This window comes from Cricetulus griseus, chromosome 5, assembly GCF_003668045.3.
Source record: "Cricetulus griseus strain 17A/GY chromosome 5, alternate assembly CriGri-PICRH-1.0, whole genome shotgun sequence".
NCBI classification, from domain to species: domain Eukaryota; kingdom Metazoa; phylum Chordata; class Mammalia; order Rodentia; family Cricetidae; genus Cricetulus; species Cricetulus griseus.
Window position 1 is genome coordinate 19263193 of NC_048598.1, and position 60948 is coordinate 19324140.

The 60948-nt window shown below is 37.3% G+C and overlaps 6 protein-coding genes across 6 annotated transcripts; 1 reads left to right on the forward strand and 5 right to left on the reverse strand.

Moving 5' to 3' along the window:
* Nucleotides 1-7497: 7497 nt before the first annotated feature.
* On the reverse strand, nucleotides 7498-8488 carry LOC100752412 (olfactory receptor 6K3). Its single transcript, XM_027419065.2, has one exon. The coding sequence runs from the start codon at nucleotides 8486-8488 to the stop codon at nucleotides 7541-7543; it is 948 nt and encodes a 315-aa protein (XP_027274866.1). The 3' UTR covers nucleotides 7498-7540.
* A 7566-nt stretch (nucleotides 8489-16054) lies between these two features.
* Nucleotides 16055-17103, reverse strand: LOC113836114 (olfactory receptor 6K3-like). Its single transcript, XM_027419066.2, has one exon. It carries the CDS (start codon nucleotides 17101-17103, stop codon nucleotides 16156-16158), a length of 948 nt encoding a protein of 315 aa, XP_027274867.2. The 3' UTR covers nucleotides 16055-16155.
* Nucleotides 17104-31345: 14242 nt separating this feature from the next.
* Nucleotides 31346-32311, forward strand: LOC100759128 (olfactory receptor 6K6). The gene has a single exon (XM_027419067.1). The coding sequence runs from the start codon at nucleotides 31355-31357 to the stop codon at nucleotides 32309-32311; it is 957 nt and encodes a 318-aa protein (XP_027274868.1). The 5' UTR covers nucleotides 31346-31354.
* Nucleotides 32312-36197: 3886 nt separating this feature from the next.
* Nucleotides 36198-37145, reverse strand: LOC100751839 (olfactory receptor 6K3). The gene has a single exon (XM_027419068.2). The coding sequence runs from the start codon at nucleotides 37143-37145 to the stop codon at nucleotides 36198-36200; it is 948 nt and encodes a 315-aa protein (XP_027274869.1).
* An 8958-nt stretch (nucleotides 37146-46103) lies between these two features.
* LOC100751548 (olfactory receptor 6N1) lies at nucleotides 46104-47042 on the reverse strand. The gene has a single exon (XM_027418911.2). It carries the CDS (start codon nucleotides 47040-47042, stop codon nucleotides 46104-46106), a length of 939 nt encoding a protein of 312 aa, XP_027274712.1.
* An 11445-nt stretch (nucleotides 47043-58487) lies between these two features.
* On the reverse strand, nucleotides 58488-59441 carry LOC100751255 (olfactory receptor 6N2). Its single transcript, XM_027419069.1, has one exon. The coding sequence runs from the start codon at nucleotides 59439-59441 to the stop codon at nucleotides 58488-58490; it is 954 nt and encodes a 317-aa protein (XP_027274870.1).
* Nucleotides 59442-60948: the final 1507 nt, after the last annotated feature.

Genomic DNA, 60948 nt, shown 5'->3' on the forward strand with positions numbered 1-60948 from the left:
GAGGTCTGAGATAAAGCCTGAAGATTTGCAGGCGATGTTTATCCACTGCTCAGTAAACCATATTTGAAAACCATCATTTTTAGATATCTGGAGGAGGACTTCAAGAAACAGGGATGAAAATGATTCTCATTCCTGAATTCCAACCGTACTGATTCCCCAACAATGCTTTTTTTTTCTTTTGATTGAGTTCATCTGATTCTTGGCACATGATGTGAAAATTTTCTTTTATTATTAAAAATAGTTTTTTCATACAGTATATTTTGATTATAGTTTTCCCTCCCAATACTCTCAGTTCCTCCCCACCTCCTCTGCCACCGGGATTCACACTCTTGTTAGAAAACAAGCAGGCATCTAAGGGATAATAATAAGCCATCACTGGGGATTTCTACCCCATCTTCTTCCCTTTCTTCTAATTAGCTCACCACCTCTTCATATGTGTATACTTAAAAATGATTCAGAAGATAAAGTATAAGGGTGCTTTTGTTTGTTCTTTAAAGGATGTACCACCCTTCTTCCTCCTATCACTTTGTCAGCTCTTATTTAAGAGAGACTAGAAAGTGTTTTGTATCAGAAGTCTTTGACAAAATGACACTATTTGTGAAAATTGAGTATGTTAAGCTGTAAGGATAGGCTTGTTCTTATAATTCTTGGGGGCACATTGGGAAGGGAGACATGTAAAGTGCAATGGACTCTAATCAGAAAACAACAAAGCACAGGGCATCCTCTTGGTTCATTTACTCTCCTCTCCTAATGATTTCTTTCACAGTTTCTACTGATTTATTTTTCTTTCAGTATCAAATATGTTTGCTTGGAGGACAATGCATCTAAATTTAGACTATTTTTTTCTTTATATAAAGTTTGTTTCCTAATGCCTTGGGTAATTCTCTCTAGTTCCCCAATCTCTTCTAATAAATTATTTACCTTCATCTTTCCATATTGGTTTCCACTCACCTCCAAAGGCCAGTTGTGCAATGCTCAGCAGTCACCTGCCTGTTGAGTCCACCCTACTCAGGTTTCATTCTTAGATATTCCATTTTCATTTCCCAAGTATGTGGATAACTCAATATTCTGTTCTTATTTCATTCTTCTGATCTGTATTCCATTCCACACAGAAGAGTCATTTAATTTCAACATTTCATTTATTCAAGATTCCCAATTTCCCTTTGTTCTTTTTCATTAACACTGCTTTATAAATCTCTGTTCTGAACTGTTCTCTTGACCCCACACTGACTTCCCCCTTGGAAGCTTTACCTTTACCCAGTTTTTAGTGCCACCTATTGTGTCATGAGACCAGCCCACTTGGGAACCACATGTTGAGTTTCTAACCCCCAGGACCACTCAGAATATGTATCCATTTTCACACACAGCATCCAAAGGTGTAATTGAGTCAAAATAAGGTGACTAGGGTTGAGCCTAGTGACTGGTGTTTCTGTAAGAAAAAAAATTGGTCATTTTCAATGGAAACACTGAGGTAGACTCTGGGAAAGATGGCCTCCTAAGAAAGCAACTGTGTCAACAAACCCTTGAGTTCATCCTTCTCGGTCCCTGACTAGTGGGAAGTTAAATTTCTTTTTAAAAAGATACTCCTTAACAAGTTTGTACATGACCTTAGTATCAGCTTTCAATATGGTTCCTTGCTAACTTTCTTATTTTTGTTCCTATATATGCCAAGCATACTAATTTTATTACTCTTTCCAATAGTTTACCAATCACATCAATTGTCAAATTATATTTAATTTAATTCTTTTATTTTCACTATCTATGAACTCCCAATTATGTGATTAAGTCCCATCAAACTTCTCTTGTTTGCATATAATAACTGAATCATTTTCCTTTAACTCTATAGTGAAATTAGTTCTTATTTTCTGTAGAAATTAAAGTTGCTTTATCTCCCATTGCTATAGGAACTTGCTACTTCCACATTCAGTTATAGAAGGGAATTTTATTTTACTCATGTAACTTATACATTTCAGTTTCTAAACATCTGTAAGAGGAGTCTCTCTTTTCAGAAATATCCTGTTCTTATTTCCTTTCGATCTCTACTTCTTTGTTTTCTAAGCAAGTTTGTGTATTTCTTGTAGCGTTTACATCGCTGCTTAGTCTATTACTTGTGATATATTTGTATGTATATGGTAGGAGAAAATGGCTTGTTATCTGTGTTTATTATATATATATATATAATATATATATATATATATATATATATATTATTTAAAATAGTTTTCAAGTTTTCTTGGTTTTTCAAAAATATAAATCTTGATGTTCTCAACTGTAGCTGGCACATCTTCTAACTATTGCCCCCAGAACATGATTCTAAAATGTGAATCACATACTTGTTCAAGAAAGTAACTTCTAAGTAGACTCAGACCTTTCTGTATTTTCTAAATTTGTGCTATGAAGCCACAGAAAGTATGAGGAAATCCTGAGCCAATAGCAGGAATACTTATGTTTATCCATTGAATTCTGTTACCCTTATCCAGATTTCATTAGTGATGGGTCTAGCACAGTTGCCACGACGTCAACTTCCAAAGCCTGACTGGAAAAGCACATATAATTATGGGACCATTCCTGAAACATTTTAGAAATCAATCTCAGGGCCCGTCTATGTTAAATTTAAAGCAGTCCTTTGTGTAGTGAAATCTACTAATTCAAACCTTTATATGTTGTACTGACTAAGTCTAGAATACTTTTTCATAAAAGCCAACCCAAAGGCTACTCACAGCATTTACGTTCCTGGTGGCATTGACCATTACTATTGTGGGTGTGCCATTTTTTTTCTCTATATTTCTCCCATCACCCATCCAAATAGTGAAACCACTGACCTTGCTGCTGTTGGGGTCCAAGTCAGAATAAACATGAACGAAGACTCCCTTGATGTGTGTTGAGGTATCTAACTGACACAGGAGAACTAACTTCATTGACTATGCTTCCACCCTGAGTCCTCTATCTAAACTCAGTTTCTTTCATCAGTCGGTGATACAATAGATCCGATTCTCTTTGTGGTTCTCCCCACATTTTCTTCCCTCTTTATTGTTTCTTAAATATGAGTAAAATGATTGGCTGTCTTGGGAATTGTACATAAATGACTCAAGCATAGTAGGAAAAAAAATCATCCCCATAATGGCTTCATCTGGGAAAAAGATCTCAGGCTAGTAATTAGGAGAATCTCAGGTCCAAGGATCTTCAGCTCATTTCAAATGGGCTTGGGGGTTCCTGACATGAGAATTGATTTACTCTTCTTCCTTTATTTCTTTTTGCCCTTCTTTCTGTGTGTCTCCTAATGGTGTTGATGCTTTAATGAGTCAAAATGAAGAAAATCTAAGAGTCAGATTTGAGTAATGTTGCAAGAGTAAAGGAGGGGAGATCCCTGGGAAGATGAAGTGGGAAGTTGGAGGGGCTGGCCTGATTTTTTTCCCAGGCCAGTCAGCTCAGTTTAGAAAAATCAATTGGCCATTTGAATATTTCACCTACTTATTGCTTATTGAAAATTAAGGTAATTTTATTGATTTTTCTTTGCCTTATATCCTTTGTGCATTGAAGTCAGGACTTCTCAATGGAGACAAATGTCAGACAAGGAAAGTTCCCAATGACTAAAGCAAATTAATCATGTCATATGATGACTGTATAAGACTATTTAAATTATAGTCCCAACTTTTACACAATCAGTTGAATTTGTTCTACTCTTGAATATCTCCTGCCTTGTGATATGGTGTAAGCCCTTCTTAAAAAAGAAAAAAACAAAACAAAACAAACAAACAAAAAAAACCCATCATTTCTGTATGGAAAACAAAAAGTGGAACCTATGTGTGAATTTTAGGAAAACAAAACAAATTACATTTCTTCTTTAAGTAGCACATCATATAGTAAGTGATGGCTAGAAATATTTTTTCTAAAATTCATATTTTCAGACTGATAACTTCAAATTAATGTTAATATTGTGTTAGAACTGCTTACTAATTATAAGTCCATAATTTAACCTATTTTATATTTGAGTTTACCTGACTCCTAACTGAACAAATGATCTCCTTAGACTTTTATTTTTCATAAAATATATCTCTAAATAATTTCTTGAATGATTGCACAATCAAATAAAATGTGAGTAAAAGAGAGAAACAGTTACTCCCAAAGCGCTAGGATATTCCTAATTAATCTCAGTGATAGACCTCTTAAGACAAAGGGGCAAAGAATGCTACAACTGAAAATGTCAAATTCCATTCCCACTGTTGGAATTTGCAGTTGAGTCAACAGTGTCTGCCAGAGCCCTTCTCATTTTAAAATGTTATTCTCAAAGAAAAATTTAAAGTTGAGATCAGGATATTTTTGGTGTTTCCTATGTTTTCTGAAACTCTATAAAACAAATAGTTTATTTACTTCAAGAAGATTTTGTTAAAAACACATTACATTGTATTGTATAATGCCTAATTATGTACTTAAATTTTGGTGATCTCCCATTCATACATAATGACACATCTGGGAATTGTATTAGTTGCATTTTAAATTTACTGAAAAAATTCATAAATTACAACATTTGACATTTACAAATTGTAATACACCATGCACACACCATTCTTTTAGATTTTCAAACCTTATAAGATTAATGAAATATATAGATACCTTTCTCCCTCCAGATTACTGCCTTAATAAAGGACTTTTTATTTTGAGAAAAAAAGCTCAAAGAATTAGGCTCCTCAGAAAGATATCAACAGTATCTTCTATAGTAAAAAAAATAAGAAGATTATTACACCATTTTTGAAAGGACAAGTTTCACAGACCAAGTCCCCTTCACATGATTACATTGTTACACTGTGTTGAAAAGTCCCACAGAGTACTCATAGGGGATAACACACTTTGCTCTAACTAAAAGTTGCTTTCAGCTGCTACAACTAAATGGGATTTCCTTAGCATGCAAAGAAGCAACTATGGTTGATTTTTCTTTTTTAAAGAAGTATGCTACATTATTGTCATAAAGATATCAAAGTAAAAACAAATGAGGTGTCAAAACTAAAACTAAAAACAGTAGAATAAAACATAGCAAAAGTAAACAGAATACATATTAATAATATATTAATAAATTTTAATTATAAATTACTAAATAATAACAATAGAATGAACATCAAGGAAATGAAAGTGGAGTCAGGTCTAGGGCCATATGAATGAATAGGCACAGGAAAGACACATAACAGTGAGAATGTGCTTACTACTCAGGGAAATTAACAGGAATGATCTAGTATAGATCTCATATTGGACAAGTGTCTAGGTAAAGAAATAATCAGTTGAGATTTCTAAAGTCTACTATGTATGTAAGTGTCTCCTTGTCATTGGCATTGTCTCTGTAGTTCTCTCCTTCCTCAGATATATTTTCATTATCCTTGATAAACTCTAAGTTGTCATCTCTCCAGTCTTCATTATCACCCTTTGCCAGACCTCCTCCTCTGATCTGCCTCAGATTCCATCTTCACAGTGGTCTCATCTGTACACACAGAGCTGCTACTCTGAACCACTTGTGATTTTCCATTCTTCATCTCTTGATTGTTTGTTCCATTGCTTTTCAATTCTTCCCCCCACCCCTGCCCCCGTTTTCCAGTAGGGAATCCACGTTGTTTTATCTGGGCCAGCTTCTTCTCAAAGTCCCAAAGGCCATATCAACTTTGAAGGTTTCAAAGAAGATCAAATTGTCTGTTTCTAGAACTGAAGCCACTTTTTTTCCTTGGTGAGATATTTCCTTATACATGATAATGCTTAGCAGGCACCACAATAGAAACAGTAGGAGGAGGAAGAAAATAAGAGAGGAAACAAAAGAGGAAGAATAACACAGGCTTGCTATAAGGCTGAGAGTAAAGCAATTACCCTGGGTAAGCCCTGCCAGGAAATAATATGTAGAATCCTAGGGTTGTCCAGAAATTACTCAATAGCCAAATAAGAGAAATACCAATCTAAAATTGTGAGACAGGAAGGTGCCTACAACCTACTGAGAGACCATTCATTGCAAGGTTATAAATTTATAATTCTTATAGTAATGTGTAGAACTGAGGCCTGTAACTTAATATATCAGAATTCTCTTTTAGTTACACTACAACTTCAATTTGCCCATGATCAAATCAATAGGCTCCACAAAAATACAGCAATCAGATTTAAGCTATAGATCATGCTATGACATGCTACAAGTCATGTTGACAGTCTTACATTCATGTGTCAGTTATACAACTGTGATGTAGCCAATGTTTTATCAGTAATAGTAAATATTTTCACATTTCTCTGTAATATATCAACTTCTTGAAATTTATCTTGAAGCAATATTTTAGGAAAGCAATTTTGTCCAAATATATAATTACTAGATTTATGAGATCATGATATGGAGAAACCCTGTAAAATTTCAAGTTAGAGTAAATTTATAGCACATCAGTGTATCTCATAATTAAGCTATAATAAACGCTACATGAATATATAAACCCTGGTGTAAATTTTTAAGTTTTACAAATATGAGCTATCAAGTCAATATGTATAATATTAAATATACTACAAAATCAGGTATTTTGCTACTTCAAAGGGAAAAATGAGGAACATTTTAGAGTGATGAATGAAATACATGTATTTGTTCAATTTCAGTTTACTCATATTGACATTCTATAAAAATTCAATTGTCTTTATAGTGACTGACACAATACCAAATATAACCTGATTTCCTATTGATGAAATGCTATATTCATATCACAGAGATTCATGTGTCTTAAATGATCAGAACACAGCCAGGCAGAACACACTCCAGCACTTGGAGGCAGAGGCAGGCAAATTTCTGTGAGTTTGAGGCTAGCCTGGTCTACTGTGTGAGTTCCAGGACAGCCAGGTTCCTGCACAGAGAAACTCTGTCTTGAAAAATCAAACAAAAAAGAAAGAAAGAAAGAAAGAAAGAAAGAAAGAAAGAAAGAAAGAAAGGAAGGAAGGAAGAAAGAAGGAAAGAAAGAAATTAAAACACCATGGGAAAGGAGATAAAGTTGAAAATAAAATGCCTATAGTGTGGATGCAAAGAAGATTTCTTTCTCTAAAACTTGTTAAAAGGCTTTGGACTAACAACTCAATGACAGAGAGAGAGTTACTATGCACTCTGATGTAGAATGAGTTTATAATGACTCTCAGGTTATTGTGAAGATAATAGTGTAGATAACAGTGGCCAAGAAGCTGAGTCAAAAAGGTAATGGCTATATATGTACCTCATAGCTGTAAACCTAACCATTCTGGATATATATATATATATATATATATATATATATATATATATATACGTGTATATATATATATATATACACATATATATATATATATATATATATATATATATATACACAATGGTTGGGGAAATTAAGACAAAATTTGTTAATTTTATAATTTTATAATCTCTGTGAATTCTCAGAAGATATAATTTATATATCCATCCACCAGTTCATTGAAAAAAGTGATCAATTGCATAATTTTTTTAATTTACATTCTTTGGATCTTTTTGAGGGGGGTGATCTTGTTTAGGTTAAAAAGGCATAAGCTTAAATTACCTACCTGATTCATTGAATACCTTTTGAGAGCAAAAGAGTTTTTTAATTGCATCTTTCATGTCCTTATTTCTCAGGCTATATATAATAGGATTGAAAAGGGGAGCAAATACAGAAAATGTAAGAGCAATGACGTTGTCCCAGAATGGTGTATAAGTGGCAGAGAATCGAAGATACATAAGGGCCACACTGCCAAAAAACAACAGGAAAACAGCAATGTGGGCAGCACAGGTGGAAAAAGCCTTTTTCCGACCCTCTGTTGAAGAGATGCCCAGGATAACAACAATAATTCTTATGTAAGAAAGAGAGATAATCAGACTTGTTATCAGAATAGCGAGAGCATGAATCACATCTTGAACCAGGATCACTGAGGCATCTGTACAGGCTAACTTCAACAAAGGAGTGAAATCACAGAATATCTGATGGATTTGATTGGGACCACAAAAGGGTAGAGCAGAAATCCACACAATCTCAGGTAGAAGGATGAGGAAGCCAAATATACAAGAGCCAGCAGTGAGCTGAGCACACAGCCGGGGTGTCATGATGTTAGGGTAGCGGAGTGGGTTGCAGATGGCAACATACCTGTCAATAGCCATGACAGTTAGTAGGGTCCCTTCAGTGTTTCCAAGTGAATGGAAAAAGTACATCTGTAAGAGGCAGCCAACGAAGGAAATGGTCTTTTCCTCACTGATCAGGTTGGAGAGCATCTTAGGGATGGTGGCTGTTGTATACCACATCTCAAGAAATGAGAAGATACCTATGAAATTGTACATGGGATTGTGAAGACGGGTGTCCAGCCTTACAGCAAAGAAGATCATTAGGTTTCCTGACACAATAAAGATATAGATAAAGAGTAAAGGGAAAAAGTACAGGAGGCCACCGTTCTGGAGCTGGGGGAACCCAGTGAAGACAAATACAGTCACTGTTGACAGATTTCCATTCTCCATATCCCCATCTGAGTGACCTGTGAATGAGAGAAAGGCCATATTCAACTAACATGGAAGGAAGTTAAAGCAGTACAAAGGTAAATATTGAGGCTGGGAGATCGATGGCTCAGTTGGTAAAATGTTTAATAAACAAGAATGGGGACCTGAATTCAGGTCCACAGCACCCATGTGAAAATGCTTATAATCCCAGTGCTGGGAGGTCAACTCAGGAGAATCCCACAATCTTGCTAGCTAGCCAGCTAGCCATATTACTAAACTTCAGGTTCAATGGGAGTACCTGTCTCACAAAAGGTGGAGAATGTTGGAAGCCAGCACAGAACATTGACCCCAGCCTCTACCTGCATATGCTTACATGCATGTGCCCAATTCATGCACACACATGCAAACATGTACATACCAAATACATACACATAAATGTAAATGTTGCTTTCTTTAGATGACACGTGTAATTTGATATTTATGAGATTCAAGAAAATAATAACCTGCCTATATCTCTATTTTTGCTTTTGGCTGAACATATTATGATAGTTAATCGAGTAGATCATGTTAAATATATGGAGCCTGAATTTTCATTCTGTTTACTATTATTTGGGACCAGGGCAGCTTACATAACTTTGCTGAGTCTTGTATTTTCCACTGTGCATAAAAGTACTTATGTTGAGATGTGTTAGTCAACTGAGTTGATTTATAAAAGAACCCATAATTGATATTTATGGTATTTATTTCCTTTACAGACCAGGTACCTGAGAAAATTATGTTAACTATGTCTGCTTTAGATTGTGTTCCCTCCTCCAGCATTTGTTAGGTAGTTTTGCTCCTTCCTGATCTTCAGAAACCATTCTGCCTTACGTATCCCTGTCATAATAATAGTAAAAGCAATATTAATTCCAGTCTTTATGATTATACTTTTGAATCAGGCATAGCAGCCTACTACTCTTTGAAAGGTTTTGTTATTGATTTGCACTAAACCATCATTCCTGCATTTTCTATCTTCCTGTAGGGAAGTTTTTCAGATGATTTGTTATTTAAATCACTATTTTGTACTTTTGTGTGTTGAAAGTCATGTTCATTACTCATTCTGTATTTCGGCAGGAACACCGGAGTCTTGATCCTTAAAATCTGGTCAATACACATTTTCTGTTAAAGAAAATACTCTCTCATAGTTTTCCATTATCCCAAATCTGAAGCTTTTGACACATTATATAATATTCTCCATCTTCACGCTCTCATATTTCACTGTGACAGTTTCACATTTCACCACGATACTCTAGAGCTTTGGTGACTTTTAGCTTTTTTCCTAGGATGTCCCTTTGCTCATGCTTATTTACCTGGCTAACTCTGATATATTCTCATTTCAATTCTGCTCTTGTCTTTCAGGAGAAGGCTACTGTCATCTCCTCTGCATATTTAAACACACACACACACACACACACACACACACACACACACACACACACACCACTTCTTTATTTTCACACATGCATCATCCAGATAGTCTCTATCATAATTCTTACACTGTCACTGTTACTAGTTTCTATTGGGGCACAGTTTACCCTTGATAGATCCTAGGTACTTGGAAATAGCTTCTTTTGTAATGAAAACATTTGAATTGGACTTAAAAGCACAATTAAAAGAGAAAAAATCTGTAAATGTGAAAGGTGGGAAGGGAAAGTGTCATCATTTACACTCATGAAACTGAGCACAGGACAAACAATTGACTGCTATTTCTCATGTAATTCTGCAGAGCCTACAGCTACACAGATGAAATTCTCGTAAGTTCCAACCAAGTTTCAAATTACACACCACCAAAAGTTCTCACTATTTGAACACTCAGCATTCAGTTACTGGCACCTCATTTCAAGTAAAAGAAATGAATATGCTCTCCTAATTTCAGCATCCCAAAACTCACCTCTGTCAAAGTCAGGCTGTTTCCGTCTATTCCTGGGTATATCTGTGTCTCTTCTTTCAACATCTCTAAAACTTTATTGTAATCATCTTTAGAAATATTCTGAAGGGAATTTGAGTTCCACAGGGGTTCTATTCCCTCAATAACAGAAAGAAAACAACCCCCCGGGGTCACTTGGCAGATCATACTCTGTTGTTTCTGTTCGTTAGACCCTCAGGTCAGGGAGAGTCAGTGCCCAGTGGGATTCTTACAGATTCTGCTGAAAACTCCTTCCCTTCCCCATCACTGTTATGACTGAAAAAGGCATTCTACATTATGTATGACACTAGGAGCTGCTGTGCCAAAAAAATGCCATGTAAGGATGCTATCATTGTTAAGTTTTTGTTTTTTGAAAAAAAAGAATAAGTGGGGCAGTATTGAGGGTGATTTTTCTGACAAGTGTCACCAATAAATTGAATAGAATACAGAATGATTTCTATTAAAAATTTACCAATTAGAAGCCATGAGAGTTCAAGGATGAAAATAAAAAATACCACATTTTATTTCTTCAAAGTCTCCACAAGTCTGTCTAAATTTGTCCAATTGATTTGCTGAACCCTTCATATTTCTTATTTTTCACCACAAAGTGCACCAATGATTTATCTCCATTTCCTCTCTTGTATAGTGTCTTCCTACTCATTTTCTTCTGTATTCCCCACCCCTGTTCCTCAAGAGAAAACAGCCCAACAAATTATGGTCTTACTGAATTACCATCAAAATTTAATTGCATTTTTCTGTGTTGAGGAATAATTATCACAAACAACTATTTGTTCTAATATAATGACTATTTTGCTATTCAGAAGCAAATTCAGTGATGCTTGTGTGTGGCTGGATGAATGACATTTAAAATAATTGGAAGGCTGAGCTGTGGTGGTACACGCCTTTAATCCCAGCACTCGGGAGGCAGAGGCAGGCGGATCGCTGTGAGTTCGAGGCCAGCCTGGTCTCCAGAGTAAGTGCCAGGATAGGCTCCAAAGCTACACAGAGAAACCCTGTATCGAAAAACCAAAACCAAAACAAAACAACAAAAAAAGGAAGGCAGAGAAGAATTTCAGGATCAAGTAAATGGTCCTGAGATAAAAATGAGAAAATGGGATGTTTTACTTTTTTTTTTTTTAAATAATGAAATAGTAGCGATTTATTGTAGAGGAGGAAGATTTATTTCATTATGTAATACTGGCATAAGTAGGTAGCAACAGAAACAAAACAATAGAGCATATTTATCTTTCAGTACTACTTTCAAAATTAAGGTGCAAAGAGAAGAAACAAAATTATGATCAATGAAAATGTAGAAGTAACACAAACATGATTCAGGAAACAATTTCTACTTGCCTATATGTCTGTTTGCCACCATGTGGGTGTGCCTTGTTCCCACAGTGGCCAGAGGAGGGTAGCGGCTTCACTGGGACAGGAATTATAGACAGCTGTGAGCTTCCACACAGGTGCTCAGGCTTGAATTCAAATTCTCTGGAAGAGCAGCCAGTGCTCTTAACTGCTGACCTATCTCTCTAGTCACAGGTTTTCTGTGTCACTCATGATTTCAGTGTGATTTTTTAAAATCTATTTTTAATTTTTTTCATTTATTTTACAGCCTGACCCCCTCTCTCCTCTCCTCCTATTCCTTCCCCCCATCTCCCTTCTACTACCCCTCCTCCTCTTCAGTCTACTTTCAGAAAGGGGCAGGCCTCCCATGGGAGTCAAACACAGCATGATACATCAAGTTGAGGCAGGATCAAGCTCCTCCCCCTGCATCAAGATTGGGCAAGGCAACCCAGAATGGGGGTTGGTTCCCAAAAGCTACCTAAGCACTCCAGGGACAAGTCCTGGTCCCACTACTAGAAGTCCCACAAACACACCAAACTATACAGCTGTCACATAGATGCTAAGAGCCTAAGTTAGTCCCATGCAGGCTTCCTAGATTTCATTCCAAAGTCCATGAGCTCCCACAAGCTCAGGTCAGCTGTCTATTTGGGCTCCCCTGTCATGACCTTGATGCACACACATTAGTACAATGGAGTTCGGCCCAGCGCTTGGCTGTGGATCTCTGCATCTGGTTCCCAAAGAATTGAATGTTCTGAATGATAAGAACTTTAAATTTTTGATGAAATTGAAGAAGATATCAGAAAATGAGAGCTCTCCCATGCTCATGGATCAGTAGGATTAACATAGCAAAAATGTCAGTTTTACCAAAAGAAGTATATACAGATTCAATGCAATCCCTTTGGAAATTCCAACTAATTATTTACAGACCTTAAAAGAAAGACACTCAACTTCATATGGAAAAAGAAAAAGCCCAGGATAGCTAAAACAATCCTGTATAATAAAGGAGCTTCCAGAGATATAACCATCCCTGATTTCAAGCTCTACTATAGAGTTATAGTAATAAAAACAGCATGGTATTGGCATAAAAAAATGGACAGGTGGATCAACAGAATCAAACAGAAGACAGTGACGTAAATCCACACACCTATGAACACCTGTTTTTTGACAAAGAAGTCAAAATTCAATAATGGAAAAAATAGCATCTCCAACAAGTGGTGCTGGTGTAACTGGATGTTGTCATATAGAAAAATGAAAATAGATCCATATTTATCATCCTGTACAAAATTCAAGTCCAAGTGGATCAAAGGCCTCAACATAAATCCAGTTACACGGAAGCTGACAGAAGAGATATCAACTGAAAATGCATAACAAGTAAAAAGAAGACTAGGCACGTACCCTTATATCAAGGCTGGATGAGGCAATCCAGTAGGAGAAAAGTGTTCCCAAGAGCAGGCAAAAGAGTCAGAGTCCATACCCACTTCCACTGTCAGGAGTCCCACAAGAATATCAAACTACACACAACATATATGCAGAGGACCCAGAGCAGACCAATATAGGCTCCATGGTTTTCACTCCAGTCTCTGTGAGGCCCCATGATTCCTGCTTAATTGGTTCTGTGGTTTGTGTTCTTGACTCCTCTGGCTCCTACAGACCTTTAGGTAATTTTATGAATCATTTTCTTTGGAATCTACTGCTGTAGAGTTAATATGTCCTTTTGGAGGCAGCTTGATACCTTGCTGTGTAAGTTACTCATCTATTGCTATGAAGAGACACCATAATCAATGCAACTCTTATAAAAGAAAGCATCTAACTGGTGGCTTTTTATAGTTTTCAGGGGTTAGTTCATGATCATCACAGCAGGAAGCAGATAGGTATGGCAATACAGCAGTAGCTGAGAGCTTTACGTCTTGTTCCACTGGCAGCAGAGAAAGAGAGAAAGACTTGGCTTGGAATGGATTTTTGAAATCCCAATGACACACCCCCTTCCAACAAGGCCACACCTCCTCCAACAAGGCCATACCTCCTCCAAAAAGGCCATACCTCCTCCAAAAAGGCCATACCTCCAAGTCCTTTCCCAACTGTTCTACTAACTGGGGACCAAGCACACAAACATATGAGCATATGGGGGCCATTCTTCTTCAAACCATCATAATTATGTTTCATGTTTCCAGTGTTCATATATTGTTCATTAAGGATATGGCTTCTAAGTTATCTCTATCAGTTTATGAGGTGGATTCTGAGTAAACACATTTGTCCTGAAAATGTATATTAGGATGCTAGCTTAGTATGTGTAGTATTGGGTTTGTTTCCAACTGAATTCTGTAGTATAGCTTTCCTATAGCTACTTGGTGATAATTAAAGACCTTAGGTACATTGTGTAACATGGAAGAATTGGAGCTATCAGTAACCTCTGGCAAAGATACTCATGTGACTCAGACAGGTACATTGCAGATAGAAGTAAGAAGCCCCTAAAGTGTCTTTGCATTTTAGTTGAGAAACAATTTGTGTTTAGAAAAGAAATAGTCTGTTTCATGAGAAACCATTTAATTTCAGTTCCTAGATTTCCTTCTTTCTAGCAATCTAGTTATGATACCCTATTCTTGGACTGACAAAATTAATAATATTAAAACATGAGGTGTTATGATGGAATATTAAGCTCTCTGTGTGTATGCATTGAATAATAAAAAGGAGAAATGGTGAAACAGAGATGGACAATGCTGGGAGAGTAAGAGAGAGAACATACATTTCTGATTGCAAACTATAATGAATAAATTTTAATAATCCAAATGCTCATATTAAAATGAAAGCCTAGCCCAGAGTCTAAGAAGAAAATGGCTGTTGTGATAGCTTACACTTTCCAAATGTCTTAGCAACCTGGGAGCTACTGGTACATCACTTCTCTACTGTGTGTTTCAGTTTCTCCTCAGACTTCTTCTCTCAATAAATCCAAGTGGACAGGTCCATTGTGAAATGGGAAATATCCTATGAACTTTGATTTCATTTTCACCATCCAGAGTTCTTCAGCAGACCATTAATTCTCCAAACTCTGATTATCCCTCTCATGATACAAGTTTAGTCTCCCACCTAGGATTTTCTTTTGTTTTCTCTCGTAAAATCTAGTAGATGCTCCTTCCTCACTTGCATTCAAACCCCAATGATGAGAGCACTTGAGGGAACTCACTTCTTCCAAGGGATGATGCTATTCTGTTTTTGTTTTACTTTATTTGTTGTAATGTTGATGTTTTTAAAGTGAATGTCTTTGATTATTAGTGTATCAAATAACAAACAGAATCAAATAATGGTTTGGTTGTTTTGTCCAAATGAATTATTATTATTTTTCCATTTCTTAAAAGATAGGGTATTTGACATTTCAGGTTATTAAAATTCTATCTCAAATATCCTAATTTTATACTTGTTTCACTCTTTGTTACCCTTAAATTTTTTCAATACTCATAGTAATCTTAACTTCATATTCATTGAATTTGAAGAGAAATAAAATTGTAATATATGGGTATTAATTGTTTTATTAATACAGGAATCTACATTTGAATTGTAGAAAGCAATCAAATCCATATACCACAAAATAATTCCTCTCACAGGAGGTTCCTATTATCATCTATGTATCTATCTCTAATTTTTTGTGAACATGTGAGGGTCATTTTAAACCAAAAAGTCTAAGTTGGATGAATTCAACCAAAATGTTCAAAGAGAATGAAAGTACGAGTCTTCCTGACCTCTGAGAAATAATAGGAACAAAAATGCTATAAGTAATAGCCACATATAAGATTCCTAAATACATGCTTTTAGTATATTTATATTATAGCATTACTTAAAACATCAAAACCATTGTCAATACCAAATAACAACAGTTAACACTTGTCTTTTACTTGCTTTTTAAAATAATATTCCAAAATAGCTTTGAATAGCTCACTTAATTTTAAATTTACATATGAGGTCACAAGTTAAAATTGCATTACTTTAAAATTACAGACATTGAAACTAAGAATCAAAAAATTAACTAAAGATTTCTTTGAAGTCACAAAGTTAGTTTGCAATATCATTTAAGTATAAATTTTGACATCTATATATATTATTCTAAGTACTATTTTTCACAATTTCTGTTTGTTATTAATGCATATATAATATATATAATTTTGTATAAAATTAATGTTTACAAAATATGTTACTGGCTAGAAATTCATATTTGTTTTGTGTATGTCACCCTTCATTGTAGTCTAGACAAGTATTTGCTATCTGAATTAAATTAAAACAGAATAAATACAGGAAGATCTGCAAAAAGACATGAAGAGTATCAGTGTAATAATGAATGAGTTATGTGCTAATTTTATGGTTTAGTATATTGGAGTTAAATCTAAAGAAAAAGGCATCTATGAGCAGATTAACTTGCAGTTGTAGACAGTATCCTCTGAGAACAGAGAAGCTTCTTAATTGCCATTTTCATGTCCTTATTTCTCAAACTATAGATGATAGGGTTGAAAAACGGAGCAAGAACTGCAAACATTAGTGCAATGGCTGTGTCCAAAATTGGTGGGAAAGTAGCTGAGAAACGCAGGTACATGAGTGAGACACTGCCATAGAACATCAGAAAGACACCAAGATGGGCAGCACAAGTAGAGAAAGCCTTCTGGCGGCCTTCACCAGAGGGAATCCTTAGAATCACTGTGATGATTCTGATGTAAGAAATGGCAATAACCAAGACAGAAAAGATGATGGCCACAGCATGGACCACATCCTCAACCAGAATCATGGAGGTGTCCGTACAGGCCAAACGCAACACAGGTTCAAAGTCACAGAAGATCTGATGAATTTGGTTGGGGCCACAGAAGGGCAGAGTGGAAATCCATGCAATCTCTGGGAGCAACACAAGAAAGCCAAAGACACAGGAACCAGCAGAGAGCTGAGCACAGAGCCTGGGGGTCATGATAGTTGGGTACCGGAGAGGATTACAAATAGCAACATATCTGTCAATAGCCATTGTGGTCAACAAAATACCTTCTGAATTTCCAAGTGAATGGAAGAAGTACATCTGCAGCAGGCAGCCAATCATGGAGATGGTCCTCTGCTTGCTGATGAGGTTGGAGAGCATCTTGGGAATGGTTGCCGTGGTATACCAGATCTCCAGAAATGAGAAAATGCTGATGAAATTATACATGGGGTTGTGAAGACGAGTATCCATCCTGACTGCAAAAAACACAATGAGATTCCCAATAACAATGAATATGTAAATGAAGAACAAAGGAATGAAGAAGAGGAAACTGCCACTTTCAAACTGGGGAAATCCAGAGAAGAGAAATTCTGTCACTGAAGTGGTTCTGTTACTCATCATTATAGTCTCAGCAAAGTTTATCCTCATGGGTAGAAATACACAGCTCAACTCCTAGATGAAAGGTAAAAAGTCAGACATATTGGTTAATACAAGAAATAAATGGAAGGCAATATTTAGGAAAACAATGCATTTCTCTCTATTCTGGGATTAAGAAATAGATACCAACTTGGTACCAATGCTGTCCCTCAGATATCTATGCATTTGTTGCTTCTAGTAGTGAAGAAAGGAGACTATTTTCATAAAACTTATGTCCCAGTAAAGAATACAAATAGAAAATGGAGCATGGACAAAGCTCATTGGTAGAATACTTTCCTACCATGCCCAAGGCCCTGCATTCGATCTTCAGCACCACAAAACAAAAATAAATATCAAAATAACACATCAAAAGTCTAAAGTTTGCTGAGCAGTAGTGGCACACACTTTTAATCCCAGCAGTTGGAAGACAGAAGCAGGTGGATTTCTGAGTTCAAGGACAGCCTGGTCTACAGAGTGAGTCTAGGAGAGTCAGGGCTACACAGAGAAACTCTTCCTCAAAAAATTAAAGTATCTAAGGTACATTAGCTGAAACCGAGTATAATATGGGTGTGATGAAAATTGCCTTTTATATTAATTTCAAAGTTATGTTGAGCTACATATCAAAGAGCACTCTCTGAAGTGTCTTCAAAGCAGATTAGATAAAGTATTTGGTTCTCTTACCATATATATATATATATATATATATATATATATATATATATATATATCCAGTGTGAAGATGCATCCTGCTCTATGCTTAGTTCAAGTTTACAGAGTTTTGCTTTCATCATTCCATAAAATAACGTTGTATGTGGCCCAGATATGGGGTGCGTTCCCAGGCAGAACTTGAGGGTGAAGTGCATGTAGGGAACTTTTGAAAGGCAGACAAATCTAGGCAGTAGCCTAGAAGGAAATGTTCAGTGAGAAATGTGGCAGATTACAATCTGGGCCCTAAAGTGTCAGTCTATGAGAGACTACTCAAGTATCCCTCCCTATTCAGACCCAGTATCGTGAAAAAGACCATGTGTGGGTACTATGATCAAAGCCAAATGTGGGACTCTAGAGAAGTTTTTGCTGCCAGATGTCTTGAATGTGCCACTAGGATGACCCTGTGCTCTCTAGAAACAATGCCAAGGAATTCATGAGTTGTGCTGGGAGCAGTGCCCACCCAGTTCAGATGCTGCTGAGGCTGACAAGTTAGCCATCAAAGAGACATATTTATTACTCAGAAGAATCTGAAAATGAACCATGTGAGTGACTTACACATTTGATTTGTGGGTATCTTGACTATCAGATCAGTTCTTCCATAGCTCAGGAAGCCACCCCATTCTCTCCCATCTGTGCACAGCAAACTAAACTCTCTGGGAACCTGTAGAAGTTCTCTGGGGTCCATGTAGTGATCATTAATTTTCACTGCTGACTTGATTGGATTTAGAATCACCATGGAAACAAACCTATTTGTGTCTATAAGGGCAATTCCAAAAAGATTTAATTGAAGAGGGAAAACTTACCCTGAATGTGGGTGACACTATCTCATGGTCAGAATCCCAAACTGAATACAAAGAGAAGGTGAATGGAGTTTTTATCTCTCTTTGCTTCCTGACTGTGGCTATAAGGCAGCTGGTTACCCACCCCACCCTTCTGCAGTCATGACTTCCTCCTATGTTGGACTGTGCTCTCAAACTGGGATCTAAAATAAACCCTCTTGCTCTAAAATATGAACTCATATGTCTAACTAGGAACATTTTTTATGTTGTATACATATTTCTCTAACCAAGAAAGAAAATACATTATTCTTAATCAACAGTCCTAAAAATTGTTCCAAAAATATTTTGAAGCTTCATATAGCAGTGGATAACAAATTTTGAACATCCAAATGAAAAAGGAACATGTGAAGCATAGATGGAGTTAATGAAAAGCATTTGGAAAAATTCTGTATTTTCTAGGGTTCTCACTACTGAAAATGTATTTATGTGAAACAATGTTATTAAGAACTGGTTTTATTGACTAGGGTTGACAAATATCACTATAACAGCTTTTGGAAAATGGAGCACATATAGAAAATTAGGATATGTTGATTAGTATTATAGACACCAATCCTCCAGATTTTTTCTTGTTAATGTTTTCTTTGTTTTTTGTTATTAAAACAGTTTTAATTGTTTTGTAATTTTTTATTAGTTCAAATTAGGAACAAGCTTGTTTCACATGTCAATCCCTTCCCCCTCTCCCTCTCCCTCCCCTCCCCTACCCCCACTCCATCCCTTCTCCTTCCTCCTGACTACCCCCCAGCCCCATCCACCCTCCACTCCCCAGGCAGGGTAGGGCCCTCGATGGGGGCTCCCCAAAGTCCAACACATCATCCTGGGCTGGGCCTAGGCCCTCCCCCATGTGTCCAGGGTGAGAGTGCATCTCTTCACGTGGGATGGGCTCTCAAAGTCCCTTCTTACACCAGGGAAAAAATACTAATCCACTACCAGGGCCCTCCTAGAGTGCAGAGGCCTCCTCATTGACATTCATGTTCAGGGGTCTGGATCAGTCTTGTGATGGCCTCCCAGACAGCAGTCTGGGGTCCATGTGCTCCCCCTTGTACAGGCCAGCTGTTTCTGTGGGTTTCACCAGCCTGGTACCGACCCCTTTGATCCTCATTCCTCCCTCTCTGCAACTAAGTTCCAGAGTTCATTTCAGTGTATATCTGTGGGTGTCTGCCTCTGCTTCCATCAGCCACTGGATAAGGACTCTATAATGGCATAAAAAGTAGTCATCAGTCTCATTATAGGGGAAGGGCATTTAGGTTATCCTCTTCACCATTGCCTATCTTGTCAGTTCGTGTCATCCTTGTAGGTCTCTGGAAATCTCCCTAGTGCCAGATCTCTCCTCGGACCTATAATGGCTCCCTCTAATATGGTATCTCTCATCCTGATCTCCTCTATTCTTCACCCAACTCAATATTTCTGCTCCTCCATTTCCTCTTCAGTCTACCTCAAGATCCAGTAATTCCTCTCTTGGGCATATACCCGAATAATGCATGTCCATACAACAAGGACATTTGTTCAGCCATGTTCATAACAGCATTGTTGTAATAGCCAGAACCTGGCTGCAACCTAGATGCCCCTCAAATGAAAAATGGATAGAGAAAATGTGGTACATTTACACAATGGAATACTACTCAGCAGATAAAAGCAATGGAATCTTGAAATGCGCAGGCAATGGATGGAACTAGAAGAAACCATCCTGAGTGAGGTAACCCAGTCAAAAAAGATAAACATGGTATGTACTCACTCATATATGAATTTTAGACATAGTGCAAAGGATTACCAGCCTACAATCCTCTTCACCAAAGAAACTAGGAAACAAGAAGAACTCTAAGGGAAAAATGCATGGACCCCAGGAATGGGAAGGGGCAGGAATTCCTGAGCTAATTGGGAGCATGAGGGTAGGGGGGAGGGAGCTGCCAGAATGAGAGGAGAAAAGGAGAGGAGAGGCGGAAATCCTCCAGATTTTTAGAAACAGGATTATTGAAAACTAAAAGTCTTTCAACTCTGAAGTTTTCAAATTTTCATTGATACAACACACATACATGATAGTACAAATGTACCTATTATAAAATTATTAATCCACCTCATCCTTATTATCTTATTTTTATAGAAAATCCCTTCAGGGTAGGCTTCAATTCTTCCCTTTTATTGCCAGACTACTAAAACCTTTGTTTGCTAAGTCTCTGTGATTATTTAACATGTAAAACTGAAGAGTATATAAGAAAGTCCATCAATATAGCAGTCAACTCACTAGTATTTAACATCACTATTTTAAATATACATTTTGAGTTGAAACTTGATTCCATAAATTGAATTAGGGAAGTTTACTCAACTCAAGCTAACATCCATGAAAGAAAAGATACACAAATTATTCTTAGGACGCAATTAAAGGAAGACTTTGCTGTATTAGAAGGTGATTTTGCAAGAACTAGTAGTTTGCCAATATCCACAGAGGAAGAACATAAATCTAATAATTCCAAATGGATATAGTCAAAAACTTTATTTGATCAATTTTTTTAAAGAGAGTGATAGCTAGAGATTGTGCAAAAAAACATATCAACAACAGTTTCAGGAGCCATTAGTAAAATGCCAACATTATATGATTACAAAATGACTACTGAATAAATTTTATTAAAACACCTAATAATACTAAGTCTGGGGGGAGCATGGAATGACCAAATCTCTTGCTCTGCTGGAGGGACTGTAAAATATTTTAGTCACTATAGAAACTACCTGTTATAACATTAAACATATGCTTAATTGTTGCTTCAGAAACCCAATCCAAGGTATTTTTCCAAGAGAAGTGAAAATTTATGTTTATCCCCAAGCTTGTAACAAAATAGTTACAATAACCCAGTTTATAAAACTGGAAAAAAGTCTGAATGTTTGGCAACCATATAAACTGATGTAACACTCATGTTACATTCAGCAATGAAAATGAATGAATTGCCAGTACACAGAACAACATGTGTAAAGCTAAGATGCAGAGAAAGAAGTCAAAGGATACATGACTCTTACTTCTGTTTTATGTTGACATTTTGAAGAAGGGAAAAGCACAATAATAGAAATATAAGCTTTCAAAGGTAAAACATGTTAGTGTTTTGGTTTTAAAGGACACATTTAGAGAATTTGTGGAAGGGTGGCCAACAGTGAACACGTCCACATTGCTTTTACCTCATCAGTACCATTGGGTGACCTCCACACGGGCCGTGATCCCTCTGACCCTCAACTTCCTTCAATACAAATTAAAGGGGAGTATTGGCTTTCTCCAGTTTCAGCCTCCTGCTCATATAATTTCACTGAATGACGAAGGGCTTTGCTGTCAATATTTTCAGCTACAGTTGACAGCTTCCACCCACCCAACTGAGGTCCTGGCAGTTTGGGGCAGTTATCAGGGTAATAATGAGGTATGATGTCAGGTGACAATGGTGGAAACAAGGCAGCTCTTCTAGCATGCTGTTTGTAGCCACTTTACTGTTTTCGAGACTCTTAGAGTCGGTATTGGACTTTGCCCATGGGTCTTGATATGAACAGATTCTGCAGAACACTGCTGTAACCATGCTAGTGTATGTGGGGAAGTTGTAGCAGAAGTAAACAGCATTCTTACAGGGTGGGAGCAAATTGTTCATATAAATATCTTGTTCTGAGTGATTTCTCTGCTGTGTTTACCTGATCGATTAAGCCAGAGAGAAGGTGCTAAAAGCCTGGACATTTTGTCTGGAAGTTGACGATTTTAGATGTCCTGAATGAAACAATCTGATCTGTGTACTCCATCTGTGTGCTTCACCTGGCTCACCAGTCCCTGTGTTTACCCAAGGAAAACATATGACCAAATTCTGCTCTCTTGCTCCTAAAACCCATAAGGGTTCTCTTCCTCCTGCCACTCATTATGGATTCGAAGATGGTTAGATCTCACCAGTATCTATACAGATATCTCTATGTTCAAAGCAAAATAAAATTGGGTGTGAAGTTAGCATTGCTCTGCCCTTAATGTTGACTGGAGATCCAAAGTAAAATTAAAATAGCTAACAGGGAAATAAAATTTAAAAAATGAACTGTTTTTGGAAACAAGGCTGGCCCTACAACTCATGGTAATCCTCCTGCCTCAGCCACCTGGGGCCTGTATCAAAAGGGCTCAAATTTTACATTTTACTTTCTAAGGTTTTTTTTTTTTTTTTCTGTAAGACTTTGACTGGCATCAGAAGGAAGAGAAACAATGTTCTCAGTTTTTTAGTCCAACTCAGACCCTTCCCCTGGCCTGAGTATAGTTGGTCCCATTTTGCTTTATAGTCCTCTACTGTGAAGATTCCTGCTACTAAGTTCATTATTGGTATCAATGTACTCTCTACCTATACCATTCTGCCCCAGGCTTGGTAATTGCTGCAGTCTCAACCATCTCAGTGAAGCACATGGAAAAGGTGCTGGTGACAGTTCTCATTGTGACTACTCATGAGACTGTTGACAAGCCTGGGGCTGGCATATTTCAATTCTATTTTGTTGATACAACAATTCAATGGAAATCAGCTCTGTCCCTATGATGTTTTCTGTTACCATACAGATGCTCAGAAGAGAGTGAGGCCTCTTTGCTGACCAGGGAAACCCAACCAATGGGAAGGATGCATGCAATGTCTTAGAGACTTAACTAGCCTGATCTGTAGAGCAAGCTGATGTGTGACTGACCACATGCTGATCTACACATATGGGTTACCATCATCAGAAGTTTTCAAAGCAGCAGGGAATGCCATGGCATTCTTGGATCTTGATTTTAATTAGAAAACTCTAACGATGTCATAATAGAGGGAAACTTCATAACAGTAAAGACTATCAATTATTATGATAATAAGCAAATGAAATTATCAGTGTTTTACATATTTTTCCCCAGGACAAATCTCAGTCCTCAATATTATTCAGTTAATGGAAGGAACACTAGCTAAGTGACTTTCTCCCTTTACCTGTTTACAAGTTTTATTTTCATGGCAGATGTCCTACCTATATCTCAGAAACACATGAATTCGTCTCTTACCTCCACCTGGCACAATGAGGTCCCTTCTCTTTCTTGGACTTATTCTGTTGAAATCTGTCTACTTTATCAAGAAAGACTGTTAGACCTATTACGAAAGCCTTCTCAGTGAGATTTATCTACTGCAGTATTTCCCTCTAGTAATTAGGGAAATAAACATGATTTCCCCATGGCTTTAATTAATGGAACGCTCCTTTGATATTTTCTCATGAGTTTTTCTTAGTGTCAGACATTTCAAAGAGTTTCAATGTAGTATACAGCTTTCCACTGATACATACATATACAATATATAAATAAATTTCTATATTATTATAGTAGATATTACTTAAAATTATTATTAGCAAGAATAGTTATCAATAGAATTGGGAACTAAAATTTTTAGTAGTCAAATGTTTCAAAAGTACTTAAATGTTTCAAATCTTATGGAGTTTTCCTGAATATGTCATAATTTTTACTTGAATAAAGTTGCTGACTCTAAACAATATTTTGAAAATGTTTACTTTGTTAAAATTTTTCCTTAATCGCCGATTCTAAATAGAGACAATTGTCTCCCATTTTAGCTCACACCTACTTAAGTAAGCACCTTTGAAAGTTCTGGATTTCAGCATACTGTGAGGATGCCAGACTCATTATGCATTTCAAAAACAGCAAAATATAACCCCTTCCTATATCTAATATTCGTGAAAGGTGAATTGACACCTTTTCCCATCAAAGGATGAAAGCTCCCTCCTTCCATAAGTCCCCTTGACTTAGGCTGGCCAGTGTGGTATAAAAGGGAGGCTGTGTGCCACCTCTCAGACAAGCTCTCCAGAGACCTTGCACACTTATATACTGCTACCCTACCTAGTCCCAATTTCAGGCAGTTGTTGCTTTCTTCTTCCTCTTCTTTTTCTTCTTCTTCCTCTTCTGCGTCCTCTTCTAATTATTCTTTTCTCCTCCTTCCTTGTTAGTCCACTAGGTCAAATTACTGCTGACCCTAATATAAGACTATGTGGCTGTGGATTGGAGCAAGTAAAGCCTACCAGTGGTCACATTGTCAAAGAAACTATTCTTCCCTCCCCCAGGAGCTACCAATGTCCCATAATTCCTCAGCAAAGTATGGGGCCTAGAAGGACCCCCTACCTACTCAGGAATTTAGGCTAGCTTGTTCGTGTTCTGGTCTTATGTAGGCAAGCACGGCTGCTGTGAGTTCATTAGTTTAGAAGTCAAAAGAGAACTCTCCTTTCTCTGGCCTTTTCATTCTTTCCTCCTCCTCTCACAGAATGTCAGGGATGCTAGCCTAAGAATATAATTTCTTGCTAAATTTATTCTTTGCTGCCATAGATATATTAGATTAAATCTAATATCTGAAATTAGGCACTCATTATATCCACCCACTTTCATTTCATGACTCTTCCTGTGCCTTGTCCACACACATTAGCCCTTGGTTCATATGGTTTATGCAGTTGTTTCCAAATTAAGAGCATTGGCAAAAATGGTTCATCTTACCAAATTTTCCTGGCTTATTCCTCATCAAGTCTTTAATTTTGAAATCATTTATTCAAACAACACTTCTTTGTCTACTAATTCTATTAATTCTTTTGAATTAATTACTAATTATTCTATTACTAATTATTCTAGAAATGATTATACCATTTGGATATCATACTGGCATGGCCAAAGAGTTTGTATCTCCTTCACTACATTTAAGTTACTATATTAAATATAAAAGGATATCCTTTATGGTCAATAATTTTAGTTCTTTCAAAAGTTTAAAATAAAAACTGTTATATTTCAGTCCATGGATTATCATCATTAGAGACCCAATTTAATTTTATTTTCAAATTTAGGAGAAAACTCTATTACTTTATGGTGACATCAGCTTAAAAATGATTTTAGGGGTCATGGATACCACTCAACAACAGAGCATTTGTCTTGTGTGTGTGTAAGGCTTAGGGTTTGAATCCCAGGATTGCAAAAATAAGAAAAGGTATTTCTAACAAAATAGAATAGGAAAAGGACAAAAGATGAAATGCCACATGGGAAACATAAAATTTTTTTATAATTTTTCATTTGATAGAAACAATAGATAGGCATATGCCTTTATGTTTAAATTATGATTAGAATTTCTCTTTATTGGAAGAAATAATCAATCATTTAATAATCATTTTTCCTCTTATTGACAGTAGATTCTTCTCACATTGTTAATTGTTCTTTATTTTTGAGAATTAATGCATGTACACAATGAAATATGATAACATCCATCTTCTCTGTCTTCCCTCAACTCCTTGTATTCCTAAATTGTTTATTCATCAGACTTACACTCCATGTACAAACAGCAGCCATCAACTGTCAAGTGTGCTCAAATCTTCTCCTTTTCCTTTTCTCAATGGAGTAGTTTGCTTCATCTCTATGACATCTGTATCTCTGTCTCTACTTTCTTCCTCTTGTTCACATAAACATACACACACTTCAACTAGAGGTGAGGCCCTGAGAGATTTTCCTATCTATTTTGGAATGCCAACTGTTGTTGGACTTGTCCCAGTTTTGTTTAGTTAGCCTTTTTGTTGAGGTTTTATGGGTATAGCCTTCCTGTCATAGGTAGAAGACACAATTTCATATCTTCATGGTCTTCTGGCTGCACTTATCATATTTCTGCTAGTCAAACTGTATACAGTTTTTTTTTTTTCTTTTAAGTCATACAGGTTTAATGTCATGGAGTGTTTCCTCTGCACTCACTGACATAGCTATAGGTTTGTACCTTTAATCAGTTAATATTCACTAAGTTGATATGAATTGAACTTTAAGAATAACCAAATTTAACTGTCATTTGTACCTGCAGGAAGAGGGGGAAAATCAGTTTTCTCCAGTGGAGCAATATTGGTTATAGCTCCCATAGAACAGATCTCTATAGTGGGAAATTACCAATACGGAGTCAGGTAGAAATATAAGGGTATTTAATAGGGAAAAGCCTTACTTACAGAGCGACCTAGCCAGCTGGTGTGGTAGCAGTCTGTACAGCAAGAAGCAAAGTGAAAGCGAAAGTGCAAATGCAGTCACACTATGTCACTTTGACCATGCCCTCACAAGCTTGGTCAGGCACACCTGTAGCCAGCCCCTAAGTAGGCGTGGCTACAGCTTCCCTACAATTCCCCTTTTAGTCTAAAAGAGGATTAAAACTTAACAGTTTAAAGTATCCAAAATGAACAATCATAAAGGTAAAATATAAGAAGATACAACAATCTGCTTATGTCACATCCTAACTATCTATTTTAACTAAACCCTAAAGTCATCTGAAAGAGGTAGCCAAGCCTGAACATCTGTAGATGAGCAACATGGACCACACAGTTTTTGGTGTGTGCTTTTATTTGGTTACAGTTTGGTGGTTTTGTTTTTATGTGATGTGTTTTGTTTTCTAGGTTTGTGGTGTTTGTGGTAATTTGACTATAATTAGCTCCCATATGCTCAGACAGGTGTGGCCTTGTTGGAGGAAGCATGTCACCTTGGGGATAGGTCATCTTTGCTCAAGCACTCAATGTAGAGTCAGTCTACTTCTGTTAACTGCAGATCAAGATGGAGGACTCTCAGATCTTTCTCCAGCACCATGTCTGCCTGCATGCTGCCATGTTCCACCATGATGATAATGGACTGAATTTCTGAACTGTAACCCATTCCAGTTAAGTGTTTTCCTTTGTAAGTGTTGCTATGGTCATGGTGTCTCTTCACAGCAATAGAAACCATAACTAAGACATTGTTGTACAGGATTTTTGTTTTGTTTTTAAGAATTAACTTGAAGTTGAATAAGTAGGGAGGAAGATAGGTTCTGAAACACTTGAAGGAGGGGGAATATCATGATCAAAATACACTTAAATTTAAAAATTCTCTAAAACTCAAAAACTACATAGCTGCCACATATATGTAGAGGGCCTAGATCTGTCCCATGCAGGCTCCCTGGTTGTTAGTTCAGACTCTGTGAGTTCCAATGAGTGAGATTAGTTGTTTCTGTGGGTTTTCTTGTAATATCCTTGAGTCCTCTGGTTCCTACAACCCTTCCTCCCTCTCTTCAGCAGGATTCCTCAAGCTCAGTCTAATATTTGACCTTGGTTCTCTGCATCTGTTTCCATCCACTACTGGTTGAAGGCTGTCTGATGACAACTGAGGTAGTCACTAATCTGATCACAGGAGATACTAAGTTCAGGCTATGTATCTACTATTGCTAGGAATCTTAGCTGTGCTCATTTTTGTAGATTTCTGGGAGCTTCCCTTGCATCAGGTTTCTTCCTGACCCAGAAATGCACCCCATTTCCATTGGTCTACTTGTAAGACCTCCATCAATGGGAGCAGGTACTGTTCCTAACACATTGGCTGGCTCTTGGGGACCTGTTTCTTAAGCTGGGTTACCTTGCCCAGCCTTAATATGAGGAGAGAAACTTAGTTTTACAACAATTTGATATGCCATGCTTTGTTGATACTCATTGGAAGCCTGCCCCTTTCTGAAAAGAAACAGAAAAGGAATTGATGGGGGGATCAGATGGGATGTGGGGGGAGGGAATGAGAGGAGATGAAGGAGGAAAAAAGACAGTTGGAGTGGAAAATGAATAAAAAACCAACCAAGCAAAAAATAATAACCAAACTTACAAATTAGTATCAATTTATCAGGAATGCACATTTTGAAATTTTTAAATACATATATGTATATAGGTGATGAAGGAAATAGAAATGCATGTGAAACCAAGAGGAAAGCTGTTTTCTGAATGGGTCTACTTTAATGTATGTCTTCTCCATTTACTGGTGATCCTGAATGATAGACTTTGTGGTCACAGGAGAATCCATGGGAATGGCCCTGGGGGATCATTCATTACCATGTGACATTTTCCCCTTAATTTGTTCCTTAGAGGGGAAGCTCAGGATGCTTCCTTTAGATACTGCATCATCTAAAGTGTAACTCCCAAGAAAGACTATCTTTCCATTCTATGTAGTCCCCCAAGAAATGTTCAGATACATCTATATACTCACCAGGATATATAGAAGTGACCCTGGCTGCAGCGAGTCTAAGGAGTGCTCTGTGGCCTCAGACAGGGTAAGTTGTGCAGACCACTACTAAAATTCAACATTCAGTGAGACTTCTGCTCTTTACCTGCTCTTTTCTGCATACCCTCTACTCTTCAGAAACCATCTGTTTCTTCAGAGAGTAAAAGCCTGTGTCTTTGGAGATTCATTACATTAGTAAAAAATTTCAGTTATGATATATGAAATGCAAAAAATTTCTAGAAGGAACAGAGGTCAGGGAACTTAGGAAGATGTTGATATCTGAAGTCTATTGGCTCAAATAATTATAGCCTTTTAGGGAGTCAAAGATCAAAGTAATGTTTTTGTTTAATCACTAAACACTAAATCAGGCCTCTTTACTGTAAAAATAATATTTGGAGGGCATCCTCTTTATATTCTGCTAGCTATCTATAATTCCACAAATCATTTTGTATCTTTTAGTGTTTTAGAAGGAAGTATACTTTTGTTGACTTTTCTATAGTTCTTAAACCTTTAGGAGGATTTGGCACGTATCAGAGAATCTTGATTGTCAGATGAAAAAAATGTGTCAATGACAAATAATGAGACAGCTTACTGAAGAGAGAAACCCCAGGCCTAGAGCAACAAAGCGATCATGTTGTTGGATTTCTCTGAAATGCTTGTCACTAGACGTTCTTATCCTTTCTCACAGCTCTGCCATCCACTGCTCTGCATATTCTGCTCATCATTCTTCAGATGAGAAATTATACACAAAGGCAGGACAGAGAATTGAATACTTTAGTCAGAGGGTACTTCCAGGAGCTCACATCTTTCCACAACCTCTGCTTGTTCACATCTTTTGCCCTTGTAGGTTCTGCTCTTCAACTGAGCACCATTGTTTGTTTATTTCAAAGCTTGTTTCTCTTTTCTTCCTCCCTCAAATCTTGGCACACAGAACCAGAGCATCTACTGTGAACAAATTTTCCTAATCTGCAAAAATTTAGTTTAATTTACTTTTGTTCTCCTGAAGAAACCACATAAACTGTGTCACCCCCAAACCAGGATAGCTGTAATGATAAATATAGAGATTATTAAGTAGAAGGTTATGGACTTCTAGGACAAACAATCTTGAATTTCAAACTACTGCTTTGAATCATTGCTATATTAATTTGAAACAGTTATTTCCCTTTATTTGTTCCAGTTTCTCTATTGTGCAACATTAACCATTAATCTATCATAAGTAGGAACACATTATGTAACATATATAAAGCAAATGCTTGTAGCCAGAATTATTATCATTGCGCAAGAATTAATTAATGGCATCATTTCATTTCTTGTGTGATTCCTGTTAAGGAGGTTTTAGTTTATTTGAGGGAAATAATGCTGAAATGTGAATATTCAAAATGCAACAAAAGATGGACTAGCTGTAAAAAGGAGAACAATTGAAGTGAGGTTAGAAAAGAGAATTTTGTTCTGGCAGTGGTAATCATGAAGATTTGCATGAACACGGGGACATTGACACTCAAACTTTTGATAATAGTAGATCCAAAAAATAAAAAAATGAAGTTGCCAGAAATAAAACTACAAGAGAGTGGTCTCAATTTTTACAGAACTACTGATTTTCAGGATAGTTGGTTCCAAATTTGTTTGGAACTACATTAGAGATGACGATTGTGAAGCTCAGATAATTCTGAGATTTACCTTGAATGCTTTGAAAAGGAAAGGAGAGGCAAAGGTCACATTTAGGGAAACTCATCTGCAGAATGACTTCTTAGATGCTGAGGTAGTCAAGGTGACAGGGAGTGGGTAAAACCTTCAATAATTCTAATTGGCTGTGCAAGAAATTTGATGGTCTATTATCCCAACAAGTAAATGCTAATGTAGTTTTGTTGCAGCTAAGATAGCCACTATTATGATAGGTATGACTGTTAAAACTGAGAATGATTTCTTTCCTTCTGCTCTTAGATGATAGTATTAGTAGGGGAGGGATGTGTATGGGGAGTGGCTATAGGTTTGTCCAGAACTGACTAATTAGGTAAAAGGTAATTCCAGAGAACCTTTTAGTTTGAGCAATTGTCATATCAACCATGAAGATGGGAGAAAGAAAAGCTACAGAGAAAGTGGAGATTGTGAGGAAAAGGCTGCACAATTACTACCTGATGAACAACAGACATTCCAGTCTAAAGCAAAGAAACCAAAAACCCAGAAACTGATACTCCAGTCAGGCTAAGATAAAGTATTGGTGGAGAGAAAATTAAAAAAGTAATTAAACTATTGTCAGAAGTGTTCCTGATACCTTCTTTGTGCTTTACTTACCCCCCCCAAAGAATAGGAAAATGAAATATTTGAAAATCAAAGTGCAACTTTTGAGTTTAGCCACATAGGAGTTGAGGATAAGTGGGGGTAACTCTGAAAATAGATGAATCCCCAGAAAATATTTTCTGAGATTAAACTTCCATGTTATTTATTTTTCTTCACATAAATCTGTGACAGTGAAAGAAAAGTCACTTAGAGATTAGACTGTCTTATAAATGTTTCAACTGCTTCAGCTATGGAATGATATAGCTTAGAAATTGTTCTGACTGACTTTTTAGGGTCTCATTTTCAACATGAGTAACTGAATACAGAAAGGAATCTATGTGCAAGCAACATTACAATTCCTGGAAGTTCCTTATGTCTTTTCTTACCTTCACAGATGACCCATTTGGTGGCCAACCAGAATCAAACTATGGTGATTGAGTTTGTCTTCTCTGTATTCCCACCTCTGTACGAAGGTGGCCTCCTGTTTTTCATTCTCTTGCTTCTTGTCTATACATTCATCATATCAGGGAACCTAGTTATTTTTGTTGTTGTCCAGCTGGACATGGCCCTGCACACACCCATGTACTTCTTCATCAGTGTGTTGTCCTTCCTGGAGATCTGGTATACCACAACTACCATCCCCAAGATGCTCTCCAGCCTAGCCAGCGAGAAGAAGACCATCTCCCTAGCGGGCTGCCTCATGCAGATGTACTTTTTCCACTCATTGGGTATCACAGAAGGCTGTGTCCTGACAGCCATGTCTATTGACAGGTATATAGCTATCTGCTATCCTCTCCGTTACCCAACCATCATGACTTCTAGACTTTGTATCCAACTAACAGCCGGGTCCTGCTTCTGTGGCTTCCTTCTCGTACTTCCTGAGATTGCATGGATTGCCACTTTGCCTTTCTGTGGCTCCAACAAGATCCATCAGATCTTCTGTGATTTCACACCTGTGCTCAGTTTGGCCTGTACAGATACATCTCTGGTGGTCATTGTGGATGTCATCCATGCAGTAGAGATTCTGGCCTCTTTCCTTGTAATTGCCCTGTCCTATATCCGGATTATTGTGGTGATTTTGGGGATGCCCTCAGCAGAAGGGAGACACAAGGCTTTCTCTACTTGTGCTGCCCACCTTGCTGTTTTCTTGCTGTTTTTTGGCAGTGTGGCTGTCATGTATTTGAGATTCTCTGCCACCTATTCAGTCTTCTGGGACACTGTAATTGCTGTCACTTTTGTTATCCTTGCCCCATTTCTCAACCCCATCATTTATAGTCTAAGAAACAAGGAAATGAAAGATGCTATTGGGAGGCTCTTTCAGCAGAAGAGAAATGGTGGGGTTCAGAAATAGATCTCCATTCCCAATATTAAAACCCTTCTGGGAGTCTGAAATCTCTCTGTTGCCTTTTTGGGCCTCAGATGATGCTCCTTTTCTATTGCTGCAGATACCTGTTCTACTGTTAACAGGCATGATGAACTGTGCCTCTAGGTCACTGTGGCCACTTGTTTGCAGAGCATCTACCAGAATCATGACAGCTGAAAAATATGTGTGGATACTCCTGCTTAAAGCACAAGTTGACATACCACCACACACTGTAGTAGTGTGGTTCCTTCCCTTCTCTTCTGTGATTTCATGTGTTGATAAGGACAAAGATTAGGGAATGAGACACACACCACATAAAATAGGTCTGGAAATTGCAGAGGTTGACATTCTCTCTTGCTTTTCCAGAAGTAGATTCCCCTGTCATCCATCATTGCTCAAGTACTGTTTCCTGACACAAAAGACAATTTGTTTTCCACTTTCATTCAGCTTATGTAATTCAATTAGCTACACACTCAGTTCAGCAAATTTGGACTGGCTACTGCAGGATTTGTTTGTTACAGGATGTCAAGCTCAAAGGGTTTTGCAAGAGTAACTGTTGGGTAGCCCATTGTATTTCCTGTTACCATTTAAAAAATTTTCTCACATATAAACTGCCTTACAATTTAAACATCCTTAAATAAACTTGTCAAAATCTCCATTATCTAAATATTGATAAATAAAATTTGGAAGTAAAGTTCAAACTTGTTCCATGAGTTTCTGAGTATTAGCTAAGTAGTTTATAACAACTGTTTTAAATCATTTATTTTATGCCTCTCTCTCTCTCTCTCTCTCTCTCTCTCTCTCTCTCTCTCTCTCTCTCTGTGTGTGTGTGTGTGTGTGTGCACAATTGTACAGGTATGGGTTAACCCTAAAATGAGAGTTAGATCTTCCTGCTTCAGTGTCCCCCAGAATGTAAGAGCTTTTTGTTTGTAATACTACAGATATTCCATTCTTTTTAGTTCAAATTTTTTATATTTGAGAATTTTATACATGAATATGGTTTATATAATATTTCTGACCTTCCCTCCCCTCTTTCAACACCTCCTGTGTCACCCCCACTCACTCTGAAATTCTTGACCTCTTCCTTCTTTTACACACACACACACACACACACACACACACACACACACACACACACACAAAGTGTGTGCACACACACACAATCCACTGAGTCAATTTAGTGTTGCTTTTATGTATATGACTTTAGGATTGATGTCTTGGAATTGAATAACCCATCATGATACTCAGTCCTGGAGAAAAAACTTATTACTATCCCCCTCCCAGCAGCCATTAACTGCATGAAGCTCTTCACCAAGGGGCCGGGACTTAGAAGATTTCCTGCATCCACATTGGTGTGTCTGATTTACAAAACCTTCTTGATGAGATTTGATGGAAGCAGCTTCACTGTCATGTGTAGGAAACACCATTTCTTGTTAGGTGTGCAATTACTATGGTTCTTACAATAATTCTGCCTTCTCTATAATGGACTTGATCTGCTGCAAAATGAAGCTTCTGTCATGAAATATGTGAGCTAAACATATCCGAGGCTCTAAGCACAAGCATTTAAAATGCACTTAGACTTTATCATGCCAAACATGCCATTTTTAACACCCTGTTTATGAAAAAATGAGGAAAAATAAGAAAAGATGAAAAGAAAATTCTGATATTATTGGTGACAGCATTTCCACACCACTAGATGGCCTCTCGCTCTTTTAAGATAGTTGGTAACTGTTTCCAGCTTTGTTTTTCTCCTCATAGGAGCTAGGCAAAATCATTTTTCTGGAGATTTTACATTACTTCTGAAACTCCTGGAGTAGTTTTGTAAGAAGAAAGCAGAGAAGTCTGAATAAGACACCAAAATGTAGAAAATTTATGAAGACAGAGAATGGAGGAGCAAACCAAAGCTACAAAATAGTGTTAATTATGGTTTTTCAAGACAGGGTTTTTCTGTACTTGTTTGTTTGGAGGCTGTCCTGGAACTTGCTCAGTAGACCAGACTGGCCTCGAATTCACAGAGGTCCACCTGCCTCTACTTCCTGACTGTTGGGATTAAGACAGTGAGTTATTATGATGGCATGGCATTTTAATGGAACATGGCAGAAGGTTGTAATACTACCACTATTAAATTATTTTTATTTTTATTTGTGTGAGAACAGGTGGTGTGTGTGTGTGTGTGTGTGTGTGTGTGTGTGTGTGTGTGTGTGTGCGCGCGCGCGTCCCGCATGTATCTGTGTGCTCTCTGAGGCCAGAGGAGAGTGTCAGATCCCTTGGTGTTATCTTCTAGGGGTTTTTAATGGGTTCATTTTCTCTGCCAGTCATGGAATTAAAGGGAAGGAGAAAGTATCCAATACTTCAGCTGACAGCAGGTAAATAACAGACACAAAGTAGAAACAATGATGAAAAATACTTTTATTAAAGGTGAAGAAATGCACATGCACACATACATGAATACACAAAAGGTATACACATTTACACATGCACACATGCGCACACTCACATATAGAAGGTGCACGAACATATACTCATAAGGTACACACATACTCATACAGACTAGGTGCACACATGCACACACGTGCGCACGCGCGCGCGCGCGCGCGCGCGCACACACACACACACACACACACACCATGTGCACACATACACTCCCACACACAAGATGTGTACACAAACACACACACATACACACACATGGCACACACAGCAAAGTACATAGAAAGAAAGATCCCCTACAAAGCAGAGTGGGGACTCTGCAAGCAAAGTCCTTTCTCTCCTCCACAACTGGAAGTTTTATGTGTCTTTATGAGGTGTGAGGTGTCTTCTTCCTCCAGTTAATGTTTGGTCAGTTTGAACAAAGACTAAGTACTGAAAGGGCCCCAGTTTTGAACAAACATTTCCCAGTCCGTGTTCTCTGGCAGGGGGTGCTGTATCAGCAGCCCCAGGCCTCAGGTCTCAAAGAACCAGGCCTTTTTCTCAAGTCAGGAAGAAGCCAGAATTTCACCATCTTTGTTATCTATCTGTTGTCCCTTCCCCTTTCTGTCTGCCTATCTAGAATCTGTCTAACTCCTAGTCCTTCATAGGAACAAGCCAGAGCTACATGTCATTGTGAGTTGTCTGACATGGATGCGGAGACACAAACTCCGGTCCTCTGCAAAATGAATATGAACTCTTAACCACAGAGACATCTACAGTCCCATTTAAAAAAAAAATACCAACTATAGCTGTTTAAATATTTTATGTTTGTATTTTTTTAGCCTCAAGGCAGTATACTAAATCTATTTGATCTTTAATAGCACTAGAATGTTTGCTATGGAATCTTGAAATCAACACGAAGTCCCACAGAAGAGATGATAACAGCAAACACCAGAATCAGTGAGTGTGTGTCACATAATCATAACATTTTATCACTGACTAACTAGCGAGAATATAGTGACTTTTTTTGGATAAACATCAGGGAATCATACTCCTTTCTCAAGCCCAAATCATCCTAGTTATATGGAGTTTGTTAATGTTTTATAAATGTCTATATAAATAAACAACCAATTCTAAGAACAGAGTGAGGGTACACAATGGAAGCATTTAAATGTGCCCACTACAAATGCTATTATTCCTTAGATCATGATCCTTAGTTGGCTAGGAAAAGATGGTATTGCAATATTTGTGATTTCAAAATAAGAAGAACCTGTTGATAATATGAATAGTGCAAGTGACTTCCTTTCTCAGGACAAACAATGGTCAACTTATTAGAAAACGGGAAAGAAACACAACCAAGACCATGAAAAACATTTTGCATTGCAATCTTATGTTTTTTTTTTTTTTGCTTTAAAAGCATATATAGAACATGATATATCTTTGAAGAGGCATGGGTAAACTCACATTAGCTCCCAGAGATAGTGAATATCTTTTGAGAACAGAATATTTTCTTAATGGCATCTTTCATATCTTTGTTCCTCAGGCTATAGATTATAGGATTGAAAAACGGGGCAAGGACAGCAAACATTAGTGCGATGATCTTCTCCAGTAGTGGCTGGAAAGTGACAGAGAAGCGCAGGTACATGAGAGCCACACTGCCAAAAAACAGCAAGAAAATAGTGATGTGGGCTGTGCACGTGGAGAATGCCTTCTGACGGCTCTCACCAGATGGGAACCTCAGGACCACAGTGATGATTCTTAAATAGGAAAGGGTGATGATAGAGACACAGGTCAGGATGGAGATAGCATGGATGACATCTTCAACCAGAATCATAGAGGTGTCGGTACATGCTAAGAGAAGTACAGGTTCCAAGTCACAGAAGAGCTGGTGGATGTGATTGGGGCCACAGAAGGGCAGGGTAGATATCCACACAATCTCTGGGAGGAGCATGAGGAAGCCAAGGATGAAGGAGCCTGTGGAAAGCTGCGTGCACAGCTGCGGACTGATAATGATTGCATAGCGGAGTGGGTTACAGATGGCAACATACCTGTCGATGGCCATGATTGTGAGGACCAAGCTTTCTGTGACTCCAAAGGAATGGAAAAAATAAATCTGTAGCAGGCAACCAATGAAGGAGATGGTTTTCTCTGTGCTGACTAGGTTGTAGAGCATTCTGGGAATGGTCACTGTGGTGTAGCAAATCTCCAGGAAGGAAAAGATGCTGATGAAACTGTACATGGGATTGTGCAGGTGGACATCCAGCTGCACAGCCAAAAAGATCATGGAGTTTCCAACAACAATGAACATGTAAATACAGAGCAGAAGGATGAAGAATAAGAGGCCACCACTTTCAAGCTGAGGGAAATCAGAAAAATAAAATTCTGTCACCTTTGTCTGATTCTCCTTATCCATATTTTTAGCAGTTCATTAGCTGGCTGAAAGAATAAGTACCATCAGAACTCAAGTAAAAGGACAAATAGACAAAATGTGAACCATCTGAACAGTTTCAATATTATGCCAATTATATAAAATATATGGTAAAGTGATATTGTCAGATTTGTAAATTTTTTAGTAAGTGTGTCTAGTTGCCAATTATTCTGGTTTATTTTGTTTAAAGGAACAGCTGCATATTTAGAAATACAAGATTGTATACACTATAGACTGACAATTTATAAACTGCCTTTAACTACATAATTTAAGGGAAATTATTTTCTATAAATATGATTTACAGAGACAATCAGTATGATATTAATTTAGTTCAACCCATCACCAGTATGACAAGCAAAACTGCTGTGCCTGCAGAAAAGCAAACATAAATGTGTGCTGTCAAGAACCAGCCATCCATGGAAAATAATTTTTGGTGTAAAATTAGTCTACCAAGATCTGATAAAAACAGTTCAAGTGTACATACATCAGGCCCATGATCCTTCAGTCCTGTGCTTCTTTCTGATAAGAGGATCCATCACCGAATTTCAACAGATAGCTACCCCCTTTTCCTGTGAGACTTTTGTGACTCATTGTCTTTGACAAAAAATTTCATTCATTCTATTAATCTAAAGCTGGAAAAAGTAAGTGCTAACAACAGTTTTAGTAGCATCTTTTATGATTACTTACTAAAATACTTTGCATGATGGAAGTCTAAGCTGTGTCTTTTGTCAAATTCAACTGCTTGACAGTGAGAGGTCTGAAGACTGGCCTGGCAAAAGAGAAAGTGACTGATAGCTACCCCAAAGAGTCAATCATCTGGGAGCTGACTTTAGACACAGTACATATACTCCCTTGAAACTATTAAATAAGCATCCATACACAAAGGAGAATGAACCAAAGATTTGGCTTGCTTTCTAGGAATTTTGTAAAACATTAAATCTGCAGTTAACATAAGAAATGTGAAGAATAAAATTTCTGTTGGTATTTCTTCACGAAAACCTTTACTTTAAAAATTGAGGCTCACAGTAAAAATAATCTACCTTCTAATTTTTTCTGTTTTTTATACTCTTACCCAGATTCGTTGCCTTTAAATATGTCTTGGCCAAGTTGGATTCCTCATGTAACTGAGGCAAGATTTCTTAAATGAAAAAGTGTGGGTATGCTCCCTGGGGAGCAGAAAGAGGATGGGATAGGGGGTTGGTGGGGGACAGGGGAGTAGGAGAGTAGGGGAGGGAGAGGGAACTGGGATTGATATGTAAACCAAGCTTGTTTCTAATTTAATTTTAAAAAAGGAAAAAAAAAGTGTGGATATGCTAAAATCTTACACAGGAAAGGGCTGTAGAAGACTTCAAAGCTTACTTCTACCCCTGAAAAATAATGTGAATAGCTGTAGTGTTCTTAAAACAATTTCAACAGCTACATCCTTTGCATTTATGGTCTGCTATTCTTCACTGGTCTGCAATGACATGATACATATATAATTGTGCAGTGAGTCAAAATACTCTATCAATAGTACACTTCACGGACACAAAATTGAAACCAGGAAGAAGGAGAAAGGAAAAATTACATAAAAAAGTACTCCTGCATTTCCTGGGGGAAGTAACAACCTGAAACTCAACTAGTATGCTACTGTCATTGACGGGGATTTCTTTATTCCTAGGTGTCTTTCCTGGCTCTGCTATATGACACATAGGCATCTTAGATTATAATTGAACCCAGGATGCTGTAGCAATGAGAAATGCCATAGATATAGTGTCACAGATGAAATTTAATAGATCATTTCTCAACATATTTGTTGTGCTTTTCTGTAGTCAAAGAATACAATGAACCTCCCAAAGCCCCTATACCTGAGCTACAGCTCCCTACCTCCTGTTTGCATGACCTCAGCAATGACTCTGTGGGCCTTTTCATCTTACACTCACCTTTTCCAGAGTCCCCCTTTCCTCAAATCTCTTGGTTTCTTTGCAGCTCCACAAATAGGAAGGTTATAACCCCAGCACTAGGTTTCTTGGGGGATAAGCAGTTGAGAAAGGCTTCATTTTGGCACACTTTATTCAGTGCCTAGGGAAAAGCTACTCATACCCCAAGTGCCTAATTAGGGAATTCTGCTGCACACTTCCGTTTCACAAAGACTCCATACCTATGGGAAGCTAAGAGTTTAAGTCATGCTAGATAGTAGAAGAAAGGCAATACTTGGTTTGCTTTTCTGTATAAGCTATGAAAGAAATTGTTTCTGTTACACAATATCAGACAGACTTAATCAGGGGATTGGGGTGATGTCTTGCTTGTACAAATAAAGCCTGTCTGGATAACAGAGAATGGAGCCTGCCACTAGCTAACCATAGTGGTCTGGAGGTGTGTAAAGACAGACAGGAAGTGAGATGACTAGGTGGAAACAGGAAGGGAGATGTCTCTGTCAAAGAATTGACAGAGTTTATATTATATCCTTCTGAGGTCTTTGATGGAGTTGAAGACAGATAATTAAGGTTAGTGTTTTCTTAGTTATGATAAAAGGTAAGTTACATATAAAACTTAAAGAAAGGATAGATGATGGAATATTTTCTTAAATTTTGCCAAGTGTTAGTGGATTAAATATTGGTAACTATAGTTCTTGCTTGATAACTCTTTTGTTTTACTATGTTAAAGTTAAAACCTTGCTTTTTATTTAGACAGAAAAGACGAGATGATGGGGGATATCCTTCTGTATGCTGTGAATATATGTTTCTCTTATAGGTTGATGAATTAAGCTGATTTGGTCAATGGACAGGCAGGATTTAGCCAGATAGGATATTCAAACAAGGATAGACAAAGGTAGTAAGTGGAGTCAAGGAGATACCATGTTGCTGCTGCGGCCCGAACATCACTGGCAAGTTAAGTCTACAAGGAGATAAACAGATTAACAGAAAGGGTTAATAATTAAGAGAAATGAATTAGGAACAAAAGAAACAAAGCTCACAGTCTGTGGCTCAAAGTCCAAATTCTCGAATGCATTTGCATAAGCCATTAAAACAGCTTGCAAGAAGAGCACAGTTTTGAAGCATATGAAAGAGTTGTAACTTCAGTAGAACTTCTTCAAAAAGATTCTGAGAACCATGGGGACATTAGCAGAGAAGTAAGGTTGTCACATTTTAGTGACCCCCCAAATTTCTCTGTAGGCTTGACTGAGGAAAAGAGTCAAGGACAATGTTTCCTTCTACACCAAAGGAACATTGATAAGTACATCGAGGAAGTCCATAGAGACATTGGAAAAGTCCCTCATATAATGGGTAGAAAACATAATTAGAGGAATATATTTGCTCTTTTTATTCTTTTTGTCTTTTTAAAAACTAAATTTGGAACTAATATGTACAGAAGGATATTGCTGGAGGGATATCAAATGAATAACTCAGTAATATTTTCTTCTCTTATGAAAATGTATATGCAACAGTAATAAAAGGTTAAACATTAATGTACTGGTAGCAGAGGGAATAGGTAGGGAACTGCATTTGAAAACATATTTTTTAAATGTCTTGCATATGATGTTTATTTAGACTTGAACAGATCTTTATCTTTTACATGGTCTGATAGCGCTTAAGTTTCAACACATTGATTCCTGCCCATTAATTGGTTAGATAACAGGTCTCATTCCATTTTGTACAAGGTAATTCTAGTTATGCTTTAAGACACATATATGACCATGTGTATGAAATCACAACCAAGAGAAAGCCTTGTGCCTTTTATGCAGGAAAACATATTTTTAATTAAAAAACAGGTTACGAGGATTTATGAAACAAAAAGAAACTCTGAGAACAGAGATAGCTATTAAAACCAAGTACTTAGATTTTTAAAAGTTTGTGTCTTATCAAGAACCCCTGTATGCATTTGATGGGTAAGTGAACTAAGTTTAGAACTTGTGTAGTGACCAAAGGCAACCACACTCTGCCTTTATCACAGCTTTTCCCCAGGGAGTCTCACCATCTGCTTGTGTTCTGAGGCTTGTGTCTCTTCCCATGCAGAGATGGTGCTTCTGCAGGTGTCTTGCTTATATGTGGACCCCTAAGCATCTGCTCTCTACTAGTGAGTCTGCCCAGTTATAAGAACATGAGGTATGCTCACCTTGAGGATAGGCTGTCCACTACTCACTGTTGTTTTGGGGCGTTAAATGCTGTGTTTCTACTCCCTTTCTTTGTTTTCTCAGCTAGGTAGTTTGCTTCATCTCTACATTCTGTCCCTTGCTCAATGGACCTACACCTCACTTAAAAAGTGGAACATTCCCATTAACTTTGAATCCATTTTTCTCTCATTTTGTATTTTTCACTAATGTAAGCTTTTCATTTTTCGACTAAGCATGTTTGCACAATTAGAAAAAGTATGCTTTGCCTTATCTTTATATAGGATCATACATTAGTCATAATTTTACAATTGATTATTTATTCAACATTATCTTTGTGAATTATTTATGCTATTACATTTAGCTCCAGCTTTGAAATAAAAGTACTACTGAGTCCTGCCAGGGAAGCAGGTTGGCTGACTGAAGATCTTCACCTTTCCTTCTGCTCCTCCAGATCCAATCCCCCAGTCTCATCCCAGGCTCTACAGCAAAGCTTCTGGAGTGACCTCTCTTCACTTTCTGACCCCATTCCAAGCAGATCCTGACCCCAAATAAGCAGATCCTGGTGGAAAGTTTCCTTTCCTCCTTCCTGTGAATTCCCTCAGATCCCTGACCTATCCCCACTCCTAAGTGCCAGCTCTTGATACTGAGAACCCCAAGTAGCCATAGGTTTAAGGTCCACAGAAAATTTCCTACCAGGCAACACACAACCACAATGCTCCCTAAAAACCAGTGAGAAAACAGAAACCACAGAACAAAACACATACTCAACAAAGATAAAACAAGATATCAGCCCTGAGAACTATAATCTTCATAATGCTAGATGATTAGACTCCAGGGTAAAAACACAAACAATAGCAAGGACAATATGTCTCCACTAAAGCCCAGCAGTCCTATCACATGATCTAAATATTCCAACATTGCTGAAGCACAAGAAGAAAATCTTAAACAGCCTGTATAGCTATGACAGAGGTCCTTCAAGAGGAAGTTAATAAATTCCTTAAAGATACTCAGGAAAAAAACAAAGGGACATTAGAAGAAAATGAATAAAGCCATTCAGTTCCTGATAAATGGAAATCGAATTAATAAAGAAAACCCAAAGTGAGGGAATAGTAGAAAAGACAAACATGGGAATTAAAACAGGAACTAGAGATGCAAGATTGACCAACAGAATACAAAAGATGGAAGATAGAATCTCGGGTGTTGACAATACAAATAGAAGAAACAATGAAAAGACCAAATCTAAGAAAAATAGGAATAGAGGGAAAAAAAGAAATCCACATCAAAGTTCCAGAAAATATTTTCATTAAAATCATAAAAGAAAAATTTGCTAACCTAAAGAAGATGCATACGTAAGTACAAGAAGCATACAGGGCACCACATAGATTGGACCAGAAGAGAAAGTTCCCTCAGTATATAATAATCAAAACACTGAACATACACAACAAAGAAAGATTATTAAAAGGTGCAAGGAGAAAAAACCCACAAGTAACATATAAAATCCAGTTGCAGAGAAGGAGGACTGATGAGCAAAGAGGTCCATACCAGGCTGGTAAACCCAAAGAAACAGCTGACCTGAACAAGGGAGAACTCTTGGTCCCCAGACTGAAACCAGCATGGGACTGATCCAGACCTCCTGAATGTGGGTGTCAGTGAGGAGACCTTAGAAATCTATGGGGCCTCCTGTAGTGGATCAGTACTTATCGCTAGCATAGGAATGGACTTTGGGAGCCCATCCCACATGGGGGGATACTCCCTGAGCCAAGACACAAGGGGGTTGGCCTAGGCTCTATCCCAAAGCATATGACAGATTTTGAAGACCCCCTATGGAAGGCCTCACCCTCCTTGGGGAGCAGAAAGGGTATGGGATAGGTAGGGTATTAGTTGGGGGCCAGGGGAGGAGGGGAGGGAGAGGGACCTGGGATTGGCACGTAAAATAATTTTCTTTCTGTTTAAAATTAAAAAAAATTAAAAAGAAGATACATATAGAATTACAAGATGCACCACATAGATTGGACCAGAAGAGAAAGTTCCTTCAGTAAATAATAATGAAAACACTGAACATACAGAACAAAGAAAGAATATTAAAAGCTTCAAGGGAAAAAACCCACAAGTAACATATAAAGGCAGACCTACGAGAATTTCACCTGACTTCTCAATGGAGACCCCAAAAGACACAAGGACCTGTATAGATGTGCTTCACACTCAAAGAGACTACAAATGCCAGCTCAGACTATTGTACCAAGCAGAAGTTTTGATCACCATAGATGGATAACATAAGACATTCCATGACAAGAACTAAATTTAAGCAATATCTGTCTACAAATTAATTGCGTCCTACAGAAGGTACTAGAAGGAAAATGCCAATGTAAGGAGGTTAACTACACCAATGAAAACAAAGGGAATAAATAATCAGACCAGCCAAATAAAAAGATGGAAAGCACACACACCATGACCACCAGCAGCAGCAGCAATTAGTAACAGAAATCCACAACTATTGGTCTTTGATAGCTTTCATCACCATCAGTCTCAATTACCCAATAAAAAGACACAGACAAATATAATGGATGTGAAAACAGCACCTACCATTCTGCTGCATGCAGGAAACACACCCCAACATCAAGAATAGACATTACATTAAGGTAAAGGGTTGGAAAAAGATATTCCAGGCAAATGAACCTAAGAAGCAAGTTGCTGTAGCCATTCTAATATTTAAGAAAATACCAAAACTAAGTAGAAGAAGATAAAAAAGGACACAAGCCTACTACTCGGTTAACCCGACTTCACCCCAACCAAGCCACTTCCACTCACAAGGCCCAACCCATCTCCACATCCTCTCTTCTGCTCAAACCTGTTCTGACCATATAAGACTTAAAACTAACAGAAGTCATCTACATGCCCAGATCCAACCAGGTAAATATCATTATGAAATATCAAGCCGGTACTATCTCTCCAAATCTTATCAACTCCATAGAAGTGTTTAACAATGAGGATTACCTAGATGAACCCAGGACACAAAATTGAAAAGAAGAATGATAAACTTCATCAAATAATTCAAGGTATTTAAAGAAGACACAAAGAAACAGTCCAATGAAATCAAGAGGCTTCTCATGACTGGAGTTGGATTTTATGCCTGTTCTTTCATTCTTAGAGCAAGCATTGTCAGCACAGAGAGAAAACATTTATCCTATAAATGTATTTATTCATAGACTTACTTGTGTTAAATTTTTTAGACAAATGCTGCATATATACAAGCAACATTATATAGATTGAGCTGGTTATATTTAAAAATATACCTGAATATGCATATATGTATATAACAACACTCAATAAAACATAGGCCATGCATTTGAAAAATGAGCATGGGTATATGGGAGTGTTTAGAGTGAGAAAGAGGAAAGGAGAAATTACATAATTATGTTGTAATCCTCCAAACAAAAGAAAACAATCTGTTACTGTTAATGCTTCCCTATTGCTATTCCACCATGGATTCCCATCATATATCCTTCCTCAAATACTGTTTCTTGACACAAGAAAAAAGGTTTCTCCTTATTAAGCTTATTTGATGTGCAACCATAGACTGGCCACAGCATGATTTATATATCTGTGCACCTGTTTATGGAGATATAAGAAATAACTGAGTCCCCTGGAACTGGAGTGTCAGGCAGTTGTGAGTCATTTGATGTGGTACTGGGACCTAAACTCCAGTCCTCTTCGAGAGCAGAAAGAACATTCAAATGGTGAACCACCTCTTCAGTCCCCTAGAAGCTTGCTTATTGTCAAGGTTTGATCCTCCAATCACAAAACAATATTCAGATGCATAAACATTTCTTAATACTGGCCAGTAAGTTAATTCCCACTTTCTAATAGTTATGTTACAGGAAATGGCTAGTTAAAATAATTAGTAAAATATAGACCTGTTTCTTGACTATACCCCAGCTCTTGCACTTTTACACTTTATAAGGGATGCTGGTGTTTAGGACCACTAACAATGACACAGATGACTCACAGGACAGACAACAACATACTCCATCCTTCTCACGAGGGTGCTTTTCTGACTGGTTTATTCCTTTCTTTTGAGACACATTTTTGTTACATACATATGAACTAAATGTTATTATATTATACATGTTCAAAATAATGTAATTCTAAATCCTAGAATAAAGATGAACCAGTTGGATTAAAGTTATTAAAACTAAGAAAATATTTTTTTTCTAGAATCCATATGCTAGAAACTATGTATCAGGATTTGAGGATTTTTGTTTTAATTATCAAAAGAGTCTCACAAGAAAGCATTATATAATAAAATTGAGATTCAAAGAGATTGGCTTACCTTACCAATACCAAGTAATTGATAAGTCATTCAATAAGCTACAACTCAGACTCAGATTTGTGGAATTTCAAACACATGCCCAGGAGACTGATGTTTTCTATAGGAGAAAATTGTTAAGTAATCTAAGAAACATTTATTTTTGATCCAAATTTCATTTGACAAATATCAGTGTTTAGGATACAATTAAATAATTTATGTTAAATCAAGTAACCTCAAACCTACATGTATTAGGTAAGAAATATATTTGGCAAAATTTCTAAGTATGATTCACAAATATCTGAGGTTAGGAAATCACCCTATGATGCTGACAGAATGTGTACACTTTGCAGTCTCTGGGGTCAAGATGTGTGTGGCTCCAGCAGGTATTGTAATGGCTCTGATAACACCAACGACCAGCAGCCCTTGCCTCTCCTTCAATACTTGACATAGTGAAGAATGAGAGGCTTTATTTCTCCTCTCTGACTCTTGATCATCCCTCAGCCATCATCAAATCTGTCCTTGACCTTCATTCTGCCACCCATCACGCCAGCATCCCTGCTCTCATCAGCTGCCTCTTTAGGGCTTCCTTGATTTCCTTGTTGCGCAAACTGTAGATGAAGGGGTTAAGGAAAGGGGTAACCACAGAGTAGACTACTGCCAAGGCTCGGTCATAGTCAAGGGAGTAACTTTTCTTCAGCCGCACATACATGAAGAGGATGCTGCCATAGAAGATGAGAACCACAGTGAGGTGGGAGGCACATGTAGAGAAGGCCTTCTTCTTGCCAGCAGCAGAAGGAATCCTGAGCACTGTGCGGATTATCTGCAGGTAGGAGCTGAGAATCAGCAGGAATGTGGCCAGGATCTTGCAGGAGTTTACAATAAAATCTACCAGGACATTGACTGATGTGTCAGTACAAGCCAAGCTCAGCACAGGCGGGAAGTCACAAAAGATGTGTTGAATATGATTGGGGCCACAGAAAGGAAGACGGGACACCAAGGAAATTTCCACCACTGGCCCAGCCAAGCCTCCCAACCAGCAGCCTATAGCAATCTTGGTACAGAGTGTCTGGGTCATGAGGGTGGGATAGTGGAGGGGCTTGCAGATGGCTAGGTACCTGTCATATGCCATTGCTGTCAGGAGGTAGCACTCAGTAGCTCCAAGAGAGTGAAAGAAATAGATCTGCAGGAGGCATCCAGAAAAGGAAATTGTCTTCTTCTCACTGAGCAAGTTCGCCAGCATCTTAGGGATGGTGGCAGCTGTGTAGCCAAGCTCCAAGATAGAAAGAATGCTGACAAACTTATACATGGGTGTGTGGAGTCGAGAGTCCATGTGGACCACCAAGAATATCAGTAGGTTTCCTAGTATTGTAGTGAGGTAAATGGCAAGCAATAAGAAAAAGAGGTAAGTCTGGACACCTTGGAGGTGAGGGAAGCCCAAAATGATGAATTCTGTTACCTTGCTCCAGTTTCCAGTTTCCATTGCTCATCATTCGTGTACCTAGAGGTGAGATCTAGAAGAGATAAGGGGGAAAGCAGTCATTGGCATCCCATCAAGGAAACTTTCAATAGCTCCCTCTGACTGCTAAACTTCCCCAATTACAAAAGCAGCCGTTGGCATCCTGTCAAGAAAACCTCCAATACCTCCTCCTGACCCTAGAATAAACTTCCCCTAGCAGAGGCAAGAGTTTCATTTCCTCCCCTGCCAACTCCTCCAATCTTCAGAACCTCTTCCCAAAAATTAGAACTAAACTTCCCTTTTCTGAGCAGCACAAGCGATCTTTGGTCCCACATCCCACCTATAACCCATTTGTCTTTCTTACTGTAGGCTCCAGAAATTTGAGTGTTCCTTATTCATGGTATATGTCACCATTGTATAATGCTCATCAGATGTGTTAAGAGCATCACTTACACTGGGAAGTACCGATAGGGAGCCACACCAAGGATATGTAATTCACATCACATTCCCTGCTTTCTACCTTATACTTGTTTGCTTCATCAAGATTTTGGCTCTTGAAACACTGATTTTTTTCACTACACCTTCCTACATTCTCTCAGGAAAACAGATTTAACATCATCTATCCTCAAGCATATCAGTTAGAATTTTAGGCCTCTTTTGCACACTGGTAAAAATCACAGTAGAGACTAAGACAGTTTAAGCAAATGAAGGCGACTCATACAGACTGGAAGCAAACCCTACATCTCTTTCTCTCCTCCACAATGGCCACTTCCTCAGTCCTCCCTATCCCCAGTCTTAAAAGTACCTCTCTTATTCATTGGGATGCAGATAATGAATATTTATGGTTAATATAACTAGATACCATTGAATATTTTCTAAACATTATAACTAGGGACAGACTCAGGGAATAAATAAAATATAATGGCCAACGCTAAGAAACTACCGTTCCTTTCTTTTTGTGTTTTATTTCTTACTTTAGTTGTTGCCTACAATTATATGTATTTGTCATGTGTGTGCTATAAAGTGAAGAAGGATTGGTCACAGCTAGTTAACATAAGTATTGTGTCAAGTAGCTGTCACTGTGTGGTGAAAACACTTGGTATCCGTTCTCTTTGAATTTTTTAAAAATGCAGTGAAATGGGATGTTGAGATGGCTCAGTGGGTAAATAGACTTGGTGCCAAGCCTAAAGATTTGAGTTTGATTCAGGGTCCTACACGATAGAAGAAGAGAAGTGACTCCTAAAAGTTGTCCTTTGACCTCTACACCCTTACGATGGTGCACATGTGAACACACACAAACACAAATATGATTTTAAAAAATACACTGTTGTTAACTAAACTCACCCTGTTGCCCAAAGAGTTTAATATTCCAATTGAGGAAATAAAAATAAGTACAACACTTGCTCAGATTAGTCTATAATTATATAAATATGGCATTAATCTTACTTACTAAACTTGCTAAACAAGCATGTACACATGCTACCTGCATATGACTGCATCCACACACACACACACACACACACACACACACACACACACACACCCTCAACCCTCCCAGTTCATAATACTTATATAATAATCATAAATTTGACCCTTATCTTCACTCACTTTTTCACATCCCACTCAACATAGTAAAAAAAAAAGAAAGGATTTAGGGTTTTCTTCTTATACTGTTTATTTAAATATATTTGATCATTTCTACTTAATTGATCATTTCTATTTCTAATAAACATTGATGCAATGTTGGAAGACACTCAGAAGCTCAAGGACCATCATAAATTTTAATTTCACTGAAGTGTTTGAATTTTAAATATACCATCTATTCCTATCAATTCAGAATGATAAAAGAGCTTTCAACACCTTCTAAAGGAAGGAAGGATGAAAACAGTAGCATAAACCATTCATACCAAATGCAACATCACCTTGGGCTGACTTGGACCAGCAAAGACTCTTATTCTCTTATGCAGGAAGAAACCTGTGTCCTCAAAATCTCCCAGAGATGGGTATCAAACCCCTGCCAGCACTGATGGTGCCAGGTGGCCACACAACAGCCTTCTCTATCATAGAAACGCTTAGATAAGATTCTTCCTTCCATTGACATGAAATCTGGCTTTCAATCATTTTGACTGCGAGTAGTGCTTTTCAACATTATCAGCACCCTCATCTTCATCAATATCATCATAGTTTCACTGCCAGTGGCTGCCTGCCTTTATTATTGACTCGTCTGTTTGTAGTGTTCCCTCGTTAATACTGCCTCATTGTAAAAATCCTGAAGATACCTAAACCTCAATTTACCCCAAGTTCACTTCTTTTTGTGGCTATCCAGGGTAAAATTTACTTTTCCTGCTACCCCTATTAGTCACACGCTGGGAAAATGTCTCAGTGGACAAGAACTCTTTACAAGCTTGAGATCCTGAGTTTGGATGTCCAGAATATACACGAAAAGCTGAGCTTGGCTGCTTGTGTCTGTTACCCCATCGATGGCAGACAAAGACAGGGGGTTCCCAAGAGTTCATTAACTATTCACCCTAGCTTCAGTGCTGAAATTTCAGTTTAGTGACATTGATTTAAGAGAGTGATAGAAAACACCCAACATCCCAGGATCCTGTTCTGGCCTCATGCTCATCTGCATGCACACGCACACACACACACACACACACACACACACACACACACACACAGAGAGATGAGAGAATGACAGAAGCAGAGAGAAGTCCAGTCGTACTTCCTCACTGTCCTTTTATTCCATAGTACTTCAGGTACTGGAATTATTCCTATCCATATATTTTACCATACATAAGCAGTACTCTTTGGGCCTTTAAAAAGTGTTTATTTTTAATAATTGTGGTTATATAGAGGTATGTGTTTCTGTACACACACACACACACACACACACACACACACACACACACACACACACACACATATATATATATATATATATATATATATATATATATATATATATATATGTCACATGAGTGCAGGTGTCCACAGAGGCCATGGGTATCAGATCCTAAGAAGCAGGAGTAAGGAACAGTAGTGACCACCTAATGTAGGTGCTGGGAACCTAACTCATGTCTTCTGGAAGAAGAGCAAGGTTTCTTAACTGCTAATCCACATCTTTATCGCCTCTGTAAGCTTTCTGAAATTTACAAATTCCATACTTTAGTTACCACCTAGAAATCTTGGTACAACACCTGATGTATCACAGATGTGATGGCTGATGAAAAATATGTCAATCAAGGTGATTGTCTGGGACTTTCACAAGGGTCATCTCTTCCTTTGGCATCAGAGCTGGAGTGAGGGCTATTAGAAAACCTAGCATATTTACAATTTAGCATTTATCTTAGTTAGGCCATATCTCACTTCTCATATTCCAAGGTTTTAGAATTAGTGGCTTACATTCTATTCTCTACCCCACACAGTTACATTGCCCCTAGCCTATATCTAATGAGACTTATGTCCAAATAGTTGCAACTTAAGAGATCAACCCCTTCGATTTCTCCATTTTACAAAGAAGGAAATGGGAATCAAGAAGGGGAATATGCCTTGTCAAAGATCACACACTTGTTTAAAAGCATATCAAATTGCTAATTCTGAGAAGAAGCTCTTCACAGTAACATTTATAAAGGAGAATATACACCTGGCATGATGGCTCACCCTTGTAATCCTGGCATGTTCTGGACTATAAGTGTGAGAGCCTATCTCATGAGAGAGAGAGAGAGAGAGAGAGAGAGAGAGAGAGAGAGAGAGAGAGAGAGAGAGAGAGAGAGAAGAGAGTGCAATAGCCCAAAAAGCTATTCAACAATATTAACTTTGAGTTCTACACAATATGAATATCCTGTGAACCCTAATTGCTCAGCACACCTCGTATTTCTGAATGTTCTTAGTCTTTTCCTAATGTCCAGCCTACGAAGAAACATGACGAAGTGTCTGCCTGACAGATTCTTACCCACAGCTTGATAGTGAGGATCCTTTAGGGCGTGGCTCTTGGGCCACTGCTGAGTCTATGGCTGGAAGAGGACTCCCTCATCACTTTCTATTCCATTTCTTCGAAGAATCATGTGTAGCCACTTGCAGGTGATACATGAGTTGAGCTTTCTCACTTTGAGATAACCTGCAGGAGTAAATCAAACCATACAACGTTCCCCTTTCAGGATCTATATTCTTGATTGGACCGAGGTCTCTGGGCCTTCAGAGTAGTCCTCCTGAGGTTGCTAAGGTGTTCCTTGGGGAAGGGAACTGGCATCCATGAAGTTCATTACCCAGGAGTCCTTTACCTCCTACCAGCTCAGCTTATTGCAGCAATTACTACCAGTCCAAGTTGCAACAAGCCTCTCTTACTGCAGTGTTATTCATTAGTGAAAACAATTACCATCATAAAACTCCAAGACCAACTGGTTAGCTGCATTGCATGACTTTACAGAAAGAAATCACACACTTCCTCATTACAGCAGGACCTTCTTACAATGTGATTGAGTTTCTTGGTCCGTGAGATGATGAAAAGAGGTACAATCTGAGCACATAGAAATTACCAAGGCAATTCCTAATCCTGAGTATTAGTAAAACTACAGTAGTTTTACACCCTCTCTTCCACCAGTACACTCCAATTTCATATTGCCCTGAAAATATATCTAACTCTGGATTCTGGATTTAAATCTAGCTACAACTTCAACTATTTTTGTGGTACTAGGTAATTCATTCACTGTCTAATTTAAAACTTTCCAAAAGAATGGTGTTTACATATTTATTCCATAAAAATTAAGTGTTAGAGATATTGAGTATCCCATTATATACACATGTATCAAAAACCACATTTCCATGTAAATACATTCAATTGTTATTTGTCGGCTGAATATATCTGTAAAGGAGAGATGTCATTTTACTTATGCTAAGCTAATATCCAAGTGTGATAATGAGTGTGAAAAATCATGAACTCTGAGTTGTGTGGGAAGACTTATGTAGGTTTTACATTTTCCAATCACCACCACATTTCAACGTTCTTAATATAATTTTATTCTACCTTTTAACATCTTACTTGAAGTTTGCATTCTCACATTTACTTACAAAGGTTACTTGTCTTTTGCTTTTCCTAGGTAGATGTTAAACTGGTGTTGTCATTTTGTTGATGTACTTGTGATTTATAGTTTTTAAATTATTATATAATTATAACATTTCTCCTTTCCCTTTCTTCCTTCTGAATTCTTCTGTACAACCCCCACCCTCCTTCTAATCCATTGACTCTTCTTTCATTGTTATTACATGTGGCCTTGGAATTTCATGAAAGATTTAAGTTAGTTTTAACATATTTTGTAATACATCATGGTCATGTTCTAGGATGTTTCTAGAGTCTCTTCAAGTACCTGACTAAGACAATTGAAGATTATAAAAATTGTATGTTGTTTCAAGTCAATATATGTAGGTCCTCATCATCTTTCCTTACCTCCACCCCCAGGCTTACACCTATGAATAGTTCCTAGGTCTTTCTTAGGTATGTAATGTGCTTATCATACTTAAAATTTTCTCTAAGAGGACCTGAAAGTTATCAGCATGAAGTATCTTAATCTTTCTGGAGAAGACAGAGTCTAAATTTAGATACTTGTCGGCTAGCCAACACAAATGACCTAAATGCATTTTATATTGGCTAATCACTTGTTGACTTCTTACTTCCCCTAATTACATGCAACATACAATATGAACACTAATTTTTGAGGTGCCAAAAGTACATGCAATGGCAAATCCCAGTGAAAGTAACAACTTGATTCTATATTCAAAGAAATAAATGAAACATATTTTAAAATCACATACTTTTGTTAATTTTGTTCTTTAGATCTGAATTATTCATTCATTATCCATTCTACTAAATTGTTAACCTTTTCTTTTTCTTATTTTAAATTTGTTTTTATTTTATGTGTGTAGATGTTTTACCTGCATGTATGTCTGTGCACCACTGGATTAGATGAGAAAATAAGAGCCAACTATCTCTTGTCTCTAAGAAACATACTTTACAATTAAATACATTAAAAATGAGAGTCAAGGAATTAAGATTGACTTACAAAGAAATGGAAATTATAAACAAACTGGTGTAGCAATTCTATTATCCAATAAAGTAGACCTAAAATCCATCAGAAGAGACAAAGAAGGGATTACACATTTGTAAAGGGGAAAATTCACTAAATAATTTAAGAAGTGTAAGTATGTATATATCCAATGCTGGGGCTCCCAATTTCATAAAAATAGACACTAAAGGTCACCAAATGTCATATATGTAATAGTAGGTGATGTAGTATCTATCTTTCATCTTTAGATAGTTTTACACAACTAAAGATCAAGAAAGAAACTTCATAGCTAAATTATACCACAGATTGATTGGATATAGGAGCTATCTATAGAATATTTCACACAATAGTTGGGAAGACACATTCTTTTAAGTGTTACATGGAAACTACTTTAAAACCAATCACATTATAATTAACAAACTAAATCTTTTTTCATTCATTTATTTAGCTCATAAATAAAGTCATGCATAATTATGATACACAATACAGTATGTTCACAATGGCATGGCTAAATTAAACCAATTAACATGTTATATCACACATATTCATCATTTTTGTTTTGAGGACACTTAAAGTATACTATCTCACAATTTTTAAAATATAGCATATTATTATCAACCATATTTATCATGCTTTGAGTAGACCTCAAGATTTCACAGAGTCCATGCCTCTTGTCCAACTGCAGTTTTATATCCTTAAATAAATCATTTCCCCATTGTTAAAAGACCCACATTGAAGCCTAATAGCCACAATTCTGCTCTCTGTTCCCATAAGCTCGTCATTTCTAGGTTACACATAAAATTGAAATTGTGTGACATTTGTCTTCCAGTGTGTGTCACTTATTTTTTTTGCAAGCATATAACTTTACTACTTACTAAAGATGAAATCAAATTTGCATGCACAGGTGAGCACTCACTGAAACACCTTGGATTCATCACATATTTTAGTTTCAATTAGCATACATATATATAATATATAATATATAATATATATATACTTAATGGCAATATGTTATGCATCAATAGCAGCAACAGCTTTTCCAGGTTCTGCAGTCATTTGAACAAAATTGTAGAAACATCCAGCATACTCCATTTAAAAAGCAAAAAACAAAAAACAAAAACAAAAACAAAAACAAAAAAACAAACAAACAACAACAACAAAAAAGTAAAAAACAAAATCCCAGAAAACAGCACAGTTCTGTTACTCTTGTGGTACTTGGCACCATTTTTTTATAATTAGCTTCTCAGTCATCATCTGGGAGGAAACCATTCTGAGCAACATCATTAAAAACAGCTCTGATAAAGCATGGTCACTACTATGCATCATAAAGCAGGTCCACATATGAGTGAGTACATATCATGTTTGTCTTTTTGTAGTTGGGTTACCTCGCTCAGAATGGTTTCTTCAAGTTCCATCCATTTTCCTGTAAATTTCAAGATTCCATTGTTTATTTCTGCTGAGTAGTACTCCACTGTGTAAATGTACCACATTTTATCTATCCATTCTTCGCTTGAGGGGCATCTAGGCTGCTTTCAGTTTCTGGCTATTACAAATAATGCTGCTATGAACATGGTTGAACATATGTCCTTGTCATATGAATGTGCTTCTTTTGGGTATATGCCTAGGAGTGGAATTGCTGGATCTTGTGGTAGACTCATTCCCATTTTCCTGAGTAGTTACCATAATGGTTTCCACAGTGGCTGTACAAGTTGGCCCTCCCACCAGCAGTGGAGGAGTGTTCCCCTTTCTCTCCTAACAAACCAAATCTTAACAAATACAAAAATGAGAGTAATAATTTCTTATATCATCATATCATGAGGAAATAAACTAGATATCTATAGAGACAGAAATGACATAGACATTTGGAGACGGAGAAAAGAATTTTTGAATAAATAATCGTCCGTTGAAGATATCAGTGAGAAAAATATTTTAAAATTACCTGGAATCAAGTGGAAATAATATCCAAAGTTCTAGAACCATTGGAATACAGCACTAGGACTTTTAAAAGCAATTTGAAAGCTACAAGTTCCTACAATAAAAATTTAATAGATCTCAAGGAAATAATCTTATGATGACATATGTTTCTACAAAAATATAGGCTAAATATAAATACAGCAGATGGTAAAAGTAATAAATTTTAAGACAGAAATTGATGAAATAAGGATGCAAAGAACAATACATAAAAAGTAACAAGACTGACATACCCCTAGAAAAACTAGTAAAAGGAAGATAAAATGCAAATTAACAATGGAAAGACAATTGTTTCACACACCAAAGAAATCAAAATTATTAGGGATATATATATACATATATATATATATATATATATATATATATTCTAAAGATGTAAAACCTAGAAGAGACTGATAAATTTCTAAACATATATTTCATACAAGGGTAAATCAAGACATCATTAAGACCTCATATTGAGTAACATGATTGAAGCAGTAAGTAAAAGTCTTCTACAAAGAAAGGACTAGTGTTGCATACCTTGTTGAATTCTACCAAGCTTTTAAGTCATAACACCAATACTGCACAAATGACCCCACATTGGTGAAAGGGAAGGGACTCTCCAAACTCGTTCTATGAAGTCCATGAATATCAAAATTAGATAAGGGCAAAATAAAATAAAACCAATTAAGTCACCTGGTGCACATAGATGTCAAAATTATTGACAAAACATTTGAAAAAAAATTCAAGACACATTAAGGAAGCTGGATGTCTCTACAATTTTGTTCAAATGACTGCAGAATCTGAAAAAGCTGTTGCTGCTATTGATGCATAACATACTGCCATTATTGGTCTTTTATATAAATATATATACATATATAAGAAAATTAATGAAGGTAAGAAACATTAAACAAATGTGTATTATCCTGTCCCAATAAAACTTTGAGTTGCATTTAAAAAATCAAGAAAAAAGAAAAAGAAAGCCATGCTTTACCACCTTGTAGGTTTCATTCCAAAGATGCAAGCTTGGTTCCACATATGGAAATCCATGAAAGTGATTCACTATATAAATAGAGTTAAGAACATAAATCTTAGTTTTAGGAAAAAGTGATAAACTCTCTAGTTGCATATAAGCACATCCACATTCACATAGAAATAGTTCCACATATTTTTAAGGAAAGAAAAATATAATTTAATGTATATTGGCTACACAAATGAACTCATAGCCGTTGTGATAGCATGTCAAAAACCATGAAAGCTCAAGCCAGACAAAAATCCCAGAATTGATAGGGGAAGTGAACATTAAGTCTAATGGTAGTAAATAACAATTAGCAGTTAATAGCTACTGGGAGAGGAAAAGTCAGTTTTTTGTAACAGTGTAGCCCCTGGCAAGTCAACCATACTTAAGTGGAGGAATATATGGTCAGCAGAAATTGGAATTTCTGCTAAATAAATAAATAAATAAATAAATAAAATAGGACACAAAGATGGGTGGGTAGAGAAGGGCACTGGATCTGAGAGGAGATGGAAGAAGGAGTGAATATGATCAAAATATATTATAAAAGTTTTCAGAGAACTAATAAAAAGAGAAAAGTGAAGGACATGCTGAGTATCATAACAGCTCTCCAAGATAATATCATTTGAAGTGACATTAATGTATTGATTGATTTTGTTTGTGGGTAGTTGTTTGTGTATGCCATAGAGTACCTGTGAGGTCAGAGGACAACTTTATGGAGTCAATGCTCTCCTTCAGTCATGGTTCTATGGCTTGAACTAAAGTTATCAGTTTGTGTCACAAGCGCTTATTCTCACTGAAAAAATCTCATCAGCCTTGAAAGTGATATTGAACCAACAAATTGGGAAGAATGACTTACATGAAGTGTTGGGGGAAGTGTGAAGGTTCTGAAACACACAAAAAAAATCTTATTATATAAGAAATATCCCTTGACTCACTAAGACAAAGATAAAGGATGGGGGATCATTAATATTAGGTAGTTAAAATTAGGAGAGATGGCAGAGAAGAATTTTGTTTAGCTTTAAAAGGTGTGGTAAGGCTTTAGGTTTCATTTTATAAGTAACAGATTTTCCTGCATTTTGGAACAACTTATCTAGTTTAAGCTTAAAATATTAGATATTTTAAAAGATTTAATGTGTGTGTGTGTGTGTGTGTGTGTGTGTGTGTGTGTCTGTGTCTGTGTCTGTGTTTGTCTGTGTGTGTCTGTGTGTGTCTGTGTGTGTTTGTGTGTGTTTGTGTGTGTGTAGCTTGCTTATATGGATATCTGTGGACCGTGTGCATTCATGATGCCTACAGAGGCTAGAAGAGAAGATTGAGTCTCCTAGGACTGGAGTTACAGAAGGTTGTGAGTTATCATGTGGATTATAGAAATAAAACCAACCCAGAACCTCTGTAAAAACAGCCAATGCTTTTAATTGATGAGCCCTCAAAATATTAGATCTTAAACATATAATGCAGACCAGTTGTGAGAGGTTGTAATTCACACCAGATAGCAACACTTTAAAATAATAAGAAAACTATTTAAAATACATTTTGTAGAAATATCAACATGAATTGTTTCTGAATTGAAAAAATAGGGTGATGAAAATGTAGCAAATATAATTTAAATTTACAAAGATGTAACTGCATCAAGTTCCCAAGGTCAAGACTGTGAACATTTCACTTTTGGAATGTCAAAATGTAAATTCCTGGAAGAAATCCAAATAGGGTGATGAGTTGTCTCTTACAGAGTATAGAACGCCAAAGGGATTCCAGTCTTAGGCAGAGAAAATTTATATTATCATAATATTGCTACAAATCATATTTGAAGCTTTAATAATAGATAAAAATCTAGAGACACAGTCCTATAAAAGAAAGGGTACCAAAAGAGACTTAGTAGAGAAATGAGAAATGTAGAATCTACTGATAACATGAAAATCAAGACAAACATTTTAAAGGAATGAAAATAGTTCATGTATGTTAAGATTTAAAGAAGTGAAGACAAGATAGGCCCAATTAACTCAGCTTCATTAGTATCTTTGGCAAAATATTGCTTGGAAGGTCTGGAACAAAGCCCCAGGATGATGAAGGCATTGACAGCAAAGTGAAGTTAAAACTGAATGAAAGGGAAGAGGAGATAAGTGTCAGGCCATTTAGTTGAAAAGGGGGAGAAGAGAAATTGACCTCTACAAGGTCAGAAATGTGTGGCAAGGGAATGTACATGTTTAAAACAATGAATTGAGATACTGAATGTTCTTAATGTTGCAAACACTGGTCAAGAAAAATAAGAAGGGCACAGATACAGAAAACAATAGAAACAAATAAATAAGTATTTGAAAAATGAAAGCAGATGGAATCCAGAGCCTGTGTAACAAGGGAGGAAGATTGATTAAGACCAGTTAACATGTACAGAGGTATTTCTAGAGGTGAACATTGAGTCAAGGGGAGAACCTTGGTAGAAAGTCAATGATGAGTTGGACTAGCTTTTTCCCCTTTCTTGAAGATGGTCCTCTTGATGGCCTGGATGAGTTCTTTGTTTCGAAGACTATAGATAATGGGATTGGCCAAAGGTGTTAACACAGAATAGACTACAGCTAGAGTGCGGTCAAGAGTCAGTGAATAGCTCTTCTTTAGCCGAACATACATGAAGATGATGCTCCCAAAGAATATGAGGACCACAATGAGATGGGAGGCACATGTGGAGAAGGCCTTCCTTCTTCCTGCTGCTGTTTTTATCTTCAGCACGGCACCAATGATTCTCCCATAAGAAGTCATGATAAAAAGGAAAGTGATAAGGATGATGAAGGCATTGACAGCAAAGTCCACCAGAACATTAGTGGATGTGTCCTTGCAGGCCAGGCTCAGAAGAGGTGGAAAGTCACAGAAGATGTGTGGAATTTCATTGTAGTTACAGAAAGGGAGCTGAGAGACAAGGATGACCTCAGAAATAGGACACAGGAAGCCACAAGTCCAGCATCCAGCAGCCATCTTGGCACAGAGTGATGTGGTCATAATTGAAGGGTAGTGGAGGGGCCGGCAGATGGCCAGGTATCTGTCATAGGCCATGGCTGTAAGAAGGTAACATTCAGAGGCCCCTAGGGAGTGGAAGAAATAAGTCTGAAGGAGGCATCCTGCAAAAGAAATGGTCTTCTTCTCACTAAGAAGATTAGCTAGCATCTTGGGGATGGTGGTGGCAGTGTACCACAACTCTAAGAAGGAGAGAACACTGACAAAGTGGTACATGGGCTTGTGAAGGGCTGAATCCAGTCGGATGACTAGGAAGATGAGCATATTACCACCAATGGTGAACAGGTATGCCAACAGCAGCAAGACAAAAAGGCAGCCCCTGATGTGTCCCACATTGGGAAAGCCAAGGAGCACAAACTCAGACAAGCTTGAGAAGTTGTGTTGATCCATGAGAGGCTGAAGCGGACAAAGAAAGGTTGAAAATCTGAATTAGAGGGATTGCTAATCTATATTGATGCCTTATTTATCTTTCTCCTTCATAAATGTAAAGGAAACACTTTAATTACTGTCATTAATGCTAATGCTATTAATACTAAATAAATAAAATAACAGCTAGCTCTGGTTTTGAATGCATTCATTGGGAAATGTACCATTGTCATGCCAATTTATACAAGGAACACTCGAGGATGAATAGAATGTGACTCCTTGCTATGTCATTTGACACCATTTCATAGGAAGAAAATTTCAATTCTTTACTCATATTGCTCATATCTAAGCTATGTAGTCTTCCCAGAGTATTTCTATATCTTCCCCTAATTCATACACAGACTTTTCCTTAGCCCAGCCTAAAATGATAAGTTAATATGTGATATTGGTATAGCAGGGCTTTCTTTTCTTGTCAACTGGCTGAAATCTGTAAATACTAATTGAACAAGGATGTCTTGGGACTAAAGAATACAAATCTCAGCAGGATACAATCTCTGATAGCAGAGCTCACAATCACATCACCACAGGGAAGTATTTCCATCATTCTTGTCCATATAACCTGTGACATAAAACACCACTGAGTGTCAGGAAGAAGGCTGATTTGTCAGACAAGGTTTACTGAAACGGAATTCTCAAAAAAGGAAGACATTGAGCCAGTTGTCCAAGCAGAGAAAGAATCAATGGCAGAGGGAAAGAAACATTACAGACAAATACTGTTTCTTCTGGGCTACAAGAAACCTGGAAAAGGCACTGTGTAAACTCACCCATTGACCTAGGACCCTATCTCAAAAGATGCAAAGTGCCACGAAAGAATGATTACAGAGGCTGATACAATCAGCTGTAGACAGACTGCCAACCCAGCTGAAATATAGCTCTTATTACAAGAACCTCAGAGATGGATGAGCAGAGGTGTCTTGTGGGTACCCCTAAATGAAAATAAGATGGATGAGCAGCACATTTGGTGATTGAATGTGGCTTCAAAATTAGTAATGATAAAGTAGCAATAAATAAAAGTCCCCTATTTTCAGAAAACTAACCAGAATACACAGGTAAAGAAGAGACAGACAACTTGGTGACATTCCATCTAAAAATGTGCTGGACATTCCCATTGTTCTCAAGCATAATGTGAACAATATATAAAAAGAAGAGAAAGGAAAGATGGGAATTGAAAGGGGAAGAAAGGAAGTGGGGATAAGAGATGAGAGATTATAATGTCACATTATTGTATAAAAATGGTAGCCAGCATCAGTCACTGTGCCCATTATAGATCACATTGATCATATTGAATGGCCATCTAATTCCAACCATCATTGCAATTTTTCAGCTGGACCTTTAGAATAATTGTTGTTACATCAGCAGTATTAAATAAAAATTATTTAACCAGCTAACTAAATAATTTCCATACCAGACACTTTTGCTTTGATTTATACCACTCACTCTAACCCAAATGCCCCCCAGCCCAAATGCCCTC

Bases quoted from the DNA above. Each gene is read 5' to 3' on its own strand.
- LOC100752412 (XM_027419065.2), bottom strand. From the start codon at position 8,488: ATGGAGAATGGAAATCTGTCAACAGTGACTGTATTTGTCTTCACTGGG.
- LOC100759128 (XM_027419067.1), top strand. From the start codon at position 31,355: ATGACCCATTTGGTGGCCAACCAGAATCAAACTATGGTGATTGAGTTT.
- LOC100751839 (XM_027419068.2), bottom strand. From the start codon at position 37,145: ATGGATAAGGAGAATCAGACAAAGGTGACAGAATTTTATTTTTCTGAT.
- LOC113836114 (XM_027419066.2), bottom strand. From the start codon at position 17,103: ATGATGAGTAACAGAACCACTTCAGTGACAGAATTTCTCTTCTCTGGA.
- LOC100751255 (XM_027419069.1), bottom strand. From the start codon at position 59,441: ATGGATCAACACAACTTCTCAAGCTTGTCTGAGTTTGTGCTCCTTGGC.
- LOC100751548 (XM_027418911.2), bottom strand. From the start codon at position 47,042: ATGGAAACTGGAAACTGGAGCAAGGTAACAGAATTCATCATTTTGGGC.